This window comes from Aplidium turbinatum, chromosome 7, assembly GCF_918807975.1.
Source record: "Aplidium turbinatum chromosome 7, kaAplTurb1.1, whole genome shotgun sequence".
In the NCBI taxonomy this organism is placed as follows: Eukaryota; Metazoa; Chordata; class Ascidiacea; order Aplousobranchia; family Polyclinidae; genus Aplidium; species Aplidium turbinatum.
In genome coordinates, this window is record NC_137478.1 from 25,252,657 (window position 1) to 25,324,745 (window position 72,089).

The 72,089-nt window shown below is 37.8% G+C and overlaps 1 protein-coding gene and 1 long non-coding RNA gene across 5 annotated transcripts; one reads left to right on the top strand and one right to left on the bottom strand.

Moving 5' to 3' along the window:
- Positions 1-4,871: 4,871 nt before the first annotated feature.
- On the bottom strand, positions 4,872-47,146 carry LOC145774860 (uncharacterized). The gene is made up of 7 exons (XM_082586193.1): positions 47,074-47,146; positions 44,631-44,756; positions 42,537-42,681; positions 42,040-42,150; positions 41,322-41,493; positions 40,681-40,756; positions 4,872-5,056 (listed from the first exon to the last, which is right to left on the bottom strand). Exons 1-7 carry the CDS (start codon positions 47,090-47,092, stop codon positions 4,992-4,994), a joined length of 714 nt encoding a protein of 237 aa, XP_082442319.1. The 5' UTR covers positions 47,093-47,146; the 3' UTR covers positions 4,872-4,991.
- On the top strand, positions 23,143-40,161 carry LOC145774861 (uncharacterized). 4 transcript variants are annotated; one of them, XR_014290070.1, is made up of 6 exons: positions 23,143-23,267; positions 37,761-37,934; positions 38,067-38,133; positions 38,686-38,775; positions 39,056-39,160; positions 39,300-40,161. It is a non-coding gene; the product is annotated as an uncharacterized LOC145774861 (long non-coding RNA). The 4 variants fall into 4 exon arrangements; XR_014290069.1 differs by lacking the exon at positions 23,143-23,267 and adding an exon at positions 34,782-35,169; XR_014290068.1 differs by lacking the exon at positions 23,143-23,267 and having other exon boundaries at positions 37,285-37,934.
- Positions 47,147-72,089: the final 24,943 nt, after the last annotated feature.

A 72,089-nucleotide genomic window follows, 5' to 3' on the forward strand; every position in this document is an offset into this window, starting at 1 on the left:
CATTTAAATACTTCGCCGAATGCTTAATATTTTCGTACTATTTATTGATGCAACTATCAAAAATTTCCTAATGTTTGTCACTTCACTTTTATAATGTATAACCTAATTACCTTCATAATTTGCATAAAAATTGTCATTATTACTGCTCGCAGACTAATTTTGCAGACTAATTTGTTTCTTGGCAACCACATAACATTTTTAGTCATTTTCTAAAGTGAACTGCTGTAAATTTTACTGTAGGCCTACTATGCTGTTGATAAAGTTGTCCTGAAGAGGGTTCAATACCCGAAATCGCGATATACAACAGAAGAATTTCAAAGGTTTCAAATGAAGAATCTCATAGGTCCTGGCTTAACAGCCACTACCAACAGGGCCTGATTTAGCTGATGGGGGGCCCGGGGCACTTTTAGATCGGGGGCCCCCTGCAAAAATTTTTTTCAAGCCTACGGCGCGAAAAACCACCTCTGCGTCTACAGTAGGATCAATCCAGCACAGCACAGCATTTTGCAGAAATTTCAAAGGAAGGAGGGATACATTAACGTTGGTGTGGAAAGTTAGTTCACCAGCCCAGTGGCTGAGTGGTTTCGCCTTCTGCTCTGGTAGATCTGAGATCGATTCCAGGTCCGGTCAAACGAAGACTTCAAAAACGATACCGATTATGTTCTTTCTTGCATAACGCAGTAAAATGTGATAACATCTTAAATCTGATATAAAATTGAAAATGAACCTTGTCGCTAAAAGACCATAGCAGTTGTGGAGCGACAACAAATAAAACCATAACATTATTATTATAGAAAGTTGGGTTAGTGGTTACACACCCGTCTCAAGATCAAGCGGTGATAGTTCCGCTCTCGGGGTGTGGGCTTGAGCAACGCATTTCAGGACTGCTCTCCATTCAACGGCGCATAGTAGATGAAATAATTCCCTGGCAAAAAAGTTCGACAATCGGAAACTTTACTCTGTCAATCGCGGTAACCGGCCCTGCATCAAAATCCCTCGCAAGTCTATGCGAAACTGCCAGGAATAACCTATCAAGGCTTTGTCAGTCCGAGAATGAACATTCAAAACCAAGTAACCAGCCAAACTAATGTAGCTCTTCTGTTGAGCACACAGTTTGTACGAAAATACGCTTTTATGTTTCTTATCGAACAAAATTTTGCCAGAAGATAACGGTTCAGTACCTCGTGTAGCATTTTTTTTGTAGCATCAAACTTTCATCTAAGCGAAAATCCCAAATAAAAATATAGGCTACAATATAAAATTTGAACACCTCGGAAGTAAGTAGTTCGATAGGGAGTATATGGGGGCTGGATCCCATTACATTTTGACAAATTTAACTTGTTTTGGTTACTTTTGATGTACGCTATGACCCAAGACTGTTTTTTAATAAGATTTATTGAATTAAAACTCGATTTCTGTAAACTTTAAAATTAGAAGATTTTGTTTAAAATTAAGGTAAAAATATTTTAATTCATGGCCATAGAAGAATTGGTGTATCTTTTTGTATAATGTCGTATAGGTTAGGCTATACAATAGTTTTTTAGCGAAATTTTGAATTTTTATTCGAGATATTCCCACTATTCCGTAGTTTAGGCCTATAGTAAGATGCACAACGCCTATTTTATTTTATATGTCTATTAAAACTGGAATGAATTAATTTAATTGGTAACTAGTTGAGTCACTAATGTGTTTACCCTGAAATATTTCACTACTTTTTCATTTTTGAATGGGCGCATGAAAAAATGTTTATCAATCAAATGCCCTGATAAAAACAAATGTGGCCTACGCAACCGGTTAATACGTTAATGAAATGATATTGAGCGCGCCAAGCGAGCGAGAAAATTTTGCAAAAACGAAACAATCAAAATTATGTTTTTTATGGGGTTGGAGCACATGACCATGACCAAGTAGCCTACCACTCAAGATTCTCAACCTTAGACTATCGTTCCGATGGCCGCTGGGTCTCGTGTTATGTTCACTTTGTGTCACGACCATGCATAGATACTCAGCATGGAACTTATTTCATGGATAGAATTTATTTAACTTTGGATTAAAATTGAGCAACTGTGGCTTCAGCATGCGGTCGGTAGCTATAGGTTATATCCTTGCTTTTGATTACCTGAAGCGCAGAACGTGAGATTGTGTATCTTGAAGCTCCCGTTGCTTTGAGAGAATGTGTATCGTATAAATCCGACTCGAGAGAAACACATCACAGTCTTTAAGCCAATTTCTAAAAACAATGATTTACAGTACGCCAACAACACAAATATTACCATAAGATATTGTGCTTATTTTGCGCGAAATGAACTATAAGTTAGTAGGCTACTAGTAGTGTATCAGGCCCGTTAGGAGCCCCAAACACGGCTGGCGCTAGAGAGCAGGATATTACGTATTTCCGGTCGGTTTCCGGTTTGATCAAAATTTTATAGGGGATTTTTTAAGGGAAATTTTTTTATGAATAATTAATTATACAGTTTAAACTTGACATTTGAATTAACATATAAATTTAATTTCAAGATAATAATAACTCAAATTTATAATATTATGATCAGTGTTGGGCGCGATAACTCATTTTTCAGTTAAGCGATAACGATAATCGATAAACGAAAAATGCCTAAAGCGATAACGATAAACGATAAATCAAAAAAAAGTTAAGCGATAACGATAAACGATAAATTATCGCCGATAATGTCCGATAACGATAATTTTTTTTTTGTTGATTAGCGCTGCCCCATCCCATGCAGCACGAACTGTTTTTATCAACATGACGAAAAATCGAACATAATGTACTGTAAAGGGACAAAAATTTTTGTAAGTTATGCATGAATAGAATCGCAACAGCGGCAGTAGGTATCGAATCTTCAACCTCTTGATCCAGAATCAAACCACTGAGGTAACCGCCGTGCTTATAATTATACCTTCAGATACAGTGGCGTATTTAGAAAGTTTGTTAGGGGGGGGCCAAGACATTGTGTCAGTCAGCCGCATAGCGGCTGACTCAGCGGCTGGAGGCCAATAGGGGTAGTCTCAACGGTAGTACAGGGAAAACTCAAATTTGGTGAAAATGGTTGTTAATTGTTTCAAATTTTTTCTACTTGGGTAAAAATTAGACTTGTTTGATCCTTTAAATAGGGGGAGTATGCTATACCAAAATGTCATATGATGCGTCAGAACGGGGGGAGGGGGTTAGTTGAAACCGTCAGATAGGAGGGGAGGGGGTCCAAAATCAAGAGCGAATCCGTAGAAGTAAGTTACTGTTCCAATCAATGAACCAACAAAAGATATCAAACACTTCAGAACATAAACAATAAGTTAGTCCTTCCGACCTCGAATAGCCTACCTTTTGAACATTCTCGGCGATTCGCAATGACAATTTACAGTTTAATGCGATGGCTGCGCTTGGCAAATATATCAATGACTGCATCATACTCGAGTATAATATCCTTGTTTAAATACATCTGAGCTAGACCATGGACTTCTAAATAGTAGCACCTGGACTGGAAACTAACTGGACAACATGAGGCCAAACAGTTGGTACAACAGTTGGCCAACAGTGGGCCAACAGGGTTAGTTACTTGGCTGTTGGCCCACTGTTGGTCAACTGTTGTACCAACTGTTTGGCCTCATGTTGTCCAGTTAGTTTCCAGTCCAGATGCTACTATTTAGAAGTCCATGGCTAGACCATCCAAACGTGGCTCGGTCATGGTCGTGCGGTAATAATTTTGCAGGTAGGCGACTTTAGTGAACTGAAACATCGCTCATTGGAGGCAGTTGTAACTGGAAGCGTAGCAAAGATTCGAAGTAATTTATGGATAATTGCCGAGTTATTCAACAGCTTGACACGCATCCACAAAAGTCGCATGTCTTTTATCCACAGAAACTGCAAGCCAATTCGCTCTTAGTAATTTAATAGTACAGTAGCTGCAAAGCAATTGCTTGGTTCAACATCCAGCATTTCATGGTAGGCATGGTAGAAGTCGAAAATCTCGTCGATCGGGCAGTTCTCATCTTCATGAATCAATGAAGGCAGATATATCATGTGCTGACTTTAAAAGCTAGCGAGCAGTGCTCATTGGATCTCTCGTGAATTTGTGCCATGCAATTGTCAAGAAAAGGAAGAAAAACTGTTTGTTTGAAATAGATCTCCGCGGTTTCAGCTGGAATGTTAGGTCAATGTTGCTGTCTAGGTGCTCTCCGCGGCATTCGGATTTCTTCGCCAAAAACTGAGCAAGTCTTGCCAAAAAGTTGGTGAAAAAGCCTATTATCGCCCCTTAGTAGGTCTTGTGACACAGTTGCGCAGGATGAATCACCCAAGCAATTATGTCTTGTGCTACAACTTTTTTTTGCAAAATTTATGATTTTTTTTACCTGATCATTAGGGGGAGGCCATCGCCCCTTATCCTCCCCCCTAAATACGCTACTGTTCAGATACCAGTTGGATGCTTTTATCAATTGAGTTACACTGCCGCTGACGTGCAGTAGGCAAAATAATTAAATCAAATGAAAATACCATAAAAAATTCCAAACTTTGTATTTTGCTTTCTGCTTCAAAGGCTGTTTACAGCAAAGTCAGCAATAATTGAAAAAATTCCAAAAAACGCAAAATGCTTGAAAATTTATCAGTAATCTTAAGCGTTATTGGTAGTAAAATTGTGCATACTGTGAAATTCATCAAGCTTGTCAAATTAGTCGTGTTTGTTCAAGAACAATAACAGAAAAATTTATCTGAAATTATCAGTCAATTACGATAATTATGTTATTGTTCTTGAACAAACACGACTAATTTGACAAGCTTGATTTTCTTTGTGAACAAGCTTTTCTTTGTGAACACCATCATTAAAGCAATGGCAGAAAGCAGAGTTGTTGAGATAAGAATTACAATATAAGGCACTGTATTAGTGGGAATAAAAATATTTGATTGAGCGTTGGCTATGTCGCATAGGTAAATCGTCGTCGTATCCAGGCTTACGCCAGGTGGTTGAAGATTTAGATTAAGTGGATGGGAAGGCAAGGAAGCCAATCTTCATGTCCACCTTCAGGCATGCCTTTAAGTGTCCTGCGAAAGACAGTGCAAAGTAGTTGATGTTGCATGCATTTCATTGCATTGCAATTTGCAACTCTAAAAATTATTGTGTTGTCAGGGCCTTCGCTGCAGGGGGCGTGCCCCTCCCATGACAACGACCTGTGCACACACACTTCAGGCACTGAAGAAGAACTGGTTATAATTTTAGTTTCATGAACTATAGGTGGCTAGTAAAAATATTACTTTTCATGTTCTTTCCACTTGTGTGTTGATCCGAAATAAAATTTATCGGCGATTAATTATCGGCGATAATCAAATATTGCCTTTGGCGATAACGATAAACGATGACTGAAAAAATAATTAAGCGATAACGATAAGCGATAAAAATTTATCGCCGATAATCATCGCCGATAAATTATCGCCGATAATGCCCATCACTGATTATGATGAATAGTTTTGTTAAAAATTATGATATTGTTTAGTTTAAAGTACCTTATCAATACTTAATTAATTCTGCTTGTGATTTAATGTGACTTATTCTTAGCTTAGTTGTTGGTTTGTAGTTCAAACACACGTTTTAATTTTTTCACATTAAAACAATCTTTTTTTTTTTTTTCATGTAAACATAAGTCTTAAATGTTCCTAAAGTATATTGGAAAATCATAAAGGTTTAATATGCTATATCAACCTATACTGTACATATTAACATTTTCTTGCTGTGGATGTACGAACTCAGCCTGCTTCCTGTTTAATGATATGTTCAGAATAGCCTAGCAAGCAGCTGGTGCAATGCACTCTTAGCCAGTTAACATTATCCAGTTTTTCTTGTGTTGTTAGATTATCAGAGTATGTTAGTAAAGTTTAGATGTATTAATTTGTATTGAAATATGTTAGCAAAGTATATTGAGTTGGATATGGAATAATTAAAGCTGAAACATAGCCCCAAGTTGATTTCAATTAGATGTTAAATCTGCTTGTAACCTTTTACAGAGCTTAATTGCATTTTTTTTTAAAAGCAAGGAAACAACCTATGTTTGCGGTTATTTAACGTTACAGGATACCTTTGTGTCATCGCTTCTGTTTCATGATGGTGCACATTGAATTCGTTAATCGCGTAATCGTTTTAATCTTGTAGGTGTTCATAATTGTCTACAATACAAGTCCTAAATATACCAAAATGTACTTGAAGGTCATAAAGGTTTATTAACGTTATTTATGCTTCTTGCTCAACCAACATAAAAATATCAATCTCACAAAATATTAACTAATGTAGTGTTGTTGATTTAAACTGCAGGTCTTTTGGTTTTAGGCATATAGAGCATGACGATTTAAATAACATATGTCAACGTATGTTTGTTTTTCTTCTCGTACAATATGTCGTGCGGGCTGATCGCGTGTAAGTTAGCAAACTGTCTGTATGTATATGCTTTGTATATGTTCTGTATGTGTCTGTATGTTTTGTTAATATGTAGGATTTAATTAAGTTTATTTTATTAAAGTTTTGTTAATTTTTGTCGGTTTGGGTGTAGCCATGTTTTTCGTAAAGCTGTTTGCTTGCAGGAATAGAGTTTTCACTATTGATTCTGGTGGATAGGTCTATTGGCTCGATTCCAGATCTTTCCAAATGCTGGGTTTTGTTCTTGGTGAATCTGTTATTTCGGTAAATCAATGAGGTTGCACTGTTTTTTGGCTTGTATAGATTAGTTAATTTCGTTATACTTTGATTCTTTTAATCAGTGGCTTGCTTTTAGTTTTAAAAAAAAAAGTCACAATCAGGGTCTCATTTTATAAGTTATTTTGATAATTATGAATCCATTTATCGAATGTGGGCAACAATTTCTAACAACTTTTATGCCTTTAACTTTCTAAAGATTTAGATAGCTAGGCTGTACTTTAGAAAATAGACTGTAGGCTGGCTATAGCCTACATCGGTGTCGTTAGCCGAGTGGCTTTTAGAGCGAAGAATGACTTCCAGTCGTGGGCACTAGTTACTTTCAAAGTAATTGAGTTACAGTTACTTCGCTCAAAAAATTACTAGTTTCAGTTACAGTTATCGTTTTTTTAAAGTAACTTATTAAATTTACGGCAGCATATTAGCCTACGCTATATACGCCTACACGATAAGCAGCATCGGAACGCAATGGCAGTGGGACTAGGCTACTAATCAAACAAATTTTCAATCTTTAGCTTGGTACAAAAGGTTTTGCAGACATTTACATTTAGTCCGAAAGCTCATGTGCAAAACAAAAACAACTTTGGCACAATCTAGTAGAGTGTATTTGGTATACCGAGTGGCCACATCTTTGGCATTGACTACAGTTTGCCGGTAGCTGCTTTCTTTTCTTTGCACCAACTTCCCCAGTAGCCTCTTGGCTCTTGTAAGCATTGTTTACATCTTCGCCGGTTTTCAGATTTGAATGATAGTAAACCTGACGATGAACTTGGTGGTATCGTTTTTTTCCCTATTACCGTTTCTGTTTTTCGTTGTATTGTCATCCAGAGACCCCGCAAGGGCGGGACTCAATTTGCAGTCGAACTAACGACATCGCCAGGTCCCAACCAAAATTAAAAGAAGAAACTTTGTTTGGGTCGTTTTGCAGACCCAAAGCTAATATAGTTGAAGCATTAATTCTGCACGTGTCCAGCAAATAAGCAAATGCTGTGACTGTTCAGCGACGAGATTTGGGCTTACATGAGTGAAATCCAAAACAATGACAATAGGTTTGCTTTTTGGCAACACATTATACCCAACTGTAGTACAGAGTAATCACAGTGCTTTTCATATTTCCACCTGCTAAATATCACCAAAAAATAACTTCTGCGTGGACTTCGCAATACAGGCGCTATACCAAAGTCGCAATGTTCAATCCGCCGCTAGTCCCAAGCAGGATTTTATTTTGCCGCCATTGGGCAATTTGTTTCAATGCAAAGTAACACAGGCATACAATAGAAAATTTTAAATGCACAATATTATAAACTGTAAACTTGTGCTGCATTGCAATGGATTGCAATACAAAATTTAATAATTTTCTGATCTTATTTTTGATTGAATAAATAAGAGTGGCTGGACTATAAAATCGGTGTAGTTGCAGTGACGTAGGCTGCGTTGCCGTTTTTATCAACATTTACCTAGCTACTAAAATAATCTCTTTTTAGCACTGAGAAAAAGTCTACAGACATTGAATCAATGCAAAAAGCACAAATTTTTCTTACCAGGTAGTGCTAGGCAAGTCGACATGAACTACAAAACTTATTTGAGGTTTATTCGTGCATTTTTTTTAAACTTTTGTGATTCTGCAAAACATTCTTGAAGTTGTTTTTTGCTATTACAATCTACTTTGTGACAAACGGTCCTACTCAATACAGTTTCTTTTATTGAGTGAAACAAGACTTAACAATACCATAGAATAAGAATATGACTGAACGAAGAATTTTGAATATAGAACAAGAATTCTGGCAATCAATGACTGATAGCACGCCAGACCAACATTGCCGTGGTTAGAATGTTGAATAAAATCGAAAACAAATACTTTCATTCTGGTGAGTTGAACAAACTGCAAGAGATTTTTATAAAAAAGTGTCCAGAGTGTCGTGAAGACCCGTTTGACTCGCACAGAATAAGAAAAACACAAAATTGTGTAAGTAAACCATACATAGACGAAACAGCTTGAATTGTTTCTGACTATACTGAAAGACAACAGTGAAACCTTTCTCAAGAAAAGCAATTTTACTATTGCGTTACTCAAAATCAGACTAACGTCTTCGGACGTTAAAACCCTTTAAAATCAACAGCTACGTTGAGCGCTGACAAATACGTTCGCAAGAAAAACCGCAGACAGAAACATCTTCAAAACGTTTGTCAGCCTTCAATCTCTCGAGAATATGGAAACCGCAAACGCTGATGCGTGAAAGAGTGAGAAAAAACGAAAATCGCTGTGTTTCTTTATTTTAAATGTGGTAAAAAAAACACTGTTTGTGTATTGCTTTGAATCAAGAGTATTTTAAGCAATTGAATGAAAATTTGACAATTTTCATAACCCCAGATAAATTTTCTATCTGTTGTCAAAAGATGGTAATGATGAGACTCGTAATAAAAGAGTTATAAGCGCTTAAACTGGGTGCTGAATCAGCACCACCTGGGGAGTCGGTGAAACTCAGAACCTAGGGATAATAGGGTTAAATTATTGCATTGTTCAGTTACTGCTGTAGCTCCTCGAAGACTTTTCCAATACCAATACAAACCCCAGACTATCATCTATTACTTTACGATATTAATCAAGCTACCTAAACTTTGTTACATCACAAACGTAAACGTCTAAACAATACAAACCTCGTTTACAGTAGTATTTGTGTTTTTCTTCCGGCTTTGCGGATATCATATTTGCAGTGAAATTCAGAGTTTTGTTACCACTTTCACTAGCCACCACGGGACCAGCTTGTATTTTGAGTAGGGTTGCATTCATGTTGTCACGGCTTCCATTGAAGGCACAAGACATTCTCACCCAGATCGGTTCTTCCCATTTCGAACCATTGGTAGAGGCTTTTTTAGATTCTTTAACGTGAGCTACCAGCGCAATCACACTAGCATCAGAAGAGATTGCATCAATGCTACCATTTTGTGACTCACACTTTGCAGCAGCTTCGCTGAAAGTCAAGGGTGTGCTGCTAACCCAAAAATCGGCTGATTCTCCTCCAACTGAAATCGATGACCACGAGCCTCGACATTTCATCCATTGAAAATCGCTAGTTCTTAAGAGTGCTCTAAAATAATTTGAGCCGTATTTTTCAGTTGTTATCTTGTTTACAAGGGTAATAAGCCTATTTTTTGGATTAAAATAAATAGTATACCTGCCACAAGAAGTAACTCCGCAATAGAAGACGTTTAAAATAGCAGTCAAAAATGAAACAGTTTAAATTATTGCTCTTTTAAAATATGATTTTTTATTTGTTTATTTTAGGGGATAGAGGTATAAAAGTAAGTGGAAAACAATTCTAAGATGATTGCACCTTAGTTAAAAGTATCTAGAGTATTTGAAAAAATTACAAATAACTACAATTTTGAGTTTTTATGCAGCGTTGCAACTATGGCCCTCATGTCGACCCGACTTCGGATTTCCAGCGGATTTCCAGAATCTGATAAAAAAGATCGTTTACGCGAAGATTCGTCAATATCTTCAAAGTTAAAATTGCGAATGTATCCAAACTTGGCAATTATTTAGATACTCATATGACAATGACGTGCACGAAATTACATGGCTTCAACGTTAGTGAAAAAAAAGTTACAGGCACTTAAATGTTACTAATTTTTACCGATTTAGGGTTTTTTTCTTGCGCTTTTTACCTCCCTTGAAAAAAGACAAAATATGAAAAAAAAACTATTTTATTGTTGATCAAATCAGCCAAGATTTAAACAGTCGTTTAAATGGATGCATACGATTTGTGGTACATAAAAATTATGGAAAAAAATTGTTTATATTTGAAGATAATCACTTGTTAATGTTTGGGTTTTTTATTTGCGCTTTTGATATCCAACGACAAAAAAAAAAAAAAAACACAAAATAAAGTGTGTTAAAAGTCAAATGAACTAACGACACTCCCTAATATTATTTTCTTGGTGACACTTTATCAATTGAAGCAGGTTTGGTTCCAAAAATTTGTAAAACTTGGCAGATAGGGAAGTTTAAAAAAAAAAAAAGGTGGGAGAAATTTTGAGCGTTTTTGACTGTGTATGAGGTGGAAAACAATTGGAAAAGAATTCTTTTCAATTTGTTGTCGCAAACATTGAAAACTGCACTGTTTTCAGACGTAAATTAGATAAAAACAGCATTTGAAGTTCCAGATTTTGTTTGCTCACGAAAGCTTTATTTTTTCAAATGTAGAGTTGTGCTTTCCCAGAGGGTTAGAATTTAACATTTGAAAGATTATTTCATACAAAAAACTAGTGTTCCTATTGAAAAACAAGTCACAAACACCTTTGTTGTATTCGTAATTGTTTTTTTCTTGCGCTTTTAATATCCATTGAAAAAAGACAAAATATGAAAATAAAACTATTTTATTGTTGATCAAATCAGCTAAGATTTAAACAGTCGTTTAAATGGATGCATATGATTTGTGGTACATAAAGATTATGGAAAAAAATCGTTTACATTTGAAGATAATGACTTTTTAGTGTTAAGGTTTTTTAATTGCGCTTGTGATATCTGACAACCAAAAAACAAACACAAAATAAAGTGTGTTACAAGTCAAATGAACTAACGACACTCCATAATATTATTTTCTTGATGACACTTTATCAATTGAAGCAGGTTTGTTTCAAAAAAGTTGTAAAACTTGGCAGATAGGGAAGTTTAAAAAAAAAAAGGTGGGAGAAATTTTGAGCGTTTTTGACTGTGTATGGGGTGGAAAACAATTGGAAACGAATTCTTTTTAATTTGTTGATGCAAACGTTGAAAACTGCACTGTTTTGAGACGTTTATTGGATAAAAACAGCATTTGAAGTTCCAGATTTTGTTTGCTCACAAAAGCTTTGTTTCTTCAAGTGTAGAGTTGAGCTTTCCCAGAGGGTTAGAATTTAACATTTGAAAGATTATTTCACACAAAAAAGTAGTGTTCCTAATGAAAAACAAGTCACAAACTATTCGTATATGGTTTTTTTACGGAGCTTTTAATATCTGTCATATAACGACGAAGTACGTAAATAGTATGATTTATAGTTAATCAAATCGGCCAAAATTTAAACAGTCGTTTAAATGGATGCATGTGATCGTGGTGTGTAAAGAATGTGAAAAATAAGCGCTTACAGTTGAAGATAATGAGTTTTTAGTGCTTAGGTTTTGGTGCTAGGGTATACAGTAAATAAACACAAAATAAAGTGTGTTACAAGTCAAATGAACTAACGACACTCCATAATATCATTTGCTTGATTACATTTTATCAATTTAAGCAGGTTTGTTTTCAAAAATTTGTAAAACTTGGCAGGTAGGGAAGCGTAGAGCTGAGCTTACCGGGAGGGGTAGAATGTAACATGCTGTTTCTGTTGTCTGCAAAGTTCAAACTTGAACTTTTGAAGAAGTGTTGCCAACTTGCGGTCTTCCAGGAAATTTGGGCTTGCTTTTTTCAAGCTGCTTGTTTTTTGGGCTGCTGTTTATGCCAGGTAAACTTTTTTAAACTGTTTTTGACACCAATATTAAGTTGTTCTTTTTTTTTATTGTAGTCAATATTGCATCCTTTTATTTCAAGATAATTATTGCTTAAAATGGCATAAATAAATGGCATTCTTGAAATAAACGCAATGTATGGACTGCAAAAGTTGCATTTAAAATTTAGAACAATCAAACTGCGTGCTTGATTTTGATTGGTATTGGTTGCAAATTATTTGGCTAATTTTTGTGCTGATTTTCCTGTTTTAGGCTTGTTTTTTTAGATTGTTTTCTTGTGTTGCAACTTGCTTGCTTTTAAAAATAACCTGGCATCACTGTTGTGAAGTGAGTTTAGAGTTCAGTTCAAGAGGATACCGGTATCTATAACAGGCGTAGACAGTGGTGCCACGGCTTGTGTTTTAGCACAAGATCTTGTGTTTTTACTTTTGATCTTGTGTTCTTGTGCTTCCCGATCGATTTTTGGCTAAATCTTGTGTTTTTTGATCAAAGTCAAATTAATCGTTGCTACCATGGTTTGAGTTTGGTGGAGAGTTAAGGACTGAAACTAAAAGGTTTCTGGTACCATACTACTTATTATACGTGTATGGACCAATTTTCCTCATTGAGTGATCAAGCCTGACAAGATTAGCTAAAAACTTGATCTGAAGAGAGTACAATATGTGCTCAGACTCAGAGGTTGTGTTGCTCGATACTAGATAACAAGAACAGCAAAAAGAGTACCGGTACATCAGCATCAAACAGTGGTGTAGCCGGGAATTTTGAAAGGGGGATTTTTGAGTTAAAACTTCTGACGGCGTGTTCACCTAAGACACACCCAGCGGCGGGGGTCTGAAGCTACGCCACTGGTATCAAATACCGGTAATGACAATCATTCACCAAGTGCCAAAACGAAAAAATGGTATAAATAGCCTTTTAATGGTTGAATGATCCTGATTTTAAAAGTTCGATACAAGAAGACAAAACTGATTGCCTTTTGTGAGATTTGTGATATTAAATTAAAGACCACGAATCGAAAGAGAACAGTGATTAGTATGTACCGGTATCATGTACGGTATCTTGATTGCTTTGATTGCTTGAATCTTTATCCTCGGACTGGGAAAGCTTCTTGCAGAGCTTAATCCTGGCAGTTTCGCATACTTGTAGAGGCTTCGGATCACTGACGCAGGCCCGGTCACCGAGATTGACAGAGTGAAGTTTCCGATTGTTGAAGTCTTGTTGCCGGGGAACTATTCCATCCATTAGATGCCGCTGAATGGAGAGCAGTCCTTAACGTGTGTTGCTCAAGCGCACACCCCGAGAGTCGAACCAGCACCGCTTGATCTTGAAGTTTCTTTGTTCCAGAAGTGACGCGCTAACCAATTGAGCTATCTGGGCGGACTTCATGGGGGCTATCTTCATCTTCTAAGCATGTATCTTCTCTAAACTGTTGATTTCAGAGTCATGTTTTTCTTCAAAATGGGTAGCAAAGGTTCAATTTTGCAATCTTGTGCTGTTGTATCCAAATCTTGTGCTTTTTTTTTCATAAATCTTGTGCTTTTTCCATATTTGCTGTGGCAGCATTGGGCGTAGACACCAGGCGGTTCAAGGGAGGCTTTAGCTATCACACAAAGGGCTTTTGACTTTTGCGAGTGCATTGTTATTCAGGGAGCTAAATATGCTTAATAACAATAAATTTAAACTAGGCACTGCAGTTTTTTCAGAGAAGTTAAAGTTTTTATGTGTGAAACTAGATTAGCCTGGCAGTAAAGCTGCAGAGGCCACCAGGCTAGTGTGTTAGGGATGCAACCTAGTTCGTACCCTAAACAGTTCGTACCCTGAAAAGATCAAGAGAAAAAATTAAAAAAAGCGAAAGTCGCTGATCGCAGTTTCTGCAAACATTTTAAAATTTTCCCCCTGAAAAGATCGAAAGAAAGGTAGCACAAAGCCGAAGTCGCTGATCGCAGGACATGGCAGACATGACCTCCGGAATGACCTCAAATGTCTGCCAAAGCCAACCCATTGGTCGGTCATAAATGACCGCCGCAAAATTCTTGACAAATGTAGAGCTAATGCAGCAAAAATATATTTTAAATTGGAATTGTTACAATTGTTTGTTTAACGCGAACGAATACGGAGCTGATACAACAATAGTACAGGCAATTGCTTTAAAGATCACATTAGAGTGGTGTGGTTAACGAGCTGATGGCAAAAGTAGCCATTTTTACATAATTTCAACGCCTTGCAATGTTGCCTTGAAATAAAGTTGTCTGAACTTTTCTGTAGGATATGTATTCTAATTTTAACAATGAGGATTATTGCGTTACATTGATTGTTTGTTAAAAAGAAACGTCACAGAGAAGCAAGTCTCCGCTGGGTTCCGCGCGTGCTTAGGCGAATGTGCAAGCCTTAAAGCAGCCGGCGGCCATGGACGTTAAGTAGGAGAGCAAGTCTTTTAGGCGCAGACAGTTAGGCGCCGGTCAAATAGATGCGCACCACATTGGAAAGTTTGGCCTGCGCGGGGGATAAATCCCCCGCGCACTTCAATTTCCAGCCGCGGTGTCAGCCGCGCAATTCACGAAAAATCACAAGCACAGCCGCGCAATTCACTAAAAATCACAACCTCAGCCGCGCAAAATCGCTTCGGCCAGCCGCGAGAATGCAACTAAATAATCGCAACAATTCTATCGTTTTATGCAAAAATCACTGGTGAGTTTTTGTTGAATCGAGAAAATCAACAATTTATGTTCCATTGTTTCACCTTATGTGACGTAACAACGAAAATTGCCCACCCTCGCAGTGCTTCCACTTTGAAGGATTTTATCCCGAAATTGGGATTTTTCAACGCTTCGAAGGATAAAAAAAGGAAATGAAGATCGGAAGGATTTTTTAAGGATTTTTAACAATTTTACAAGGAAATTTTGTCTTAAAAAGGGAATTGTTGTTTTTAGCACTTTTAAAGAAAATATTATTAACATTCCCTTTCAAAGGTTCTAAAAATGATTGGAATAACGATGATCAGCTGGTTTTCGTCGTCACTCGCCACCAGGAACCCCTTCTCACTCCCTTTCCCATTCTCGCCTTTCTATCGCTTGATTTCTATTTTCGCCATTTTGGGAATTGGACGTGAGTGCAGTGAGTGAGTTAGTTCTCAATTCTTTTAGTTAAAATCAGGTAATCCGTTGATTTACAGTTGAACTTGAGTAGCAATGACAAAGTTCACTGAGCTTCGACGTAGGCTACAGTTAGGCATGATAAGCTTAAGCTAGTGGTATCCTTCCGGTTTAGAAAAGTTAGTTATAGCCTAGCCTATGCTAACCTATTATGCTGTCATAATAATAGAGCTGGCTAGGCTGTGTATGTGTAGGCATTTAGCCTAGGCCTACAGCATAGATACTGTACACAGACTGTGAGACTGAGTCAGTATCATGAATAGGGGCCTAGTATCTTGAAGTTTTTCACCAGTCTCAGATCATTGTGAAGACGTTGCTGACAAAGAGAAAATTTTGGGGAATATTTGCATCCCCCCGCCAAACTTTTAGGGGGAATAATTCTTCTCTCTCTGGGATTTACGCCTATGATGGCTACCCATTGACAAACTGGTGTCGTTATTTAATGATTTTCATATTTTTCAGACGTACGGTACTTAATACTTATTCTTAAACGGCGATCAAAACAGGATATTTGTGGAGGAGTAAGTAAAAAAAGAACGAAAAGCGGACATGAAAAAACGTTGATGTCCTTTTGCTTAGTTTGCTTTGAGCAAAACAAAAGTAAATTTTGGTTTGGAAGATTCAATACTTCAACATCAAAAGCACACATTGGTTCTGTTCACAAGAATTGCAATGTCTCAACGGACAAAATTGTCTCAGAACACAGCCCGCTAGCAAAAGAGGCGTTGAAGGCTTATCAACGTACCCTCACTTCCAAGTAGGCCTAGCCTAAGTCTGGTAAAATGCCGTACGTTTTTCTGCTGAAGTGTGGTCAAACTATGTTTCTGATTTCAACTTTGTTTTAGCTTAGCCTTGTTGCTAACAAATATTTTTTAGTCTGTGCCGAACCATCATTTTCTGCCCCGAAGCGCAAACTGTTTCTTTGAACAGGACAAACTCAGAGAAACAAGACAATTTATGTAACATTCACGAATTTTACAGTAATATAATAACTCGACGACCAACGTAAGACTGTAACTTATAGATTTATAGAATGTATCTTGTATAATAGTAGGCTATAATGATAACAACTTTTTAGGAGATTGATTACATGTCGCGGCTGATTCGGTTAATGATTTCGTGTCTACTTCCACTTTTTAGGAAAGTAACAAACCCGAAAACAGCAACATCCAAATCCAATCCGGCATTCATTGATTTATCGAAATCACCAACGAAACCACTAAAGAAGTTACCACCGCCTGATTCAACGTGGATGATGCCTACCAGGATTTATCGATGCAAAAACATGAATAGCCTACCCTGCCGCCTTCATATCTGGCTCTTGAGTGTTTAAAATAACATTAGACGTAAATTTTTTGCTATTATTGTGGTCTCCCTGTGTACAGACTGTAAGCTACTAATTTCATTACCGTACTATACTCTACCAGTTAGCCTACAATTACAGTGTAACCAGACGCAGTAAGTTATAATATGATGAAGATGATATTAAACAGTGCATTTATGTAAACATAAATTTGCAAGTTATAATGCCAAAGTTTGAAGTACAGATGCCAAGCAAAATTTGTCTCCCCCGAACATTTTGACTATTTTTGACCAAAAATAGCCCTTTTTGGTAGTCATTTTTGAACCAACAATGTCAAAATTTTTCCTCAAAATTGGCATGATCAGTGGCGTACGCAGGGGGGGGGGGGGCATTGGGCCATGTTCCCCCCGTTAAAAATGTTTTAGTAGTTAACGACGTAGATTAAGGCATTTAATATATTTTGCATTGCTCTGTCAAAGCAATTACTGTAACAATGTTGTTTTATAGACTAAGCCAATACTAAATACACAGCCCAATCCACCTACCCCACCCCAGGTATGCCAATGTAGCATAGTGTTCTGTAAGCCTATTATAACTTAGTGATTAGTGAGAGAGAAATGGATAAAGTCTAAACTAGGGATATCAATGGCCAGTGGCATAGCCAAGGGGGGGGGTTACAACCCCACTTTGGCACGCGTGTGACATCACGATATTGAGAATGATGCTTTCAGTCTCTTTATGCTTGGGAATGATGGTTTCAGTCTAAAAAAAATTGCCTAATTTTAAACAAAACTGCATTAAAAGAGCGAGTTTTGCCAATACCAAACATCTCAGCCAGGAATTAACAACAAGAAAGTATAGAGACTTAGCTTTATTTCCGAAAAATGCCGAAGAAAACATGATCTTATCCTTTTGCTATGCCACCTGACAGCACCATTTTACAGGAATATTCATACCCACATTTTTGTTGAAAATGCTCTCAGAATGCACCAAATTCAAAGTAATTTTTCAAAATTTTCTGGGGGAGGCCCCCCAGACCCCCCGCCGTTGGGTGTCGTTTCAAGAGAAAATGCCGTCGGGCTTCGCCCGCCGGTCGTCGAAACCCCCCCTTTCAAAATTCTTGGCTACGCTACTCTCAATGCCCCCCCTTGAGAAAATCCTGCGTACGCCACTGGGCATGATGTTAAGTAATATTGGTTTTACTTCGTAATCAGCTAAATTATTGTTAAAGTGAATGGTTTGGTTTGGTTTTTGAATGGTTTTTGTATCTTTATCCTCGGACTGACAAAGCCTTGATAGGTTATTCCTGGTACTTGTTCGCATACTTGTAGAGGCTCTTGACGCAGGGCCGGTTACCGAGATTGGCAGAGTGAAGTTTTCCGATTGTTGAAGTGTTGTTGCGGAGAAATTATTCCATTCACTAGGTGCCGCTGAATGGAGAGCAGTCCTGAAATGCGTTGCTCAAGCGCACACCCCGAGAGTCGAACCAGCGCCGCGTGATCTTGAGCCGCAATTTATTGAAAAAATTTGTCCAAAATGTACAAAAGTTGCAATATATCGCTCATAAAGTTGTTGGATTGGGGGACGGGCCCCCTAGCTATGCCCTTACACACTGCTCAATATTTCAAAAAACTGTAAGGTACTGTGCACGCCATTCTTAATATTTTTATGTAGCCCCATGTCTTGCGCACTGGTCGAATCATGCAAGAGCGCTGCAGCACATTTAAATTACCGAACCGCAATGAAATTACGTGCGAAATAATGTTTTCTACTGCAACGCCTAACGGTCGTCGGTAGCGTTGTTAAAAACAAACAGGAAAAATTTCATTGTTTTCAAGAAACAAAATTTAGTTTTGGATAGAAAGTTCAGTTCAGTTGTTTTTATTTCTGACCATCATATCAAAATTTTACGCATTTAAGTTAAAAATTGTTTTGTGCCATGATACGTAGCCTAGATTAAAAATAAATGATGGAATGATGATGAAAGACTTTCTTCCATCCCATCATCCAAATCTTCAATTCCATCCTTGGATCTTCCATCCCAAAATATGCCTCCCATGCCTTGCTCCTATGGCACGTTAAATCAAGTCACAGCTTATGTTATACTAGTGGTTCTCAAACTGGGGTCCGCGGTCCTTTTGGGGTCCGCGAGACAATTTTCTAGGACCACGAAGCACCTTCCAAAAAAATAACACAATCCCGAAGAAAAAATTTTTGTGGAAAGTAAAAATTTTCAGGCAACTTGTTTTCCAAACCAAACTTAAAAGATATATTTTAGTAGCCTAAGCTGGCTTGGCATCCCTCACACAGTTTTTTAAGCCTGGCCTTTTGTTTGCTTGTGATAGCCTTTGTTTCGTTTCTATCCATCGCCTTTGTGACATCAAGGAGTGCAAAGTAGTGACGTGCTCCTACAACACTAGTGTTTACCAGATCAAGAACAGATTTACGAAATATACTTGACTAAAAGGAAGTACGGTAGGCGAAGTTGATAAAGGCTGGTTATTTTTATTGATTTAAGGTTTGAATTGAATGCTTTTCCGAACTTTTAGCTTTTTTAGCTTTATTCAGATATCAAAAAATGTCGTAGTAACCTATGAGAAAACCAAAAAATACACCTACACAACAAGTTGTCACAGTAGCCTCCGCACAAATCAGTGATGTCACGCATGATAGCGCTACCAACATCAGTGATGTCATATGTCACGCATGATTGCGTCGACCTGTGGATTATGTTAAAGCAGGGTTAAAATGCCAACCGTGGGATCATAGATACTGTGGTCAAGATTAGCGCAGTTATTGAGCTGTTATGCTATTTCCAAAAGAAGCTCAGCGAGGCAGGACAGCATTGCAATTGCAAAGTTAAGGTTTCAGTAAGCGTTTTCCTTAAGTTTTTGTGAATAATTTTCAAACGCGCAATTTCCAGCGTTTGATATTGACAACCGCGCAATTTCCAGCCTTTGATGTTGACAGCCGCGCAAATGCAGCAGCTGAAACTCTTCTCCCCCGCGCAATGTTCAAACTTTCCAATCTGGGATGCGCACACTGTGGCGTCTGGATATTTAGGTGCGGAGCACTGTGGCGCCCGTTTATTTAGGTGCTATTCTTATTAAAGTCTGCAGATTGTATCAGCTTAGCAGGTAGGGCAATGCTTTTCACACAAATGTTGTATTGAACAGAAAAATATGTCATAGCTTCCGTGAGTGAAGCTGCTTAAACTGGCAATGCTTTTCACACAAAATGTTGTATTGAACAGAAAAATATATTGTATTTTAATGCGCGTGTTCGGCATTTATTTGTTATTAGTCCGGGTTTCAAGTTTCCGAACATGACTGAGTTCACTTTTAGTGAGTCAAATAAAAACTACCGGTACACTAAACAACGCTAAAAAATATCCCGTAGCCTATATTCAAGCGGGTGGTAGGCTTGAGTGAAGAGTAACTTAGTTTTCCGTCAAAACCCGACTAGGTTAAATAACGAGCAAAGTCGCACCATTATGCTTGCAACTTGCAGCCAGGGTTCATATAACCTATAGAAATGTATTCATGTACTAGAGCGTTGTCTCATACGTACTCGGCACACGACCAATCCATCCCGAGTAGAAGTAATTGCGAATGATAACAGATTAAGTAAGGTTCCATCTGGCTGCAACGTGTGTTCAGGATGCATAGCAAATGTACTGTGTAGATGTGGTAATATCAAGTCAAGAGTAGTAGAGCATTGTCTCGCACCTCATCTCTACACGTCCGCAGGGCTGCAATTTTTTCCTTTTTCGGTGACGAAGTCACTCGACACGCGCCATCACTATTCGACAAATGCCGTGCCTTACGGAAAAAAAAACGAAAGGAAAAAAAACTGAGAGAGGACTAAACATCGTCAGGTCGAGGAACAATCGGGGGGGGGGGGCATCACGGGATGCAATCATAAGAGTGCTGACTTACGTAAACTTTCCTTCGCCAGGTACTTCAAAGCAACGTTTCGTGCTATTCGACACAACGGGTTTCTTTTATAGATGAAATAACCTAGGCTACGTTGAGTGGTCAACGTCTATGCCAGTTTGTATTTTGCCGTTTTGAGCTAAATAACAATATTGCTCTGGTAAAATGACTGTTGCATACTTGCTATGAAAGTTATTCACATGTAGAAAACAGCTTAGTTTCCGACCAGACGTTTAGAAATACAGATGAAAAAAGCCGCTATTTTTATGGAAAGGAACATTTTGAACACTGCGGGAAAATGCTTTGATTGAAGTTCTAATGCCTGGCATCAAATATTTCGCCACACACGTTTCGTGCTATTCGACACAACGGGTTTCTAACTTTCTTCGAAGTAGGCTACTTTTACTTGTCAACGTCTATGCAAGTTTGTATTTATGTCTGACTTATGCACTTGTTGTTCCAAGAATGGAGATTTTTTTGCAATGTGAATAAGGAATAGTAGACAGATAAACACGGTTGCAACTCGACTTCCTTCCACTAAAAAGGTTTCTGTGATTATGTAATGGGCGATTTTGCACTTGCATTCACAAAAGCACACAACCCAGCTAGCAAAACCCGTCATTTTTACATTGATTCAACGTCTGCCGACGTTGAATCGAAAAAACAAGAAGCAAAAAATATACTAGAATAGTCTATCACGACCGCACTGTTTGATTTGTTGTGATGTAATAGTACCAAAAGTAGCGATACACACGCTGTTATGTTAATTCACCTTAAATAACTCAGGAGGGGAAAGTAAGTTAATTTTGGGTTACCTTTAAAGTAAGTTAACAGCAGAAATCGATTTAAATTTCTTGGAGAATTATATTACGTAGGCTACCCAGACAGCAAAAATCATCATTTTACATTGACTCAACGTCTACAGACATGAAGTCAATGCAAAAATAACAAATTTTGATGCCTGCTCATCAATGCCCGAAAAGAAATTTACGTTTGTTTTACGAAAATTGACTCAGCATTTTTAAGTGAACCTATCGAAAGCTGGAATGACAATGAGACTTACAAAATTGCAAAAACAATTGTGAATAACATCAGTGTGGTTAATGACACAGCAGAGCGAGGAGTCAAACTGGTCCTGGATTTTCATGGGACTGCTCTCAAGGAAGAACGATACCAAAACATTTTACAAGTAGTAGAGAATTCCCGAAAAAAATTACGGTACCAAACCAAAGAAATAGGAAAATAGATTCAACGTCATAGTATCTGACAATCTACTGTAATTGCGAGTTTACTGTTTCATTACCTGTGTGACCTTTATGATGTGAAATTCGTGTAAGGTTATTGCTGTACAATATCTATCACTACAATAGATGTTGCACTGTTCTTTGTTTGTTTGTTTTCAATGATATACATCTCAATGAGTTGCATTTGTTGAAACTTTGCATATTTGAAGTCAAGTCCAAGCGGTTACGTTAGCTTAAACTTATGAAAAGCAGGTTTTCTGCCACCTAGTGGCTAGAATCTTTAAAACTAGCAGCAAAAATGAACTCACCACCCTTGAAAATGGGGGGTTAGACACCAGTTTTGCTTCAGTCGGGTGAACATTTAAGGAGATAATTGTTGTTATGTTTTGGCCACTAGAGGCAGTATTGCGCTAAGGGAGAGTACAAAACTGCCCATATTTCTGCTTTCCATTGGCCAATTCAGATAATTTTTGTTTTAAATTATGCAGAATGAAGAGGGGTATGTTTCCAAAGTAAATATGCAGTTGTATCTTGTAAGAAGCTCCATCTAATGGCGATAATGTGAAGAAAATGCTGTTAGTCCGCTTAGAAAATGGCCGAGTGGGGGGGTTAAACTTTGTCCAATCAAAGTGAAACTTTGCAAAAGTTGTTTTCTAAGATAACCTCATAAGCAAAAAAATGTTCAGGCTTTTTGCTAAAGGTTGGGGGCAAATGGTGCAGTTGGTGCACCCTTAGTCGGATATAGCGATATTGACAGGTATCATGTCGGAAAATGCTTAATATAACAAAAACGGTCAGGCTAGTGCAAGTAAGAGGTTTATTTTTGAAATCTACACAAAATTTCAGTCTAGAAACACTTGTCAAACCTTACTGACCCAGACAGTCAAATAAATCGACCTGGCTCTCGCTCTATAAGCTAAGTTTAAAGGTTTTGTGTTATTAGGTCGCCCCATCATTGCCGAGTGTTCAATTCCGCGTTTGCGGTAGACATGCCCGATAAATGTCATTTGCCTTTTGTTGATAGTTGTGATGAGAACTCCAGGGGTGCACCCAGAGCGTCTCCACACTTCTTCGTTAGTGATCTTATCCATCCTGTTAATTCCCATCCTACAAATGAACCAAATTTCAGCACTGTTGATCTTCTTCTCTATCTTCGGGCATACAGTCCAGGATTCACAGCCATATAGCAGAACTGACCAAATGTACACATGTAAAATTCTTTTTCTAGTGTTTAGAGAGATTGAATTAGATTTCAGTATTTTGGCCATTTTGATGAAAGCTTGTTTGGATTGTGCAATTGATTAGGTTGTGTTTTATGTAGCATTTGTTGAACAGCTTATTTGATGTTTATTAGATAGCCTACTAAGATACCTTTAGTAATCCAAGGTTTTTTATACAGTTTGGACTTATTTCTACTTAATGGGAAATGTTCTTCAATGGTTGCTTTCAAGATGTAAGTAAAGTTACTGTTAGTAAAGTTTTCATTTGTATGTATTAGTTGTTATTTCCAGTTTTTGCATGGATGTTGACAATTGGTCCAAGACTTAGAGATGTACCGATATATCGGTATCGGTGATATCGGCTATTTTTTGAGTATCGGTATCGGCATCAGTATCGGCAAAATTTGGCCGATACTGTGGCCGATACTAAACACGTAAAAAAAGGCCTTTGCTGCGGATTTTCTGCAGAACCAGATATATAGATTTTTTAAAGTAGTAACTAACATCACATTGAAGTAGAAAAATAACCTGTTCAAATTTTTGATACCTCACACTCCCATGACTTCATGCGTGCACCTTTTGACATTGTTTGCTTACAGTGATTCTTTCACTCAAACAAAACGTTTTCTTTCAGCAGATTTGCGTTGTTCGATTCTTAAGTTGTGAAGGAGACTCAATTTCTCCAATATTTATCATTTGTGTTTCTTTTTTACTCTCAGCAGAGGATAAAACCAGGCCAAGACTACCCAGGTAGCAAAAATGTATAATTTTGCATCGTTTTTACCTTTCAATTCTTGTCGATGTAAATTCTTGCTACAAAACGGCTGCCTTCTTCTTCTTTCGTTTGAGACTAGATCAAATTTCAGGGCAGGTGGTGGAGAGCCAGGTGAGTGTAGCTTCCAGCGTTGCTATACCATGCGTTCCATTTGGTGCCTTGTAGATGGGACATTTGAGAAAGACATGGTCGGCAGTCTGTTCCTCCGCGCCGCATTCGCAGGCCGATGAGGGAGCCAGACCTCACTTGTGCATGTTGGCATGGAAGCGACCGACTCCGGTTCGGATTCTGTTGAGCTTGACCCAAGTCGGCCGAGGCAGGTCCATACCAGGGGGGCACGCCACCGGGTGGGGTATAAAACCATGTAGTTTCGTGTCGGTGGCGCACCATGCTGCATTCCAAGTATCTTCCATGAAGTGTGCTGTGCTGATGGCATGATCGGTGAATGGATGTAGTAATTCAACAGCAGCTAACGGCTGCCGAGAAACATATAGTTGATTGGATGGTCTAAATGGCTAGCGTGAAAGCTACACCGTTATGGTTAGCGAATCGCAACAGCTCGCTGTACTAATGAGTGCTCAGCCTTGTGCTGATAGCCGGGAAGGACACTCCTTTCTTCACAATGAGGTTGTCATCTTAGGCGCAACAAGATCATTTATGGATTAGTTTAGTGAGGATTCGTAGTCCCATTGCTTTCATTTTGAGCCTACCTGGGTAGTCTTGGCCTGGCAAAAGCTTTTCAACCACACGACAAGCGCCCTTAGGTTGCACATTACTTGTCAAATAGTTTTTGTACAACTACACAAATCACTTGGTTTACATTTTACATCTTATTATCAATTATGATAGCCTATTTGGAGAGTTTGCGCAAACACTTTATTATGATGTAATGTTTCTTCCCTTATACCCCACTCCTCAATTACGGTGGCCTTTCATTACTAAAACCTACTATTATGACACAACAATGTGGTTGAGATTGGATTCTTGAATCTTTAATAAATTATGCCAATTGAAAGCTTTTTTTAATAGTTTTATGCAAACAAGGTAAAACTTAGCATTTGATATAATTCCTTGCAAATACCAAAATTGCTTCTTTTTGTAACACCAAAGTATCGGCCAAAATATCGGTATCAGTATCGGTATCGGCCTAAAAAAGTGATATCGGTATCGGGATCGGTATCGGCCAAAATATTGGTATCGGTACATCTCTAGTCCAAGTACTTGGCCACATTTTCTTCATTTATATCTCTTGTCATAATTCTGTTGAGCTTTTTCTCACATAGGCCTATCTCGTTGTTAATTGTTAAATATGTTGGGAGGTGATCGGATATATATGTCATAAGTTAAGATGTATGGAATGGTTGATTCAGAGTTGTTAGTGTAGACATGATCCAAGAGTGTTGATGGAGTTGCAGTAATTCTAGTCACTTTGTCGATGATATTTTCACATCTAAGGCTATTTAAAGTTACAATATATTGCTTATATAACATTTTTGTCAGTATCAGAAGTTTGTTGGTTGATGTTAAAGTCTCCAAATATATATGTAGTAACGTGCATTTTCAATAGCCTGTAGCTTGTATAGTATTAGTTTGCAGACTTGTCTAAAAAGTCATCGTACAAAGTCATAGTACACCTACTTCAACAACACCTACTAAGGATGTACAGTAGGGTGGAGTGAAAATAACTTTTTCGCGAAATTCAAAAACATAGCCCCCTAAAAAGTTGCTTTTGTTCATGAAAAACGCATTTGTGAAAAAAAAAAAAAAATAAATAATGTCTTGGTAAATCTCAATCCACAAATCAAAGATGGCCGCCAACTTTGCTTGAAAATACAGTAAATTCACCATAACTTTGCCAATACTTGCCCAATTTTCATCATATTTCAACAAGGTTTCCTCGTTCATGTCATAAAACACTAGAAATACATATGAGGACAGTGTGAGCAAATTATGACGTCACCAAATCCAATATGGCCGCAAAATTCAGTTTTTCACATTTCCTATCCAAGTTACACACTTCTTTTTCGATTTGCTCCAATTCCAGAATATATTATTATTGCAACATAATGTGATATTATGACGTCACGAAGTTTTTTTTTCCAGAATATGCTTTACTAATTCAAGTGCATGTTATTCTGTTTAAGATTGAGTTGCTTACGGTTTAGGTTTAGTCAGTTAATATGGCAGTATTAAGGAAAAATGCATTCTGTGTTATCCTTGGTGCATCAGCTGAGGTGCCAGAGAATATGCTTTCGACGTATCGAGATATAATAAAATTCTACAGTTTCACTCAGCAGAGAATGAAGAATGAATTGAGGACGAATCGCCCACATAAAGAAATATCAGGAGTAGTACTAAACTAGGTAGCAGACTTGTGGCACAAGGCATCAATCCCTATTGTGGCGTATCTTAGGATGGAACAAATGATGAACTCAATCTACAAGCAATACAGGCTTATTCTGAAGAACTATAAGCGAGATAAAGACAAAGATAGTTACAAAAAAAGACTTTGCAAGTTCAAGGAGAAAGCTGACCATCTATTTGACGTTTCGGCTTGCAAGTGTGCTAACTTGTATAACTGCAAGTGTGAGAAAGAGTGTAAATTGCCTAATGTCGAAAAGGAATTTCTGATAGATCAACAAAATGCCAGGCAAATGATTATTGGTAGTGTTGATAAAGCAGAAACACAAAAGCTAGAACGAAGAAACAAAAGGAGAACAATAATGTTAAAGCATTGTGAAATGACCCCAAGAAGTTGTGCAACTCAGTTGTCTGCATCATCTCAGGTTTATCATAGTCACAGTAGCAGTGACACAGAATGTCCTAACAATAGTGGTACATATATAGATGCTTCCTGTCCAAAGAAGAGAAAGGTCTTCCTCAAATCTTTGCAAACAATGGCAACCATTTGTGACAGATATGGAGTCTCAGATAGGGCAGCGGCAGCCATAGCGAGTTCTGTTCTTGCTGATGTTCAAGGCGGCAACTCCTTGGTGATCGACAGAAGCAAAGTTCGAAGGGAAAGGATGAAGAAACGCACAGCTTTGTCAGGTGAAGCCAGCACAAAGATTACAGGTTTATATTTTGATGGCCGAAAAGATAAGACAATGTTTAATGCAAAAGAGATTGATGGCAAATTTCACCGTAAAATAATATCAGATGAACACATAACAATTATAGCAGAACCAGGATCATCTTACTTCGGGCATGTTTGTGCAAGTAACGGGACAGGGGCTGAGATAGCTTCAAAGTTGTTAGATTATTTAGAAAAAAGGGGGGTAGATACAAATGAACTCAATGTAATTGGTACTGATGGAACAGTCGTCAATACTGGTGTAAAGAAGGGAGTCATTCGATTAATTGAAGAGTCACTAGGTAGACCATTAATGGTGTATCTGCCTGTTGCATACAAATGAGATTCCTCTCAGGTATCTTTTTCAGAAGATAGATGGTCCAACTACGGGCCCCCATGGATCTGCAGGACCAATCGGCAAAGCCGTTCATACCTGTGACCGTCAACCACTGGTAAATTTGGCAAAATACCTTGTGATTTAGAGCACATACTGCAGCCCAAAGACTTAAGCACCGATCAGAAGTATCTGTTTGAAATCTGTCTGGCTATTAGCAAAGGTTGTTGCTCCTTGGACCTTTCACTCAAATGCCCTGTTACATTTACAATTAATCAAGCAAGATGGCTGACTTTAGCAAATCGCATATTGCAGTTGTATATTTCAACAGAAGCACCGTCCTTAGAATTGAAGACTGTTGTCACCTTTATTTTGAAAGTGTATGCACCGATGTGGTTCTCTATTAAAAAGGAATCTTTGTGTACAGATGGAGCAAAACATGTCTACAACATGGTAGACAAGGCCAGGTATCTTGAGGATGAGCTTAAGGAAGTTGTTATGAATGCTATCCAGAGAAATGCCTTTTTTGCGCATCCTGAAAACGTTCTGCTGGCAATGTTGGCAGACGACAACATCAGTATCAGAGAACTGGCTCTCAGGCGAATACTGAAGTCCAGAGAACGCAAGAGCAGCAGTACAGTGCGAGTTTTTAGAGTGCCAACCTTGAACCTTCACGCTAGGAATTATATAGAAATAATTGACTGGCAGACCGAAGATATCACTGAACCTCCCCACACCAAGAACCTTAGCAATGAAGATTTGATTAATATGATCAAAACAAATCCATTCACGATGAGTCCTCTCACAGTTGAAAGTTTTCCTTGTCATAACCAGGCTGTGGAACGTCATGTTAAGCTTGTGACAGAGGCTTCAGGCTCCGTTTGTGGAAAAGATAACAGAGATGGTTTCATCAGGGCTCGATTAGAGAGCAGGTGCAAAATGCCAAAGTTTGACAGCAAGGCTGATTTCAAAGTTTAGAATTTCAGTGAAGGTTACATTGAACAGGTCATTTTGGGGTGAAATTCATATCCCTTGGACTTCCCAGAATGCCCTTGGGCGACAAACGTATTCCATCCCCGGTTTGTCCCCTAAACGGTTCACATGTAGGACTGCCTCCACGTGGCGTGAACTGGAAACGTTAATTCTACGGGCTTAACGGCTAAACGTCCTATCCTACTCTGTTGCAATTGTTGAAGGTATTTTTAATTTCTAGATGAATACTATACTAAATAAAGCTTCCATCTGTATTTACTATTATCAAGAGGAACAATCGTACCCAAGACAGAACACAGGATAACACCATATAACTATCAAACGTTGGAGCAAATCGAAAAAGAAGTGTGTAACTTGGATAGGAAATGTGAAAAACTGAATTTGGCGGCCATATTGTATTTGGTGACGTCATAATTTGCTCACCCTGTCCTCATATGTATTTCTAGTGTTTTATGACATAAACGAGGAAACCTTGTTGAAATATGATAAAAATTGGGCAAGTATTGGCAAAGTTATGGTAAATTTACTGTATTTTCAAGCAAAGTTTGCTTCAACATAGATTGCTTCAACTATTGTTGAAGCAATCTATCTCTTTTGCTCTTGACTTGATGTTGAAAGGCTTTTTGCTTTGAAATGCTTGAGAAATCTGAACAGTTGTGTTGAAATCTATTTCAACTGAACAGTTATGTTGAAATCTAAACAGAATATGTTGAATCTATGTAAAAAAGGCTGATTTACTGTTTGAAGCACAACATCTGCTATTTGAGGTAGTTGCACATGAGTTTACAAGCTCATAGCGACCCCTACCGTGGTGGAAGGACGTAAGTTTGTCTGAAAATAGTCGCTTGATGGCAACAAAGCGCTGAAATTGTTTGAAGCAACGCTTTGAACGTGACGATCAATTGAAGCAAAAATATGCGTCAAAAATGCAGGAGTATCTAGAAAACAACCATGCAGACAATCATTGATTTAAATCAACCAACCCTGCATGCAGAGGTTGTAAACGAATGAAATAGTGATGATGAAGGAGGCCAGAAGCGTGTTTGGTACTTGCCACATCATCCGGTGATTCATCCCCGCAAACCAGACAAAGTCAGAATAGTGTTTGACTGCGCTGATCAGCACAGATGATAGATGATGGCTCTGCGGTAGTAAGACCCTCTCAGTTTGAGACCTGCCCGTCGTGTGGAATAATACCTTATTATCAATTATACCAATCTTAATGCAAAGAGATAAGAGCTTCCTCGCAGTAGCGCCGAATGCTGTCCATGTGTTTGTCAATGGTATTAGAATTGAAATTGAATTGAAAAGTCAATATTCAAGCCATAATTTTACCTGCAGTAAAATAATTTGTCAATTTTCTACCAATTATTTATTTCAATATGATTTCAGTGATTATAATACAATGTAATACAGTAGCGTATCCAATTAATTAGCTACGACCTTATAAAGTACACGTTAATTCGAACAGAAATAAGAATTTATCAAAAGTCTCAGTCATTTTAGAAGATCTCACCACCCGTTACAAGACCATCAATTACTTTTGACCTAGTGTTGACTCCACTGCTATGCATTCACGCCTTTGTTTTGTTCTTAATAGGTCACAGTGTGTCTATTTCGTTTTCTTTGCACGAACCGTAACTTGTTTCATACGAGACTGACGATGTGAGGGCTACGCCTCTCATGAAATTGATTTCTATAAAATATTGAGACTGTTGACCGATGCTTTGGTACTTAGACAGTGCAGATGTTTGTGTGTTGGGAAAATGTATCTCATCCCTCATTAGCATTTTAGGGGGGGGGGGAGGCGTTTACGCTATGTGTGCGTTTTACGTTTAGTTTATGTTGAAGTCTGATTACATGTTGAGATTCAAATAAAGCTGTCTGCTTTTGTGTGACAGTTCGTCCAAGATAGTTTGAGGGATTCCGCGAAACATTACAGATGTAACATCACTTTTGTTAAATATATACCGTACATATAAAAGTTGTGTAAGCAGCCCTCGAAATTAGCTTCCATCTACGACGGCAAAAACATTGCCGTCGCCAAATCAGCAAACCTTGGATTGCGGCGGCAATTGCCGTATGCTTTAAAGTTTAAACAAACGAAATTGTATGCGCTTATTCTTCGTGTTTCATACGGCGGTAGCGGAGAGCATCACACAAGCTATTTTATGCGCTGACAATGCTCTTGTGAACTGTAAAAAGTTTGCAACCTTGTAAATACTGGCTTAATTGTTACGAAAAAGTTATTCTTTCATCGAATGCTTATTGTTTACCGGTGTCGTTGCGAATATAAATCATCGTGAAAGAAAATACAGTTAAAAAGTGGAATTTACCGGCTATAGGTTATTAAACAGAGGGAACAGAAGGAAAAGTTAGTGTGGTATTTTGCAAAATTTATAAACAATTTTATGACGGAAACAAATCGGAATTAGAAAAGCTACGGGGTCAAGTTAAAAAAGTAGAACAAAATTGGATAAATGGTTCTTCGGCAGTAAAATAATGCTTCCGATTATATGGCATCGCGCGTTCACGAACGGGCAGTTTTGCGTCTTCAAGTATTCCAGTGACGACGCGACAACCTCATCCTCCGATATAGCATCTGATGATTCCGATTCTAACTAGTTCTTTATCCAACAGACTTTGTGTTGCTCGCACGCAGTATCCCAATTGTGCCGAAATTATGTGAGTGTATACGTAAATCGAGCCAATCTTCTCGCAGGGAGCTAATAATTTGTTACCGGTACCTGTTTGAGCAATTAACGTTATTTTATGATGGTTCAACGTCGCTAGATGTCGAAAAACAAACGTAAATTTCTTCTTGGGCATTGTTGTTACCTAGGCAGCAAAATTCGTTATTTTTGCATTGATTTTGCGTCTGTAGACGTTGAATCGATGTAGAAATGATGGTTTTGCTGTCTGGGTGCGCAATATAACCAGCCTGGAAAATTATATCGATTTGTGCTGACTCGAACATTGAATCAACCCAAAATTAACTTACTTTCCCCCTGAGTTATTTGACGTGAATTAACGCAACAGCGTGCGTATTGCGTTGCTCGCTGTATCGCTACTTTTAGTATTATTACATCACAACAAATCAAACGATGCGGTCGTGATCGACTACTCTAGTATATTTTTCCTTTCTCGTTTTACATGTTGTGGTACAGTTTTGTCGTAATAAACGTTCACAACAATTGCCGACGCAATTTCAACTTTTGCCGTTTGGCCTTGGCAAAGTTTTTGCCTAGTAAAAATATGCTATAAAATATAATATTTTTGAAGACTGCGTGAGTGTTCACAGCAAGTAAAGTGGTCCGAGGTGAGGTCTTGGTACGATGTTTTTGCTGATTAAACTCCCGCTGCGAGTAAATAACACAGGAAGAAATTTTGAACAATTTTTGTCCTAATTAAGTGCTCGTTTTGCGGCGGCATTTTTATTGCCGTAGCAGAATGGCCATTATGACGTTTACGGCGGCATTTACCACGGCAATTGCAGAGTGCCGCCGCTAATTTCGAGGACTGTGTAAGCGAAATCAAAACTTTCCTATCTGGAAATTAGGTTGTCTGTTGGATTACAAAAAAACGTTTACATTCTCCCTTTGTCTGCAGCATCTGGAAAAAAACAAGTCTATTAACTTAATATACCAAACGCATGATGTGTAGTTGTGTTGTAACTGTTTATTATTATACGTTGTCGTATTCGTTGTGTTGGTTTGGTGTTTTTATTATAAAAGTTGAACAAAGCTTTGTCGAGCGGTTACGTTTGAACAAAAATGCTTTGATCGTACTTACTCAGCCAAGTCAGCAAAGCTGGTCTTTTTTACATTGTTTCAACGTCTGCAGATGATAAATCAATGTAAAAAGGACCAGTTTTGCTGGCTGGAACATAGAGCATAGTGTTATGTCACACAGAACTAGTAAACTCTTCAAAGTTTCACCAGAATTGTGAACAGTTGTAGGAAGCATCAGTTGTAATGTGCGTTGCAGCCTAGTCAGTAGTCAGCACAGACATCTTCCCAACAATTACGCCCATTCACAATAAACATATATATTTCACAAGGTAGATTTAAACGATCTGTCTTAGCCTGATGCTGCAAGTTTGCTGTGGCAATAGTAAGTTGCGCTAGCTTTCGGAACACAGTTCCCTAGTCATGTGCTATGATGAATGGTGTTGAAGTCAGTGAGTGGTTCTTAAGTGTGGTTGTTTACTTTACTATAATTTACTATAATTGCCCGAGAAAATGACGCGGTAAAATTACGTTTCAAAGAGGCCATATTCATCAGCAGACAAAATCCTAAAATCAACAACCGTGCCGAAAGGGAAGAACTACGTCATCTAATCTACTAATCAACTGAAAACAAATTTTGCAACAAAAAACGCCTAACAACACAGAAACTCAACAACCAGCAGCCTCAAGCTAAACGAAAGAACCACTCACTGACTTCAACACCATTCATCATAGCACTTGACTAGGGAACTGTGTTCCGAAAGCTAGCGCAACTTACTATTGCCACAGCAAACTCGCAGCATCAGGCTAAGACAGATCGTTTAAATCTACCTTGTGAAGTAAGCAACGATCATGCTGCTAAAAGCGAAACTCAATCAATTGCAAACATATATATATTTCTATTATTTTATATCTTTATAGTATATTCGAAAAAAAAAAATAATAAGGAAAAAGGTCTTTGCTTGTTACATTGACTCCGGCAAGGACAAAAATAAGGAAAAGGTTCTGAGCTTGTTACGTTTACTTTGGCGCCGTTTTGTCTGCGCCGTTTTGCCTCTGCGCCATTTTGTCTCTGCGCCGTTTTGCCTCTGCGCCGTTTTGTTCGCGCCTTAATGTCCTGCTTCGGTAAAATACGGTATTATTGTTGAAGTAATCTATCTCTTTTGCTCTTGACTTGATGTTGAAAGGCTTTTTGCTTTGAAATGCTTGAGAAATCTGAACAGTTGTGTTGAAATCTATTTCAACTGAACAGTTATGTTGAAATCTAAACAGAATATACATTTTGAATCTATGTAAAAAAGGCTGATTTACTGTTTTGAGTTCCCAAGCTCATAGCGCCCCTACCGTGGTGGAAGGACGTAAGTTTGTCTGAAAATAGTCGCTTGATGGCAACAAAGCGCTGGAATTGTTTGAAGAAACACTTTGAACGCGACGATCAATTGAAGCAAAATATGCGTCAAAAATGTAGTAGTATCTAGAAAACAACCATGCAGAGGTTGTAAACGAATCAAATAGTGATGATGAATTAGGTCAGAGGCGTGTTTGGTACTTGCCACATCATCCGGTGATTCATCCCCGCAAACCAGACAAAGTCAGAATAATGTTTGACTGCGCTGATCAGCACAGATGATGGCTCTGTGGTTGTAAGACCCTCTCAGTTTGAGACCTGTCCGTCGTGTGGAATAATACCTTATTATCATTTATACCAATCTTATTGTTCTTAATACGTCATAGTGTGTCTATTTCATTTTCTTTACACGAACCGTAACTTGTTTCATACGAGGCTGACGATGTGAGGGCTACGCCTCTCATGAAATCGATTTCTATAAAATATTGAGACTGTTGACTCATGCTTTGGTACTTAGACAGTGCAAATGTTTGTGTGTTTGTAAAATGTATCTCATCCCTCATTAGCATTTTAGGGGGGGGGGGGGGGGCGTTTACGTTGTTAGTTTATGTTGAAGTCTGATTACATGTTGAGATGCAAATAAAGCTGTGTCTGCTTTTGTGTGACAGTTCGTCCAAGATAGTTTGAAGGATTCCGCGAAACATTACAGATGTAACCTCGCTTTTGTTAATACCATACATATAAAACTTGTGTGAGCAAAATCAAAACTTTCCTATCTGGAAATTAGGTTGTCTGTTGAATTACAAAAAAACGTTTACATTCTCCCTTTGTCTGCAGCATCTGGAAAAAAACAACTATCTTAGATTCTGACAGTTTTCACACTCAAAAGGAGTCTATGCCTGTTTTAGCAACCTTTCAGTCATACAGTGGCGCCAATCTGTCTGAAATTGTGTTGTTTTTAACTTTCAACGCATCGGAAATTGCCTGTGTTATCGGATTCTTTCCAGTTGATTAATTATTGTGAGATTACATCTGTGTAGCCTATACATTGGCATAGCACAGTTTGACGTTGATTCGATGCTAAATGGGTTCGCTTGTTTGTAAAAGTATTTCTTTTGTGTCAATTTCTTAAAGATTTGTTGTATTTTGAAATACTGAGAATTAACGTTAACGAACGGCCTTTTTATGCTGTGACGTTTGGCTTCGATCACTGCAAGCTCGCGCGAGAAACTAAACTAGTCTCGCGCTTGCCTTGAGATGATCTCACATTTTTTGTAAGGCACACGATTCATTTTTGACCACATGGAGAAAAATTCGGACAGTTTTAGTTTGGTTTAGTTACAGAACGGTCGTTTCTTTTGCTCATCACCAGAATTGAGAAAAATGGAGAAATAAAACGAAAACGTGCACAATTGTTTCTTATTATTTGCACGGAGTTATAAACCTAGACCAAAGAAAGGAAAGAGAACTAGACCGTTTGCGCACAATGCACCTATAACGTTTTTGCATTCAGCATCAGCAATAGCCTTTTCCCTAATTCATGGTTTCAAATAGAAGAATGACACAAAACTGTAAAGTTTTTGTTCGAAGTAGAACTTCGCATTATTTCTTCAATTCAGCAATAAAGCTCAGCTACACGAGCATTCCTTGTTCGTTAGTTTCACACGTATTAATGGATAGAATTGCTTAGCAGTTTAGAAATTATTACTGCATTTGTTAACTGAGCTATTGAAATGAACTCTTGATCGTAATTTAAGAAAGGTTATGTTAGATTTTCTGGAGTATTTGATAATTATAATTCTAGTCTATTTAGTCGTACGACATAATGCTTAGGCGTATCACCCTGTAAATGAATTCTGGAAAAAAAAGGGTTGTCAACAACCGGTAAATAGGATTTTCATTTTATTCATAGTTTGTCTCATTTGTTAACCAGTTGTGCACCTCATATGAAATTTAATATACCAAACGCATGATGTGTAGTTGTGTTGTAACTGTTTATTATTATACGTTGTCGTATTCGTTGTGTTGGTTTGGTGTTTTTATTATAAAAGTTAAAAAAAGCTTTGTCGAGCGGTTACGTTTGAACAACGATTGCTCGTTTTGTGGATTAAATATAAATTTGAAAGTTAACAGATGGATAAAGCAAGACGTACCGTACTCTTTTAATTTGTGTTGGTTTGGTATTTTTATTGTAAAAATTGAATTGCTGAGAGTTGGCACAAAATAGTAAAGTTTAAGTTAGCGCCATAGGCGCCGGGTTTTGAAAATTGCCGGGGGGGCAAACTTTCTAGCCGACTGATTGCTTACATTCAAAATGCTGATGTTTGTTTGTCAGCATTGATGTTTGTTTGCGTCTATCTGCCATTGTATATCGCCAAGCTTTATAATGTAGGCTCAGGCCTCGAAATTCACGGCGGACATGTCCGCCGTCACAGCATGTGATGTCCGCGGGAAGTAACATCTAGATCGGTCATATTTGTCCGCCGAGAAATAGCACAAGAACTAGCGATACAAATCGTCATTGCATAGCATTCGAACAGTTGTTGCGATAATATATTTTCCAGCGCATTCTAGCGCGCATCTAGAAAATGTGAATCCTGTATCCCTTAGCTTCCATTCAAGGAGGAAAACTTTCGATTCTTACGTTGCTTCAACGATTGATGACATTGAATCAGCGTAACAAAGGTGAATTCTTCGCTAAGAATCGATAGGAGTTCAGGTACTTCTACACTAATCACGCGCAATTTAGTTCACGTTTTACGTCACAATGTCTGGCTTTGATCTCCGAGTAATAATGATACGGCAAGGTTGGTTACCGTACTAAATTAGATTATACGAGTAGGCTATAACCGCAAGATGCAACAAAACTTGTTAAGTTTTGGTATTACAGTAAGAAAGAAAAGACCCAAAGAAAATTCACTTTCGCTCATATGACACGCAAAAATAAACTTAAAGAAAAAAGCCTGTAAAACTTTGCACAGCAGAAAATAGCGTTGGTGTAGAAATTTTCCGACTCCTGCCCAGAGCATTGTGACGCAATAAGCAACACGACCTCGTTCGGTGGAACGATCGACGGCTAAAACTGGTGTGTCCGCCGTGAGACTTAATTTGTCCGCTGAGATAGCTGCTCAGACCGGACACGTTTGTCCGCCGTCAACAAAAACGAATTTCGAGGCCTGTAGGCTACTTCAAATTATATGCTGATCACTTTGAACTTTGGCTCTTAATACGAGTAGATACTAAACTGAGCAAACAGCACCTCGTTATTGACACTCCCAAGAAAAAAAAAGCGGAAGAAATCAAGAAAAACGTTTTTCAATCATTGTTTGCTTCAACGTCACCATGCTGGCGTTTATCAGCTACCGTACTTCTGTTTCTTTTGTTATCTTAGGAGCAGCGCTCTTGTTAACAAGTAGATCTTTTAAATGAGATCGATCCGCAATGAAGGTCAAACTAACGCAAATCTGAACTTAGAAACATTTGATTGGGTATAGTCGGCGCCTATGGAGTCGGCGCCTATGGTTAGCGCTGCATAAATATAATACATAATTTGAACTGGCTAATAATTCATTCGGCAAACGGGGCGTGGCTTATAATGAACACTCGAAATTGATCACTTTGTGTTTGTATTGTTTTGGTAAAAAGGCTTGTTGAGCGGTTACGTTTGAAGTTTACGTTTGTGTTTCGTTCTGAAAACAAGCTGTGAAATGTAAACTCTATTGGGAATGAAATGAAAATGTAACGAATCAAATGTAAACTCTTTTAGAAAATCATAAATCAAGCATCGTTGAGCAATTTGCATTGGCCTTGCAAGTGTAATATTAGAAACGTGCCTTCAAACTTTTAATTTTTTTGAGAACTTGCCTTTTTAAGTTTGTACCTTGTGTTTTGCATTTTGGCTTATGCGTTTTCTATGACCTCTTGATTGGCCGCTGTTAAATACGCTTTTCTGACAGCGTTGCGTCTTTTTCGAACTCGAGTTGTGGGCGTTCACGTTGCTAGTTTGTGTTGAAGTCTGAGTACATGTTGATGATGATATGATGCATTGCAACAGTTGGCTTGCAAGCTAGAAGTTCAACAACCCCAGCCGAGCACGACAGTGCCCGAACTAAATTAGAAGTGGAAGTATGACTTGGCTTTTTGGCAAAGCCCACACAAAAGGAAACCAGGTTGTGTTTAGTCTTTTGCGGTAAAAAAATGGTAAAAAGATAAATAAAATAAATGCAACTATTGTTAAAATTAAGTGCAACTCTCTCACGATTTTAGTGCAACAAAAACTTGCCCTACTAATGAGTAATACACATTGACTGGAAGTTGGCTGAGTTATGCTGTTTTTTTTTCTCTTTAAGTGGTTCAAAGTGCACATGTTTTCACTGTTGTGTTTTGAATTGATCATGGCTTACAGTGTAAGCCTTACACAAAAGGTGGGTAGAGAATGATATTAAGTTTATTGTATCTCTGCAATTTTTTTACAGCACTTCCAAAAAGCGCACAATATTAATGACCCCCAAAAGAGGCTAAGCCTGTCTGCCACGTCTCGCTTGGTGACAAGGAAGTTTGAAGTGAACATCTCGGAGTGTTTGTTTCATCTTGCCCATTTCGGTACTGCAGCCCACCATGATCCATGAATGCCCAATATACTGGCAGAAGTAAGTGTACTGTAGCGTAAGAACACGATACCATAAGGAGAAGAGGTGTTTCGTTGTGAAAAAAAGCTGTGAAATGTAAACTCTATTGGGTATAAAATGAAAATGTAACGAATCAAATGTAAACTCTTTTAGAACATCGAAAATCAAGCATCGTTTGAGCAATCTGCATTGGCCTTTCAAAGTTTCAAGTGTAATATTGGTAAGTCAATCGTTTTAGTGCCGCAGCTATGTGGGCGTTTACGTTGCTAGTTTATGTTGAAGTGAGCACATGTTGAGATTCAAATAAAGTTGTTTGTTTTGCATGAAACACGAGACGAAAAAGTTTACTAAAAGCCTAAAAGGCATACTGTAAATGGAATGACAATGTTTTGAAAATGGAATGCAAATACTAACTTGATCATACACTTGAAAATATACCTGTTGAAAGTAAAATCATTCATGTTTTTAAAAAATTTAAAAGTTGCTGACATCCGTAAACAGCCCTTGAAAAATAGTTACGGAGAGACGTTTGATTTAAGTTTTCGACTTGGACAATGCTCCCTTTTCACTACAATATCGCAACTTATCACCTGCTTTCAATTCGCTGTAAAACGCCCGTTTTCGTGTTGCAGATAAAACAAAAGATGCGCATATTCCCCGCCTTTGATCGGGTTTTTATGGCAACGGTCGTGTGTGTGCCATGCAGTTTGCGCGAGTATGCTCTAGTCATGCATCCAATAGGTTGTACTCAGACTACAATTTGTTGTTGCAGACGCAAGATGCAAGGCCGAAGAATGGAGCGAAACACTTTTCAATTGCCTGACGTCATGCAGAACTTAAATGCAGTGACTGCAGTGCGTTCGTATGTAATCTTCATTTCAATGTTAATAGATTATACAGACTACGTTTACCCTATGCAGAAATGATTTCAGGATTGTCAACCTGCATTTCGTTGAGATCTCCGCCACGACTAAGCCCTTAATGTTGTCACATGCCTTCAAGGAGGATGATTTCAAATTAATTAGTCGTAACATTGGTACGGTAGCAGTACAATAGGTAGGACTACTTTCAATACAACCTGTACAATCACCGACTAAATTACACAAAATTAAAGCTTATTCAAACCACTCATCTTTCAACAGGTGCAACGAAAGAAACGAGCATAAAGTTGCAGGAATATCACAAACCGGTGACCAAGATGTCCACATGACATGACACGACCAAATGAAGATAGACAAAATGGAGAAGTAAGCAATTTGAAGCACATATGAGCTTTTTACAATTTAGGCAACAGTAGCCTAATAGCTACGAAATGTGGAACCGTGTTGGTGCCGATTAACCCTATCCCAAAATTAAAGCTTATTCAAACCATTCATCTTTCAACAGGTGCAACGAAAGAAACAAGAAACTCCACTTCGTCGAAGAGAAGTCACCTTTAGCCCATGCGAGCTGCATGAGCTTTGTGATGCTTGAAGTGGAGAGGGCCCTCCCCGACATAGCAAAAATGAACTCTCATGACAAGCGCATGCAGCTCTTCAGGGAATGCCAAAGAAGCAGAGCCCAACGCCTCTGCAGTCTTGTGGTCGTGACTCTTGCAAAAACTATTGTTGTTGTAATAAGTGCTACATTTTGTACCCTTTATAGAATTGAATAGTACACGTAAGGATTTTCTGAACTTTGAGATGTTAAACAAAACGATGTATGTTATCGTTATACTATGTGCATATAGTCATTTGCCTTTCAATCCTTTCAATCAATATCGCAAAAGTGTTCCGCTTACTTTCACGACGTGGCATTTTCCTTGGTGGGAGGCACTGTCGAAGTCCTCCGACCGCGACCCTGCCTCCATTCAGCACCACTTTTGAAAGGTCTTTGGTATTACATGAACCGGTATTGCACACAAGTTGCTAAACTGCATTTCAATAGTCTTGTTTAAATTGTTTGTGGAATTTTCATGTCGGTTTGTATTTCAAGTTCATGATTTTATTTTTTCATGAAATTTTTTGCATAACGCCACATTTCAAATGCCTAGGTTGTTTTTACCATTTTTGATGACAATGTCCATGTTTCTTCATAGGTACGTAACGTAGTCCAGATAATTCGTTTTCGAGTGTTAATGTTAATTTCGCTAAACCCTTAACACCCCTAACCCACCTAACACCCCTTAACACCCCTAAATATTATTAGCAGGCAATTATTAATTGTATGCTGTTTTTTCCAAACCGGATATCGAAAGCGACTAATCGAAAGCGACTAATACATAGAAAATTAGCTTGGTAGAAAAAAAGGTGTTCGGAAAAACATTCTGAAAGAGGATAGTAAATCGCAACAGGTGATCATATAAAATAATATAAAAACAAAACAAAGTTGTTATTTTTAAAATACCTTTAAAAAACCATTGCTTGTGTATTACACAAAAGCAAGAATTTTTTAAATAATTAAACAAGGATTTCACAATTTTTATAATCTTAGAGAAATTTTCTCCCTCTTGTAAACAGATGGCGATGATATTTGAAATAACAGAAATGTAAGCGTTTAAATTTAGTGCAAAATAAGGACAACCCGAGTCTTCAGTTAATACGGGAATCTGGGCATGATTGGGTTAACTTAATTTCACTACAGACGTTGTTTTCCTGCAATGTATGATGTATTGTACTCTATAGGTTAGCTGGTGATGAGCTACATAAATTTTATAAACTAATTGTTTAGTTTTTACCAATAATCCAAACGAAAACTTGAAGCACGTATGAACTGATAAGAAACGTACCAGATGAAATTGGGCTCTTGGAGCAATTCTGGCATTCATCTTCACCATCTTTGCAGTCTTGGATACCATTGCATACCTAAACAAAACGGAAACAGAAATTAATAAATATTTTTTCCATAATTTACAGTTGTATATCAAAGGCAAAAACATAACACGAAGACCCACTCATTCAATAGCCAGTTTCAGTTAAAATTTACTTGATTAAGCTTGGATGAAGTTTATAAATTTTACGCTTAAACCCAAAAGTTCACTAATTGATTTTATTAAACACTGTTTTTGCTTCGATCTCATTAAATGGTACTTTACAAGGCTATAGTCTTCTTCTTAAATATTGTAAACTGATTGGATATTTGTTGTGGCTCAGAAAAAGAGCATTCTACTGTCGTTGAAGAGTAAAGTAGCTGCTCATGCACTTATTTTACGCCATTTTTCTTTTCAATTAAGCCACTTCTTTTTCCCTTGCGCTCGGCCTCAAACAATTCAGAGCCCACTGCGAGTTCATGGATGGGCAGTTAAAAACGTTAAAGAAAAAAGCGTAATGCAAAGAAACAAGAATAGGTTAAGTTTGAGACCACAGACCTTACGCTTAAACTTTTGTTTAGTGTAATAGTGCTAGTACTGTAAAGTATAAGTTACCTCACCTTGTATTGGGGCAAGTAGCGCGGAGTAGTACCGGGATCGCAATAAAAATGAGTTTTCTTGGTACAATTCATCTCATCGCTCTCGTCGTAACAGTCTGAGACGTTATTGCATTTAGCTGACTCAGGAATGTGAATTGGAAGCCTAGTTGTTCCTTTGTCTCCGCAGTAAAATCTTGCGTAATAAACAAAAAAAATTGACAAATACAATAGAGAAATAAACAATATTTGTGAAAAAAATGAACAAAAAATATTCAATTGACTCTTTAGCCTATAGCCAAAATTGTACCGCTAACTATTCTGTGTTGTTTACTTCGTACACGATAGATACAAACATTATTCTGTGTGGACTGTACTACAAGTTGGGAGAAAAATATATGAAAATTTAATTTATTTCTTGGGCGCTATAATAATAATTAATAATAGCTAACTAATTACAGTATTTCATTTTGAATCCGCTACATGACAGCGTTTGCACTAGTGGTGTCCTACCCTAACGGATAATACAATAAAGCGGCGAAAAGACCACATCGTTATTGATAGACGTCGAAGCTGAGTTAAAAATAAAAAATTCAACAGTTCAACAACCTTCGGAAGGTAAAAGCTTAGCCAAACATGTGTGCTTTTGTTATGCATAGAACAAAACAGATGTTGCTGTAAAGTATACTTTGTAGCTTTATTCCTTTGAAGGGCTTAAAGTTTACGTAGTTTTTATGCTTACCTGTGTTGGCAATTCAATTCGTCATCAGATTTTGTGGGATCAAAAGGATCGCAGTCTGGCATTTGGTCGCAAACTTCTTTCCCATACAAAACCTTCTTTGAGACATTACAACTGAAAAAAAGGCTTTTTAGAAAAATCGTTTTTAATTTATTTTTATGCCACAATATCATTAAAGATGTACCTAAAGGAAGACAATAAAGATTGCAAAAATTTTCTTCGCCACCAAAGTAGATGAGGTGCGCATTTTGCAATGTCAAACGCTTATGAACACGCAATGCAATACTGCTGTATTGTTTTTCATCCTTTTTCTTGAGGTAAAATAAATAAAATCAAGAGTGAAAAAGATTGAAACTTATGGCATCTTGATTTTGCAATAATATGGCCCTATCCTTTTCCCTTGTGTACGCAACTAAAATAGTCACAGTTTTCAACTAGTTAGCATTTACAAGCCTCTATCACGTTTCATACTAATTTGTTTGCATTACGAAGCAACTTACGTGAAATGACAAGAACCCCGAACATTGTAGCAATAATCAGGTAAAGGCGATGGACAAAGTGTCGCGTTGCATTCGTCTTCCAAACTTTCACAGTTTGCTATTCGGTCACATGCGGTTGTATACCGGGGGCGGTTGACGTCGTATACTGGAGATATGATATTGAACCGTTCATAAATTACGTTTACAATATTTTTCGGTTTTGCAGAGTTGTTTTGAAAAGATCGGTGGAGGCCACAGTCGTTTTCGAACAGACTTGGAATGGGAGACAAAGAAAATTACTGGACGTTGAAATGAAGACTTAAAGTAAATGTCAAGAACGATCATGGTAATAAACATTAGCAAAATATTATAAATTTAAGTTAGGAGTGTACGCACTGCTAAGGGATGCGATACCTCTTCCGCGGGAGAGCGTGGATGCTGAATCATTAGGATTATAGTTATAAAATGGCGTAAGAACCTGTATTTATTAACCGGCCTTCAACCAACATTCTGAATCGTTGAGGACTGTTACGTTTTAGGCATTTTAGGAGGGGTGCCAGAATTAGTGATTTCAACAAGGAAAAAGGTTATAACCTATCGATTTAAGTGATCATGATATTATATAGGCCTACATTATTTTGTAGTAGGCCTAATAGCAACATTGAAGAGCTGATTGCGAACACTTCCTCAGACATGTTTTGAAAAAAAATGAGTTTATTGCTTGTTTTGAAGTTCTTTTGCAGTCCCTAAGTCACCAAAAGTTGTCAGATGACAGTTGTAGATAGCCTACTTAAGTTCTCTATAGCAAACTGGCATCTTTCAAAAGTCAAACTTATGCAAGAATAGTACTGAAGTCCATTTCTTTTTTTCTCAAAACCAGCCAGTAATCCAGACACCATTTTAGGTAGGCTATGCTTAATTGCTATGAGACAACACACAGAAATATGCAACAAAAGCAGAACATCTTTCTCCTGTTGATTTTAAGAAACACATCAAAAATTTCAACTGCAGGTATATCAAAACCAACATTTTGTAACTTGGGTAATTTTCTATTACCTTAGTTTTTAATACAGAGTCGGAGTAGTTGACAAAGTAGGCTACTTTTATATTATGTGTTTGACTACTAGTAGCAGTGGGAAGTTGGAGGTAGAGTATGCGTCGCAAAAATTGTTTGAGCATGAATATCCGGATTTGACAAAAGACATTTTCAAAGAATCAAAAACAAGTCTTCCCCATAAACATATGATGCCAAAGGTTGATAACATGACAATTAAGTGTGGTAAACGTATGACCTTTGAGAGTCAAATATATTGAAAGCATGCAGTTGAACAGGGAGACTCACACGATTTAAAGCTAAATTAAACAACGTTGTCATTGTCTTAAATCAAAAAGCGTCGTTGGCTGCATGGCAGAGTGATGAGAGCCCTGGGACGGCATTCGAAAGGACGCTGGTTCGAGACCACTCAAGAGCATGCAGCTGTGTCTTTGGAAAGATACAACAACAAAAAGCGTTCGCTAGTGGCTTATCTTCAGTGCGTTTTTGAGGTGTTCCATCACTGCTCTAGACATGGTTGAAAAAGATACGAGAGCATAGGCCATACGTAGACAATTTTCTGGCAGTCAATACAAGGCTGAGTCCCAACTAAACCAGCGAGCAACTGCAATTTGATGATCATTACGGCGTAGTCTCCACCCTGGCTATTAGTACTCTGTAATTAATTATGTGTTTTTCGGCAGCCGATTGTAGCAAGAAGTGACAACAATAGACACCGTGTTTCGCCCATGAGGCTGGGCTCATCAATATTGTAGGCCTACCACTAATTCGGTGCCTTGAATGAAAATGTCTAAAGCCTTGACAGATAGACAAAGTGCAAATAAAAGAAAAAAACTTATCGTGTCATTAACAAATATTTTAAATGGTAAGGACTTTGCACACACATTTCCCAAAACTTTATAACTTTTTTGAGACATCTTATAAATGCATCCTATTCCTATGTCATACGCCATCTCATACAAAATGCATAAACAGTGACTAACTGGCTAGGTAGAAAAATGATTTTGCAATAAAATCAAGATTGAGATAATTTTACGTTAATCTATTCTATAAAAACTGACTTGCTTGTGAAGAATTAAATATCCGTGGATCAGTAGAATCGGGGTCTTGAACATATAATTTATGACACTGAAACAACTCGCTGTCGCATGATTCCTCGTCCGATCCATCACCACAATCTGGGTAATCTATTAAAACAGAAAAGTAAAGACTTTCACAATTAAAATATGCTTTCTGCAAGGAGGCTACAGTCTAAACAAAGTTGATAATTCACAAATGTAGATACAAACGACCTGTTTTAGCCTGATGCTGCGTGTTCGCTGTGATAACAGGCTATAGCAGTTTGCACTAGCTTTCAGAACACAGTTCCCTATAGTCATGTACTATGACAAATGAAATCGAAACTCAATCTATTGTACAACCTTGAACTGAGCCACGAAACCCTGGTTTCAACAAAAACAAAACTCAATCTATTGCGAAGTTGATAATACCGTACTATGCTATGTTTGTACTGGTACTAGGAAAATTGCCCGCCGGAAAATTGCCCGTCGGAAAATTGCCCGCCGGAAAATTGCCCGTCGGAAAATTGCCCGCCGGAAAATTGCCCGTGTGGGAATATTGCCCGCCGGAAACTTGCCCGTGTGGGAATATTGCCCGCCGGAAACTTGCCCGTGTGGGAAGATTGCCGTCGAGAAAATTGCCACCCGGAAAAACGCCCGTCTTTGAGTAAGAAATAGCTGCGAAAAAAATCTAGCTGTGAGTCTGTATTGAACCATTGTTTCTTTGATAGTTTGATAGATAGTTAGCTGTCTGGCCCATGCGAGAAGAATTCAATTGGAAAGAGGAAATACACTTCCCATGCGAAAAAAACACCGAGATTTAGATGTCCGGCTTAGAAATCTTGTTTCAAAATATGATAGTAATGATAAAATGTCATATTTAAGAAGTGTGGCCTATAGTATGCATATATTTTGAATTTTAGAAGTAACCCCCATTGGGCTTCACCGACAGTCCGACATGCCAATGTAAATCCCTGTGATTGATGTTGTTATTGTTAACTATGAAGTGAAAACTTGCTGATCTGCCATGCACAACGCACATGACACGAACTGTTATGTTGCCAAGTCTTAATTGTTTTACACTTGGTATATTATCATGGAATCGTCCGGGTGTTTTGATGTATGTATTCTCATTATTTGTCTTCTGTATGATCGCTTTGGTTAACACATGAGCAACAATAGTAATCATGTAAATTTCTGATATCAATTGAAACTTTCCCATACTTGTCATTCCCGCATGAAAGTTGTTGCTACTTTCAATGTCTAAATGATTAATTTATGATGTGATGTGCCTTTATTACTGCGAATTCCCTAATGTAGCCTACTCTACATTTTCAAGTTTGCTACAGATTAATGTAGGCTACTTCATGAATTTCGCTTAATAGCCTACATGACAAAGATCAGTGTCAAAACGTGATAATTAAATCTCATCTCGTCGCACCAATCTGGTTGCACGGGTGCTAAGTTTAGACTATTTGAGTAACAATGGTTCAATACAGACTCACAGCTGGGTGTTAAGTTTAAACTATCAAAGGAACAATGGTTCAATACAGATTCACAGCTAGATTTTTTTCGCAGCTATTTCTTACTCAAAGATGGGCAATTTTCCGGGTGGCAATTTTCTCGACGGCAATATTCCCACACGGGCAATTTTCCGACGGGCAATCTTCCTGTCACGGTTTGTACTATAACAATTGTAGCGTTTCTGAAGTTGATGCGTTTGAAATTTGTATCGCATAAGGTCATGAAATGTTTGTAGGTTAGGCTACGTATAAGTGATCTCATGTGCAACATCTTAAACCAGAGCACCAAATAGTAACTTAAATAGTAAATAAAATGTATGAGTGCGAGTTGTAACAAATTGGTGAGACTTTTTACAGTGTATGATTGTCATGAAAAAATGACATTAAAGTATTGTGTGTGGACGATTTTCAAGTGAGTTTCCTAATTACACCAAATTTCTTTCACAAACTGTGCTACATAATTTGAATATTTTAATTAGCAACAGATGTTTAAGAATCACAATTGTTTGTGTCATGCAATCATAGTGGTGATGCATACATATGGTGCAGTGTTCACCGGTATCATACGTATATTACAAACGCGAGAAATCATGAAAAGAATAGTCTACCTTTTTTTAAAGAAAGCTAACAAAATAAACTGCATACTACAAACCTAATCATTGCTCATTGTAAATGCATGTAGCCTAATAACCAGAAGCCTTGGTCGCAAAATTAGCAGTTTCAGTTTAATCTTTGACTTGCGCTGATTGAAATTAAGCTAATCCGATCACAATTTCTGCACATCCAAATCAGCTACAGTAAATGGAATCTGTTTTTCACCACAACGATCATCATGCTACTGTACAGTATATGACTTTCTCTGGTGAAATAGGTTTAAGCTAAAAAAAAATGCCACTTTTTATGTGTTTCAAAACCACACTTACTGTCACACCGTTGATCCATCGGTATATAGGTTAACCCGTTGGAGCAGTTAAAGTTTCCCGCGGCATTCGTAACGCAATTCAACTCATCTTCATAGAAAGAGCAATCGTACGTTTCATCACACACGCTCATCTTATTGATGCATTTAGCAGGGGCGCTTGAATCAGTTTTCTTGCAAAGTATCTCACCACTTTTACAAACTCCTTCACCTTGAACAAGAGCAATTTTCAACAAATTATGAAATGAGTTTTTATTTCCTAAACTCATAACCGATAGTGTGTTCCATTTATGTATTATTGCCGAAGACTTATGAAAACAATAACTCTGTCTCCGTCTTCCACATAGGTCAGGAGACTCAAGACCCAGACAGCTACTTTATCTGGTCCAGATATTTACCAGATCGGGTACGGATCTGACCAAATCTTTACCAGATTAGGACCAGATAAAGTGGCTTTCCGGAGATGACAGTATAGGACTTAAAGCAGCAGATTTGAGAGTATAGGGCTAAAAGACCGGTTTTCAAATAAAGACTTGATTGAAAAGACAGTTTTGAAGTTAAAAACTTTACCTCTAGAGAATATTAAATTAAACATTAGCAAATGCATGTACTACCTTTGCTTATCTGTTTGCAAATATTAGGTATCTTTGGATCTTCTGGGCTATTTGGACACAAGCACTCGTCAGATAGATCTTTGCAATGGAACATGTTGTCACAGCGTTTTTTGTTTGGAATTACCAGTGATCCATCAAGGCAACGAAAACAGTGGTCGTTGGTAAAAGCTGAAAATGTAAATATAAAAGTAATCAACTTCGACGTCTTTTCAAGAAATACCACAAATCATTTAAAAAAAACAGGTTGTTATAACTAAATAAATAAACTCGAAATAATAACGTAATACAACGTAGTGGTAACGTCCTTGCTGCTGTATCAACCTAACTTTGGTAGGTAACATTTTGCGATATTTTAGCAAGGTTTTTTTTTTTTCTTTTGCGAAGCAGCTTCCCAACCTAAGTTTTTTTCAAACACTTTTTGTCCACCACATTAGGTCAGTTGGTTAAATTCTCCACTTTATGAGCAAAGACACAAAAAGATCACGCGGTATAGGTTTGATTCTCGGGGTGTGCGTTTCAGCAACGGACTTCAAGAACTGCTCTCTATTTAGCGGCACTTAGTGGATAGAACAATTTGCTGACAACAGCACTTCGACCATAAGCGGAAAACGTTACTCTTTCAGTCTCGGTAATTGGGGCTCGAACTTTCTGTAGCCTACATAGCTGGCCAAACAAAATAAATCAGCCATTGAACAAAGATATTAAATTCACTGGTTTGAAATGCTTATTTTAAATCATCACGTATTTTGAAACACAAATCTTTTAAGCGGTGTCAAACCAATACGCTTATAAACTTCGTGTAGACTTCGTAATTGTTGCGTCACTCAAGTCGACGACCAATAAGCCACAGTATTCTTTCTTCTTCGTTTGAACCTTTTTCATCACCAGACCAATAGGCCCTGTATTTTTTCAACCTTGAGCAATGGCGGTGACAAGCTACATATTATGGAAAATGAGACGAGAAGTTGTTAACTAAAGCATTAAACTTATATTGACCACACGTAAGCTCCAGTGGTATGGCTGCAATAAAACTGGAATATTACTAATGCTTTTATGGAAGAAAGGCATGCAGCAAATATCTATGGTTTTTGGAACTTTCCCACGTAAACAATTCAGGTTATTTGCATTTGACCTAATTCTTATTAAGAGCTTCCGGTAAGCTATGATAAGAAGATAAGCTACCAAGAAATGCAACTAGGCTGCGTGTATTCACAGATTATTAGAATCCTTGTATGCTATGGATTCCTGGCATCATATTTTGAGAATCAAAATGAAAAAAAAATGAAACAAATGTGTAATTCTCAAATTATAAAATACTGTAGTTTTAGAGAATCGTGTTCTATTCAGTGCTCAGTTAAACTTTTGAAGCACAGTTTAACAGTTTTTAATGGCAATAGCCTGATAGGTATAATTAGGTTACTTCGAGGTAACCAGCAGTGGCTTTAGTTATCATAATATGTAGAAAATTCACCGGAAAAAAAACGCAACGGGGCCTGCGTCAGTGCTTCACATAAGTCTCTGCGCTATGGTCTCTACAAGTAGGCCTATAAGAAACTGTTGAAATATGCTCCCAAAGAAACTTACGTGGTCCAAAGGGAAAGATTTTCACAATGAATAAATTCAATCAATGGGTGGTCGCATTTTCTACTTAAAATCATTATAAGTTTTCAGAAAAGTTTGTTACATTTTGAAGTTATACTTTTGGAATAAATTTTTTTCTGAACATACATTAGAATGTTGCTCTAAAAATATATGAAGCGCTTTCGAATGACAAACATACAAAAAGGCACAGACGAGATTCACACCGAACATACAAAACTGTCTTCAGCATACAAAAAGGTCGCACGAAAAATGGCGCATGTTTGTTTCCTTCACCATTCACACCCTGAATACAATACGTTTTAGTCTTCTTCCATACAATAACTTAAATACATAAAGTTTCTCAACTTCAAGCAAATGATAATGCGCAATACGGTTGATATTGCGCAATACGGTGATTACGGGCATGACCTAATTATGCTTTAGTAGTGTAGGATTTTGAAAGCATAACATTGCACTAAGTCGCAACAATGAGTTGACAAACAAAATATTAATAGTCTGTTACAATGCGCAAAAACAAACAAAAGAAAGCTAAAAAAGACTCAAGTAGTAGCCAGCTGCCAGTGGCATAGCATCGTCAATATTTTCTGTAGGGGGCGTTCGTTGTTTTGTAGATTACGCTCGTTTGCTAACAATATCCAGCATTAGACAATGCCATGCCTTGGCAATGCGTCAGATCAAGCTTTTTTGCAGTCAGTTTCAAATTTTAAGCTGATAGATTTTTGCGCTGTGCATGAATGCACTTGGACGTTTTTGGAGCTATCAAGGAAGCCATTTTGTCTCATCAGTTGAAAATTTAGAAAAAGTGATCTTGACTGATGGTTTCAGCACTGTATTTTGCAAGATGTTTCACAGTACAGTAGATGGATCTAAATAGGGGCGTAGCCAGCACAAGATTTCAGGGGAGGGAGGCAAATCAGTATTAGGCCTATTGCACATGTCAGTGACCCGGCAACGAGTCGGCGAAGACGGTGCACCCGGAGGGGAGTCTGAGGAGTCTTCCCCAGATAATTTTGAAAACATTACCTAAAAATTACGCATGTTGAGAGTACTTTTGGCCTAAATCAATAGTAAAACTTTGTCAAACGATGCTGTAACACAAGTTGGAATGTTCATTTAAAATATTTCGGGGGTAGCAATTTCCCTTTTTGCACACCTGACTACGCTCCTGCATCTAAAATTGATAGCTGTATTATGTCGCAAAACTTTTTAATTGTTTTATAAACTTATATTACTTCTTTATCATCGCATGTTATCTATATGATTTATCTAAATTATTTCTAAAATGTCTTTTAAAAAGCTGACGCGTAATCCAGTATCTGGAAATGACGTAATTTGTGCTCTGATGCGTCACTAAACGAAATAAGACCGAATTTCACTGAAATGCGTTCTCAAGTAAAACCAGCAAAAAACTTTTCAGCCTTGTTAGTTCAGTGGTTGCACGAATGACTCAAGATCAAGCGGCGCTGGTTCGACAATCGGCTTGTGCGCTTGAGCAACGCATTTCAGAAATGCTTTCCATTCCACACCATCGAGTGGATAGAATAATTCCCTGGAACAACACTTCAACAATAAGCGGAAACTCCACTGTGTCAATCTCGGTAACCGGGCCTGCGTCAGTGGTTCAAAGCCTCTACAAGTATGCGAAACTGCCAGGATTAAGCTCTCAAAGAAGCTTTCCCACTCCGAGGATAAAGATCAAATCAATCAAAAAGTATGTCAAAAATTACAATAATATTACCATTAGAACTAAACCAAAGATATTTCTACATTTTTTTAACTTTCAACATAAAATTTAAACAGTTAATTTTATAATGAAATTTAACAAATGGCAATACTGTGCCAAAATTGCAAAGTGGCCAAGTTTGAAAAATCCAAATGTTATAATAAACTGATATGGGAAAAATCAAAATTAATGATAAAACTTTAGTGTTGTACTAACTGGTTGTTGATTCCGTGGCATCGCAGAAGCATTCATCTATTCCATCGTCGCAGTCTGATATCTCATCACATAAGAATGTCGTCGGGAGCACACAAGAAGATGTACGGCGTAATCTGGTTACTGGACATACGAAACCTGATACACCAGGGCTAGGAAAGCAATATAAGATAATTTCCATTGCTGTTGTTTTTTGCACAAACAATGGCTTGTTGCAATATTTTGATTGGCATCAAGAAGCAGGCAACGGGATGTTAGGTTCTGTCGAGCTTGACAAGAAACCAAATTGAGATCTTATCGCACACAGTTCGATAGAAATGGTCTGTCATAGCTAACAAATCAGTCCTCTACATTTATTTAAACTCTTCAGACGTTATAGCATAAATACTCTTGGTATTGCAATAGTGACGTATGCATGTGAGAGCCGTTATTATTATTGTTTTCACCTGGGTGTTATCTCATCCTCTCCCAAGGGGCAATCCCGCGTGCCATCGCAAAAGTAACGTCGTGGAATACAAACTTCAGTATCAGTATCGTACTTTTTCCTACAACGCATTGTTGTGTTGCAATCGCATTCATCCCAACCTATAAATTCATACATCATAGTGATGTGCAAAAAAACAGAGCAGCAGTAAAAACATTACTACTTATTATTTCTGTGGGAAAAATAAACTTTGTCAAAGTAAATTTTGTAAAAGGAAAAACTATTTAGGTTAGCAATCCGACGTTTTAGCTTAAGAAACATGCAAATGGGGTCATTCAGAGGATAATACGGAGTTACTGAAAAACTAAAACTTTTCTTCTAAAGTTATTCTGTTTCGAGTGAAAGTTTTAATGGCTTTGCGGCAGCACTAAAGGTTGTTCAAACTTCACCAAATTTGCACAATGAACTTGATATCTTTTAGGCAATAGTCATAACAAAATTTCACAACAATTTTTTTCGGGAAATTAAAGCAACCAGTTTTAAAGTGGGTTGAAAGCCAAGAGCAGGTCTGGTACCCCACAGTGGTGTAGGTTTCTCTTGTTAAATGAGCCAGCATTGATTTAAAACAAAGACTAACCGACGTTAAGCTGTAATGAAAGAATTTAAAAATGATTTAAGAAGTTGAAAATTTAATTAAAGGGACTAGACTTTACTCATTGAATTGATAGACATGACATAGACATTTCAAAACTGAGAATTGATAAACGTACGCAAATACAGAAATAAATTGCTACTAAATTGTTCCGAAAAAGAGCCAAAGAAATCATAAAACCGACCGTGCTCACAACCACCCAAACGTTGCGAAACCGATCCGAAAATAAACTTTCTTCTCAACACTCTGACCACAAAAATGACCAAAATTAAACCAGCACGCAGGGCATTTGTTAAAAACAAATAGGAAGAAACAACTAAAGACCAAGATTTCGCCTCCTGAGCTAAATCCTAATCTTTAGCCTACGTTTAAAGATTAAAATTTTTACAATATTTCTTTGTAAAAGACGCAAAACGTGTTTTTTCGAAATGGTCATACTGTATAGTCACTCTTTTACTTTGTGTTAGAAAACTTTCAACGTTGGGGTAAGTGGAGAATTGAAGTTTCAATAAAATGCCTCGCACAAGTGGTACACTCTTAGCCAAAGCTATGATTTAGGCTGGGAAAAAATTAAGACTTCTGTAATAGTAGTATGTCTGTAAAGTTAAGACTTCTTCGTTTTGCTTTCAGTAAGTATTATTGTAATAAATTTAAATATGTTAAATTTGATTATGTTGCTGGGCTTCGTATGCTTATGGTTCAACAAGACAAACTCTCTACCGAAGCTCTAAAGACGTTAAGACCTTAACAAACAAACGTAGCCTACAATAACGGCAAATGAATTAAAACATTGAAAATTTACAAAATTGCTTTAATTGTTGAGCGTTTCTAGTTATCTTACCGAATAGGCAATCCAAAACACCGTCGCATTTATATTCATTCGGTAACAAGCAAAATTTGTGATGAGTTTCATTAATATGAGGAGAAGGGCATCTGAAACCGTCGTCGTCAGTGTGAATGGTTGCGTCATAGATTATTTCATCTTTACCGTCGCTACAGAAAAAAAATACTGTTATTGACTACAAAATGATTACGGCAGGCACAAGAAATGTTTCATGCAAAGCGACTGTGAGCAGTACCGTGTTAAGTTGGGAGCAAGATGGGCCCACCGTCTCAGGGGGCCCACAAGTAATAGACTTTTGCGCTTCACTAACATTGTGTTGTTAAAATTTACTGTTGTTAAAATTTACTGTTAAAATTTACTGCGTGTACTTCCATTGAGAAGATAAGTTAGGTCTGGTACCAGTGAGATGCTGGGCCCTTATACAAAAACATCTCTAAAAACACCACATTCTCTTGAAGAAAAGTTAAAATATGACAACATTAGTAAAATCACCTGTATTTGAAATACAACAGGTTGGTTGTAATTGAATACTTGAAACCAAGAACGGTCTAATTCCCACAAAGGTGTGTTTAAGATAAATATGTTTTAATTATTTTATATTATTTTATGCAATAATTATTTCATTATTAATTACATTTGAAAGAAATTGTAAATAGCGCATGTGGTGTGGAAAAAACAACCCGACAGTTTGTGTTAACGTTTTCCATATACTATACTTGTTCAAACAAAAACTATAACTTGTTTTCCGTTTTCCATTCCGCATACTTCGTAGCCTAAGGGTCGGGCCTTTATAGCTGCGCTGGTACTATCGCATATATCAGAACAGTAAAAACAACTGGAGAAAACTTGTCCAAATATTTGTTGAAAGTTTAAGGGTATGTATTGATAAGACAGCAATCTACGACAGGCTGTTCAAAATCTAATAAGCTTAACCGAATGTTCATAATTGTGTAGTTTTTTAAATAAGTTAAATAGTTCAGAAAAAGCAAACACATTTTATTCAGTTAGGCTAAATCAGTGGCTGTTAATCTATTTTGTACGTTTTACCTTTTAACAAAGACGAATATCAGATTTACCCCCAATAGATAAAATGGTAAGCCTACACATTTATTAAAAACGAAAGTAACAAATTCCATCAGTTCTGAACTTCTGGCCTATTCAAAATTCAATGCGACGGCTGCCCTTGCTTTTTGGCAACGAGTTGTTCAATGTCTGGTAAAGTAGGAGATTTATTATTTAGTTGTCGTATCCAGGCTTACACCCCGTGGTAGGCGTCTCAGTCTGCTGCGCCGTGAGCTACCGGTGGTGAGGGTAAAGGTTCGATTCCTGACAAGTTCCATAATCATATGAACCATATGTCGGTCAGGAAGCAGGCGAAGCAGCTTCCGGACCGCGATGCCATACGATGTCATACAGAATTGTTTTGTCCAATGCCTGTAGTCTACACCTCACGTGATCTGTTTCCCACCGCATAATTTACTCGCAATCATTCTCGTATCATTTGTTCAGTTTGTGCTTTCAGTCCAGAGTGTCGTTACAGTTACAGTGCAGTCAAATTTATCTTACAATTTTTCATTTTATGTATTGCAGATTTAATTCCTGATGAGGACACACGTACGTGTCGAAAACGTTTGAGTTTATTTTATTTAATTATGTTATATTTTGTGTGAAATAAAGTATGCTAAACCCGCTAAAGTTACTATGTTTTATTTCTCCATGGTTCAACAAAGCAAACTCTCTACCAAAGCTTTATCTTTCACTTTACATACAAAAGGATTATTATTAGTCGCTACTTTCATCAAAATGCTGCCAGTATTTATCTCGGAAAAATATCGTTCAAACTCCTCCTGCAAGTTTTGAAGATAGCTGATGATGTCATCCTTCAAGTTTTGATTGAGATCATCTCCAGTTATCTCCGTCAAGCGGTGAAATGATATCTACAATACCAATACCTACAGCTGGCACAACTTTTCTGTCCCGTCAACTGATGTGGATATTTTGATTGATAGCTCATTTAACCCCCAAAACGAGGAAATTTACTCCCAGGGGTAAATTTACCCCAGTTTAAGAAATGCTGGGCTAAATCATCGGGATGCGACATGGGTTTAAAAACTAGCAAATTATATTGTTAATTGGAACTTAGCTTCTCTTTGTAAACACATATATCAGACGTGGTTATTTACCTGCAGTGATTTTTAAAGTCGCAGAAATTATTCCGGTGAATCGGCTTTCTGGACGAGCAAATGAAGGGCTGAGATGTAAAGCATTCTTCTGCAAATACAAAATTGTTATTTTACAAATGAGTTTTATCTATCCACGACCTCTTCTAATTAGCAGTTCTGCTTGACGGACAGTTGTTGTGGTGCAAATGAACAAATGTGGTGTGCAGGATTACAGGGTTATAGCCTACCTGAGCAAAGAGCATTGAAGCAAATTGTGTCCCTCAAGGCAAGCATAATGTGGAAAATTAGTATCTATTACGTAACTTTTGCGTTCAAAAATTGGTAGTTACATCAGAACTATACTGTATAGCCAATAAACATCTTTTAGTTCTGTTTGCCTCAAAGGCACGACCTGAAGTTACACCTCTAGTGACAAGAAATGTTTAGTTTATTGAACCGCAAGTTTATACTTGTGAGCACCTGCTCAGTGGCTGAGTGGTATCGCTTTCGGCTATGGTGCTGGTAGACCTGAGATCGATTCATGGTCGGGTCATACCAAAGATTTTAAAAACGGTAACGATTGTGTTCCTTCTTGCATAACGCAGTGAGGGCAAATCCGGTCATGACAAACTAAATCTGATACAAAATTAAAACTGGCCCCTTGTCGTTGAAAGATCTTAGCAATTGTAGAGCTGTAATAAATGAATTATAACATGATTATTTTTATGCTTGTGAGAACAAAAGCCAAGCCTAGACAGTTTAACGTGGCCCGTTGGACAATCTTATTTGTGCTACCGAGTTTACCAGGTGAATGTTACATTTCCTGCCAAACGAGGCAAAAAAAAAGGACAGAGAATCGAGTACTTATCCTTATAATTATGATCCCAATATCAATTGATTTGATATAGCTGCGTGTGCAAAGTCACAGACTCTATGCACAAAGTAATAATTGACGACGATTCTGATCCCTCCCAAACCGTACTCTACCGTCGGGGTCACCGCCCTCTAAAGCCTAACTCATTTCAGACGGATAAACGTGTTTTGGAGTTTGCTAATGCCATGAAAATTAACATGAATAATAAAAAAAATAATAAGAAAATAGTGCTATAGAAGTCATATATTCAACAGATCACATCAACCAGGGCCGTATTAATCGGCTCTTTGTACCACCGGGTTAGAGATCATTGTCGTCTATGGACCTAGCTATTTTTAGTCCGCCCAGCATTTTATAGATACTTGAAATCAAAAAAGTAAACTGTTACAAAAGTTCAATATTTAATAGCTCACGTCATATCATGAAATTTTGTGTTGTCGGTCTTCATCTGGTATGACGTTGTAACACCATATATTCAATTATTTGGTATGACCAATGCAAACCAATAAAACCAGTAAATTCATGCTATTTTGTTAGAGCTAAAAAAAAATAAGACTGCACTTTTGCATTCTTGGAAAATGTCTTTCAATTCTGGGTAGAATAGGACTTTACATTATAAACACCTCGTGCATTTCCGAATATGCTGCATATTGACAGCTAGCACTGTCGACAAGGGTAATGAAAGGTATATTTTTGATTATAGAAGCTTGAAATCTTTTTAGGAACCTGCAACTAAAGAAAACTCCACAACGCCGCATTTCAAAGCAAACCTGTTATTTCGAAGTAGCTTACTGTAGTGCTTTTGCATCTATCCAACAGTTTTTTGTTTTTTTTAAAGCAAATATGGCGTTAATCAATAATCCATTCTTGATTAATAATTTTAAAAATAATTTTTCTTTTTCCTTGACTTCAGTTTTTGTTCAAAAGGGTTGCAATTGCAAAGATTGAAACCAGACCTTTTCATTAGTGCCAGGCCACGATTATTCTTTGAAAACGGCCATGTCAACAGCATCCTGCTAAAACCAGTCACAAAAAGAAAAATGACTGTTTTATAAAAAAGATCAAAGCATTGCAGATTGCAGTATCATGTTTCTGAAAAGATGAAATTCAAATCCACGTTTTTTCTGCAGTAATTAAATTGCTCGACTGAATCTTTACAATATCGCATTCACAAAGCACATAAGTAGCCTAGCTGATATTTTTCAATTGGATGACGAACATTGTCATGCAAGAAATGAGATTCAAGATTTTGTTTACAGATGACAGAATACAGCAAGCCATCACCAGTATGCTATTATTCGATTGATTATTCTCCGTTATACTTGCTTTAAATTTACTGACCAATACAATGGTCAATGAGGCAACAAAATGATCACCTCGACATTTCAGGAAAACTTATTACAAGTAAAGCAAGTTTTTGTTGATGATCCAAATACAATTTCATCTGAACCTGATTTCTATGAAAGTCAAAACATTTTCTTTATTACTTTTGCTTTTTGGCACAATGCTTGGAAAGAGCTGCATTTAAAAAAGAAAAATGCTGCATTATACAGTTGCTGGAAATAACTCAAAAATATCTTGCTGCACAGTATCGGTCTTGTTCATTTTGGAAACCGTTTGAAGCTGTAAAGAAAAGTTGCTAAAGCTTGCCTTATATAAGCAACAGATGGTTGTTCAATGTTTAATCATTTTCATGTCGTTAAAAGACCTTAGTTGTTGTAGACTGTAGAGCGACAATTAATTAAAACCATAAAGTTATCATTTTCAAACACTTGCAAAGACAAGGATGTTCAGCCAGTGAGCTACGTCATCAAGAGTAGACCATGACAGGCATTATTAATGAATCTGTAAGAATATTTGCGCTTTCCTTCGTGCTGTCAAGGCAACCTTGCTCTAATCAAATCCTTTTGTTTCCTGTCATGGTTCTGATCAAAATAAATTACAAATAATTAATTGACATTCGAAAGCGTGTTTGCTTGCCAATACATCATCAGTCAAATAACTTGCTTTCAGATTTAAATCACAGTTTTTGTTTCTTGCATTCTCAGGTAACGTTTGTTAAACAACTTTTAGAATTTGAAGCCAAAATATCTTGAATATCACTAAAAGTGAAACTTTGGTTAAATTTATAACTATTTTCAACTTTATTGTTTTCCAATAGCCTATGTTGACGAAATTAAAATTCACTCATTTGCATCGAACTGCAAATAATGACAACTTGGCTTGAACTTTAAGGGCACAATGAAAAAACGACATTTTCAATCATGTTTTTATCAAATGCAACCCTGTGCCCACTCTACATAATTATTGTATTTTTTTGTCCAGAGAAAGAAAATTACAAGCTAACTTATGGACAAAAAATTATGTAGTATTTAAAAAGGTCAATTTTTTGTATAATTTCAACTCAAGTTACTAAAATGAATCAAAATACTGAAACAAAATTAAATAATTGTCTTCAAGTTGACACCTTGAAAGATTCATAAAAATGTTTCACGCATTGTTATCAGCCTGTGCACAATATCACTCGTTTTATAAGCTTTTAGTTTTAAAGGAGTAAATTCAGATAAGAACTTCAAATCCATGGATCCACTTACCTAAGTTGGTTGTGTTACTTTGTGTTGATAAGGTCGCAGACAACATGAACAAAAACAAACTATATTTTATTAAAATCATTGGCTTTGTTAAACGTCCAAGCCTATACTCTGCACACATTTACACCACGAAGTGTTAATAAGCAGCTAGTTCAACACAGTGGCGAATCGAAACTACTTTGTTCATCGTGAATTTACAAGAATGGATTAATACGGACCAACTCATCGAGTTTTATTAAAATCCCGTCTAAGGTTAGTTACTGGATGCGTCCCTGGTGCAATATGCAACGACATTATACTGCGCAAGATTGTCAGTAACAAACCAACATTTCCCTGTCACTTTTGTCTGTCTCCTACCGGACACTTCCCCGACAGTAAAATCTGTCATATTTACATTGATTCAACGTCTGCACACGTCGAATCACTGTAAAAACGACAACGGATTTTTCTGTCTGGGTCATAACCTTATCGTTTTGTATTTATTCCCAGACAGCAAGATCAGTTATTTTTGCATTGATTCAACGTGTGCAGACGTTGAATCAATGCAAAAATAACAGATTTGTTGTTTGGGTTTAGTTTTGGTTTTGTTTAAATTTTGTATACTATGTTGGTGTGACCAACCAAAACCAACAAAACTAGTCCATCTATGCTATCAAATAAATAATAAAGTACCGCAATACATAAATCAGCATATCTTAGTTACTTTAATCAACCTCTTACGTGTCTTCTTATACAAGAAGCACTTTGATTAGAAAGCCGCAAAGTTCATTGGTGCTTCTTGTAAACGTTTATTAAATTAGCAGTGATATATATAATTCTCTTGGTTCGTTCCAATTAAGCAATTTGCTAGTAGACATCTTACTGTTGTTGCATTGCGCATGGGTTTTGGAGGTTAAAACGTCCCCATTGAGCTTGATATTTGCAACTTTTGTATTGTTCATGGCTTATCATGGCTTTATTTAAATGCGTCATCTTCCATATTTCTTCCTTTTTATGTAAATCAAGTTTTGTGAACACGTATTTGTGTAACAGCAATTATAGTCAAGAAACTATCTGCGACGAAACAAAAAAGTGAAAAATTGAGCAACTGGCATCGAAATTTCTAAATTTTTCTCTTGCTTTCGTTGTTTACAAGTTCAGCACAGCTGCTTGAAGCTAAACAGCTTGAATAACCGGTCGGTTTTTTGCTGATAACTAGCCTATTTTTTAGTAGGCGACAGTTCCACCGTTTGATTGGACATCTCCTAGAGTCCTTGCGTGAGCAGCTTTAATGTTACGTTGAAACATTTTTAAAACAATGTTTTGTTTCATTTTGACGGAAAATTCTTTTATCCTTTTGGATTTCGAGATCTCAGCAATTTGGTTGCGCCATGCTATGCTATGCGCTAAAAAAAAAAAAAATGAAATGCCAATGCATGAAAATCGTAGGTTACATGGTAGAAAGCGTCAAGACAAAAATGCGTGGGATTGTGTAAAGAGTGTTTATTTTCAGATAAACTGACTGCTTTCACTCAGGGGTGTTTCAAACAAGGCACAACGTATTTCAAAACTCTGTTTTGTTTGTTAAATAAATAATTCGCAGGGTTTGTAGGGATTTCTATCATCTTTAACCCACCTTTTTCAGTTGCAAAGTAAAAGCGAATCACTGCAACGAACGACTATTTCATATTCGTTTTTGCTACAAAATGCAATCTTAACGTAACTCAAATGAAAAACGTCTTCGTACTTCACAGGAAACACCGGCCAAATTTTGAATCGACAGTGAATTGCATTAACCAACAAATTTTTAATAAAAAAAAACGCACGATAATGTTCGTCAAGCTTTCTCGACCATTTTGTAGCCCTAATCATCAGCAAAATGACAAGTGTACGTTTAGTGACCTGTCATAAGCCCACTTTCGTTTCAGCCGTGAACTACATGTAGGCTACGATTTGAATGGTCTCATGAATTTTTTTCAACCCCTCCTCCTCCCAGGGAAAAATTCCTGCGTACGCCACTAGTGGTTGACAGTACGAATTGTGATTTATTACATACTACAAGTGGAAAATCATCACGCTAAGTTAACTTATATTGTTAGAAGACATTACTTTAAACGTACACATTCACTGCACTCGCCGAATCAAAGCTTGCTCTTCTCCAGTGAGTATTTATTACACTCCCACCTATATTTTTTGTTTCTATTGATTAATCGAGCCTCTGCTCCACATTTTTATTCGAATTTTGTCTGCCACGAGAGCCAAATTATCCTTAAATAGTTCGACTCTCTTCCTCGTGGTAGACCACAATTTTATCCACTCTCCCTACTGGCAGACCGGATATAAGAGTCAAAGTACCTGCGCCGAGGACGCGTGAAGGAGACGTGGGCGCCGCCCGGCGGTCAATTACTGCCGGCTCCAGCGTCCACACGCGACGGGTCGCCCGGCCCGTCGCAGGTCATCTTTCTGGACTATGCAGAAAGAGCCTGTCTCCTTGGCCCGATCCGCCATTGTAAATTTGTGGACGGGTCATGTAACGTTTTCGATCCACACTCTCCCTCCACAGGTACCTCGACTCCCCAGCCTGGCCCCCGCGACCTAAGCTGGTGGACTTACCCCTCCGGGTGCATCGTCACCCCTAAATCACGCTGCTCTCCGCCGCCGCGGGGTGTGGCAGGCCGGTTTCTTAAAGTCTTCGACCTGGCTATGTTTGTTTGTGCTCTCTCGCCGTGTCAATCCTTTGTACCCGTGCGCTGTTGATGCGAATAAAACAGTTGAACATGAGGGTGGGATGGCGCAGTTGTTCAGGCCTTCGGTTTTCAATCATGCAATCCTGGTTCGATTCCAGGCTTAAGCTGGTTGTTGGCTCACCTCTACCCAGGGTGTATTAAATTGGGTGGGCGTAGTTACTGCAGAAAAGGCGGCCGAGACAAAATGTACTCATTAGCGCCGAAGGCTTAGTATAATGAGAATCTTATCTTCTCCCCCGGATGCTTGGATTCAAGTATGGAAATCACCACTTCACTGAAGAGACCTAAAGGTCGAAACAGTGATAACCTGTCTGCAGTTAAAGATATATAAGTTATATTTACGCATTTGTATTTGTGACAATGATACTGACCTCCTTACCTGCAGTTATTTGTTCATTATATGTATTTAAATTGTAATATCTAAAATTAAACAACCTCACTATCTAACTTTATCTCTACTCGCAGCAGCAACATCGGTTTGACACTTATGGCTCGGCTGCGCGCGGAGATAGACACAAACAAGGCCATTTTAACCTCCTCCGGCCGGGGCCAAAAGGGCAAGATGGTAGTCCACGGCCCTGGACATAAAGTTTGACCCCTTTACTTTCCCGTCCCTTCACTTTAAAGCTTCAGCTGCCAAACATAAGTTCGAGATCAAAGGAAAGCTCACTGATGCTATGCAATGATGATTAAATATTTATTCTTTTCCTTGATATAGGGCTACTGTACTTCACGGCAACTACCCTTTTCCTGCAACTCATCACCAACGGGCAACCAACCATGAAAAACACAAGCTAGTCTGCTAAAACGCCAAGCACAAATCAAAAAGAACATATTATCTGAAATACTGTAGGCCTAATCAAATATTTCGCAGCCATTGCAAGGCTGCATTTACATCTGCGCTGCGGAAAAGCATTTGCAACTTGCATCAGCTGTTTCTCTGCAGCCGATTGTAGCCTTATTTAAGCTATAGGCTATAGCAATATTGTTAATGTAATTAAAACAATTAACATACTGTCTACGTACAGTTTTTTATGATATGAAAGTTGGTTAAGTTTTTGCTCTCAACAGGTTTTGTTAGGATTTATTAAAATTTTACTTGAGATCTGACTCTTCTTGATAAGATAAGGTCAAGTTTACCCTTATTTAGAAGATGAAAAAATGGATTGCAAAACTGCCTTTTCTCATAATTATCGCCACATATTTGTTGACGAACTTAATTTTATTCTGCATGGAAACGCACAAACCCAGTTAGACCTTAAGGACACTTAGAAAAATTTTGTAGCAAAACTGAATGTCTTCTCAAAGGGACATCCAAACTACCACTTTCTATTTTTTTAAAACACTTGCAGAAATACTCGTATCATTGCAAAGTTAACCTTGTTTAAATTAACATGTATTATATATGCAGAAACTAACGTCAATTTTACGTTTCTCTTTCAAGATTTTCAGTCGTTTGTTTCAGTATTTTCTTTTCTATTCAAACCAAGAAAGAGAGAAAACTTGGATTGATTTACTTTTGAAGGTATGCAAATCAATGATTTCAAAATGTATTTGATCGATTTCAAGGCATTTTCATTGCCTTGATTTGCATTCATCGGTTTGCGGGAGTCACAGGAATCAATTGAAAAAGTTTTAAATGGTAAGACTTTCTCGAATCGATTGAAAAAATGGGATAAGCCTCTACATTAGCATATCGGGAATCTTTTCCGGAGTGATTTAGCTGTTTATAAAGCGTAAAAAAGTCGTTGTTTCAATATTGGAAATCATTTCATTATGCGAAAGCTCTCAATCGCTCAGATCCAAAGCTTTTCAAAATCTTATAAATTTGTTGGTTAAAATGCGTTGTTTGGTCAATTTTGATGCACGGATGTAAAACTTGAACACTAATGACGAAAACCTGTGAACCTAAAGGCTGCAGAGGTGTGGTTTTACAGAAGAAGTCTTAAAATTCATGGACAGCTTTTCGAACCAAAAGTAGTTCTCCAACTAATGAGCCAGGAGCGGAAGATACTGAAATGTATGGAGATGCCGCAGCTGCAGGTTTTAACCCTATTCGGACTAAGCTATTTTTGTGAGGTAATAGCCTAACGTGTGGACTTATTCCATCCACACTTTCATTTGCTAATAACTTTTGATATAAAAACGTTGCGAGGTTGCTTTTTTTGCAAAGTTAAAGCAAAATTATTGACAAACTGGTTAAAATTTTAAGTGGATACACATACTCTACCAGTTTTTTGCTATTGCTTTTTTGCTAAAAGTAGTCATTTATTTTTAAATTTTTCTGATGTCTCCGTCATAATCTCCTGAAATCGCTAATATCTTCGTTGAAGGCACACGGTCCAGTCATGCATGTAATCCGAAATTGTCAGTGGTCATGTAGGTCACGCAGTAAATCTTGGAAGGCACAAAACAATACAAATGTTTGCTAACTTGCTTGTACAAGATGATAAAGTTTTTCAGATGACCAGGCAATTTTAGGAGTAGGGTGTCAAAAACTGTCAAAACTGCTGATAATTAAAAAAATATACCACATAAAAATGTCATTTTATTACTAAAACAAAGATGAATAATTTTTATGAAAAGTCATAAAACTTCAGCTAATTTGAGCCAGTAGCTTTTATGTAATCGATGAAAGTTTTAGGTATGGACGGAACCCATCCACCCGTTAGTCCGAATAGGGTTAAGACACATCAGAAGGAAAGACAAACTCAAAGATTTTTTTTTATGGAAAATTATCCAAGAAACGAACAAGAGAGCAAGAATCACATTTCTGTACAATTTTTAGCCATACTATGTATTAAACATTCTTCTAGCTCTAGCCTACACTTCAGCAAGGGGCACGAAATCGATCTAACCAAAACAACGTTATACTGTAGGCCAGGGCTTCCCAAAGTGGGGGTCGCGTAACGAGCTTCGGGGGTCGCAAAAAGTATACAAATTTTACACAAAGCACTGCATATTAACACTTCTGTGCAAGATGCTGTGAAAGTTATTAACTTTTTTAAGAGTCGTGCACTCAATAGGCTACCCGTAGCCTATTTTGTAAGTTTATGCAGTGAAATATGGAGTAGGAGTTTAAAACCCTCTTTGCTGCATTGTAAAAGTGGATTTCAATACTAAAGCCAATGCTATAAAAAGTTATTAGTGTTAAAAAGTAGGTCGTGATGTTTCCAACGGAAAAAAGTTTAGACTTTGTCCGCTGTTTTTGTAAAGACGATTTTGGAAAGGCTTTTCAAATTATGCTATTCGTCAGGTTTGCTTGAAAAAAGGGTACGAATGTAATGTGTCCTTCCAAGGAGAAAACATCTATGTTTTTACATTGAAATCTAAAGTTGGAGCGTTCATCAAAAAATTAAACATCTAGAAACAAAAGATTGAAAATAATTCATTTGAAATATTCTCATTCACTGAAAAGTTTTTGGCTAACAATGGCGTGGAATCACGCGTTAATAAGCTTCTGGTTATCGACACTTGTCAAGACTGTTTGTTTGTTTGTTTGTTTATCTTTATCCTGCATTGCGGGAAAGCGGACTTGAGCGCTATGCATCGGTGTACGCCTTTCGACGTACACCTGACCCACGCTGCAGCCGACTGCAATGTCTGTTTCCGGTTGTCTACTCTATTTATGACTGAAATTTGGTACTACCCATTACTCGAAATCGATCACTGGGTAGAGGCAATTATCGTAAAGTTTCTTGCCCAGAGAAACAACAGAAAGTGCGGGTGGCTGGAGTCGAACATACAGGCTCTCGACTGCGAGCCCAACGCGCTAACCACTCGGCCACTGCTGCCATAATTAATAAAAATATTTCAAAAAATGTTGAAAGAGTATTTTCTTCTAGAATTGGATTTAGTATTTACCAATTTAAATTGGATCTAAAACCCATTTGCAATGCAAAAACAAAGTACCGAGCACCTCTCTTTCAAATCTCAGGAAAAAGTTTCACACTTTTTGGCTCAACCGAACGTTAGAGCGGAATATTCACTATTATATGGCTTAGCAGTAACCGCACTCTTGCCGTTAATCTCCACGTATATGTGGCATGTGCGACTGTGCGTGGTGTTTTCAACGTTGATAAAACCCCGTTCCAGCGTAAGTAACATTGAAACCGGATATTGAGAAACATCGAGCGACGGCTAGACCTGCTTTGTGGCAGAGAGCAGTCGCACCCATCACACTGAATAAATATGTTTACTTTTTGGTTTTATTTCCAGCAGGCTACAAGTAGTAAAGTAGTAGGCTTCGAGTACGGACAGCTTGTTTTCAATTTTCGTTTAAATTAAACCTTTCAATACATATCACAAACGTATATTTCACATTGTTTATCCTTTTAAACGTAAAGGGTCGCGGAAAATTTTAGATTAAAAGGGGTCGCGAGCAAAAAAGTTTGGGAAGCCCTGCTGTAGACGACAGTAGTCTCCTACAAGCCAGCAATTGTGAACTGAGCAAATGGCAGTTGGGCAAGTAACAACTGAACTGGCTATTACTGACCTTGGCATCTCACAAGTCAGCAAAATTCAGTTTAGCAAGCGATGACCAAGCAAGTCCGAACTGAGCAAGTAAATCTCACTTGCTGACTTGGTAACTGAACTGTACTTGCTGAATTGAAGCACTTGCTGAGTTGTCCCGTCTGGCTACCATTGTACAGTGTAACCTACACATCGATGGTTACCTCAGCTATGATACCTGAAAAATAATTTATGATTTTAGCGCAAGAAGCTTATTCTTAAAGTTTATCTCATCTTCATTCGTAGCGTTCAACCGACTTTAGGTTCAACCATAGCGATATTACACAGTAGGTCGCCTTGGGCTGAACTAGTAGAAGTAAGTTATACCCTGCTAGTGCTTTTACTTACAATTTCAATCAGATGGCACAAACTTCTAATATACACAAAAATGTGGTCGTTAGACCACTCGGCATGCGACAACTCAGTAAGTAGCCTACATTTCAGCTACCAAGCCAGCAAATTTTCACCTAGTATCGGACTTGCTTGGCCATTGCTTGCTAAACTGAATTTGCTGACTTGTGACATGCCATGTTTTGGCTTGCTCAGTTATTACTTGCTCAGTTTTGGCATTTTCCAACTTCAACCACTTGCTGAAATGTCATTAGCTCAGTTGTCACTTGCTCAACTGTCATTTGCTCGGTTCATAACTGCTGATTTGTAGGAGACTCCAAAAATGATGCACACAAAGTTATTAACAAACATTTTTATAAATAGCATTTATTATTCAGGTTACTATTTCGTTCGTTCCAGGTGTTCAGATATTGCCAAGTTAGGCCCGGATTTAGGGGGGGGGCAGAGGGTGCAGGTGCCCCGGGCCCCCCACGTGGAAAAATGTGAGTTTGTGTTATTATTTTTTTTTTCTTTCAGCTTTTGAAGTTTCTGCAAAATGCAGTGCAGGATTAATGCTACTGTAGACGTAGAGGTGTTTTTTTGCACGGGACCCCCCGACCTGAAAGTGCCCCTGGTCCCCCATCAGCTAAATCCGCCCTGTGCCAAGTTATTCGATTAAATTACGCGCATTCATAAATATGAACTGATTAGCCTACTTTTATACTAAAATCTCTTCATTATCTCTGCATTGCATCACATACGTTTCAAAATGTGCATTTTTCTGTGCAGCGACAGCGTTTTGCGTGGGTTCTCAATTGAGAAAACGTACTCCTTGCAGGTAAAGTAACGAGCTCCTGGGGGTGCGTCTGACGTTTCTACAAATTTTCAAAAAGGTTTGTTGAAGCATTGAGCAAAAACAAATAAAGTGTAGCATTGTGCTATTATCAGCGTAACTCAAAAACATAAGATAACGATTGACACAAATGGCTTCAGGTTGATTTCAAAACACTTCAGGCAACACATTCACACATGCTACACAGTTTTGACACAAACACAATGGACGATAGAAATTGATTTCACGTTTAAAAACTCCATATGCCTTCAAAGATAAAGTCGTTCTGTTTGTCAATACACGAACTTCGTTCCTGTCAAAAACAGCTTTAAAGGAGTCGCTTTCTCAGTTCACGTTTCTCTCGGGACGCCATTGCAGGAAACTCGCAAAGTCAAGTCATTTACATATAGGCCTACCTCGGCAGGTTTTGGCAAAAACTTGTTACCACCGCATTACGTCATGCGGCTGTCGAAACATTATGTGGCTCGAGAACTAATATGTCACGATAGAACAGCGACGGGTGAGCTTAAATAGTTCGCCTCACTCAATACCAAGCTCTGCAGAGTAACAAAAAGATCAACCAGTGACGGTTGACGTTAATACATACACTAATGTACAGTACAGTAGTCCATTGTTGCTTAAGCAACCCACTTCAAGGACGGATCTCAACGTTCATCAGCAACAAGCAGATGAAATAGTTGATATAGAATCAACATCAATAACGTCTGCTGCATAGTCTGGTGGTGAGAGCTTTGGCACGGCCAAGGCCTATGAGAGGGGGGTACAGAGGGTACGGCGTACCCTTGAGGGCCCAGGCCTGTGATTGTTGGGGGGCCCGAAATTGTGATTTTATAGTTTACGAGCAAAAAATATTTTGGTTAAAACCACCCTAAACGACTAAAATCAAGCATAAAAGTTGTTATTCTTGAGTCCTGGGGGGCCCGTAATGTAGAAAAATTGCCCGGAAAGGTAATTGAGTGCATTGCGCGCAAAGTAGGGGCCCAAAGTGGTGATTTAATGCTTTAAAAAATTTCTGTTAAAATCGCTTGAATTGTTGTACCAGACACATATAACACTCAGTAACGTTAACGGATTTACTATTTTTTAGTAAACACAAAAAAAACAAGAAGAATTAAGAAAAATCTACTAAATCCAACGTTTTCGACACCACATAGTATCAGAAATAATTATAGGCTACATCTAAGAGAAATAAATAAATGAATTTGAAAATTTTACATTAAAGCTTTAGGCCTACAAGCGACACCTCACAACAGCACCTTCAACAACTGACACACGAATTTAATGTATGATACACAAATTGGCGAGGGACAGATAACATGATACGCACAAAAAATTGATACTATTATTGCGCACAAATGTTCAATTCTGCAGTAAAATGTTGTATGGTGTGCAATACGCCTAACCAAACATCAAGCGCTTTTCCCAAGACAAAGTGGGCCCGGAGTGAGAGGGGGGCCCGGAATGACTCTTCGTACTCCTAGTGAAAATTTCTCTCAGAAGCCCTGGGCACGGCACTCGAAAGAGAGTATGGGGGTGTGTCTTTAACAAGACACAAAGGTATGCCTAAAGGAGATCGCCTTGCCTTTCCGTGCACTTTATCTAAATCTTCAACCACCTGAAATAAGTCTGAATGCGACGAAAAGCATCAAACATTGAACAGTGTCATCCTAGGTGAGCTGAACTACATTGGTGGTTCAACGTGGTTCAAAGCCGCTCAAAACAAACTTTGTTTGCTTTCTTTGGTCGAAACGAAATTCTTCACGAAGAAACTTAATTTAAAATGAAACAAGACAAATAAATTTTGGATCATGAAACGAATTAGTATATTAAAATCTGAAGCATTTACAAAATATTTTAAAATTTGAAATATTTTTGAAAAAGTGATAGCCTACACGAACATAAAACAGTAAAATTAAGATAACATTGTTGATAAGACGTCGTGCAAGAAAGGTTGGCTTACTGTTCCAGACAATTGTTCACCTAATCAAACGTCATATAAAAACCGTTCGTCTACTGAATCTTACGTCATGGAAATTCCTAAAACAAGAGCCAAAATTGCACCATCGTTCGTAAGACTTGTGTCAAACCTGTTTAAACCTGTTTAACTGTTTGAAGGTTGGGGGGGGGCTGTCAATTCAACTTTTTTGCATCAACAGTTGTATCTCTAAAACCACTGAGGCTGCGACTATGAGATTTCTTGACTTTTCCTAACTTTCATTCACCTCTATTGAGCTGAAATTTTGAGCGAATAAAGGTTATAAATTGAGAGATATAAGGCATTTCTCAGCACATCCTCTGAAATATTTCATATTCTATTGTTCAAAATTTTCCCACCAGCTGGATGAAAGTAATTAATTTGGCCCATGTCTCGTTAATCCTAACTGCTTCACAGCGTGAAGGAAATTGACAGTATGCGTGGACCTTTTGTTCTCACCACGGCTTATAAGCGACGTCGATACAAGAAAAGCTTCAACTTTGATACGATGAGTTACCGTCGCTTGCGGTTGAAATTGCGTAAAATTAAACATAAGACTTGGTGCCAATGCATCTAGAGCGAGAATAGTTTTTCGCAGACAATTATGTAATTTCAATCAAACAAAGCATAGGCTACAACGTTATTGCCTACTATAGAAGCTGCTCTGTAACATATTATGATTTTGGTTTCAAATCTTTCCTTTTGTCCGACACACTATCAAAAGCAGAAAAGGCGTCGATGTTCCCAAAGCTTCTCACATATACTTGTAAACATTTATTTCCAAGTCGACATGTAAAGATTTGAAATGCAATACGCTTCTCATTTGTGTAGGATAAACCAGAACATCACGCTTTTGTGAAAAGGACGATCGTTCCACCACGTTTATACGTGATGCAGCTTAGTTGAATCAATATAATTATTCGAGGCTTCTTGTACCAGGTTCACTGTCACTGATAAACTAAACCGCGATGCAGTACCTCGCAAAGCAATTGTAGCGTAACATTTCCATGTGCTATAACTCGTCATAAATTGTGAAAACTTGTGTATTTACTTGTCAAGTTGTCTCATGTGAAGTGATAATTACAACTTGCGTGAGTAGGCCTACAGCAAGGGACAATCAAAATAGATGAAACCGCATTCATGGTAATATAGACGTTTTGCAAACTGCTCTTTTCGTTTTCAATATAATAACAAGAATGACAGCTTATTTTCACTAAACATATAAACAAATATCAAAAATTATGAATGATCAGCGCATCTATATTTTTCGGTTTAGGTTCAACAATGCATTCTAGCCGTCAAAATGATGGAATATTTGGTAATTTTGTTGAGACATACCATTGCCCAATCGTTGAATTTACATCAGAGATAATTTTATTAGATAGATTATCAGTTTCATGCACATGGTTTCATTCAGCGTTATAATGTTGTTTTTCAAGCCACGTGGCGTTTATGGTCATAACGCAACATTGCAGAAACAGCCAATATTGATACCAGGTAGGCCTACTAATTATTACGCCGCTTTCGTCGAATCTACGTCGCTAAACGACGATATTGTGCAAACGCCTGTTGGATTTCCCTTCTACGTGTAGTTTATCATAAACGTGAAGCATTGCTCAAAAAGCTAATCTGAATCACTATAGATAACCATAGCATTCATATAGTTTCATCATCAGTAAATATGTAAAGTGCACTTCACAATTTTTAACAACGGTCTGACAATTTATTATATTGCAAAGTTTTGATTTATTCTCGATTTTTATAATTCTGTGTAACAGTTTTTTTCTAACTAGTTTCTATGGGACTAACAATTTGTTTCATTATACATTTTCTTTAGTATTTCAACGCCATTATTAAAAAAATTACGTCCTTTTCACTTTTAAATAAAACATGGCAAGGCAAGGATTCAGTGCTGAAGAAATATTGCAACATGTTTTACTGGATTCTGACGACGAAAGCCAGGTGGATGATTTGGAGGATTTATGGCACTCCGATTCAGATGAAGAAGCGGATTCTTCTCCGTCAACTTCCGCAACAGCGATTCCGATCGAGATTGACGACCAGTTACCTTCCATGGGCGATGTTCAACCGGAGTTTGCGCCATCAGGACGGATTATAACATCGAAAAGACTGGTGAACAGCATAGATTCCTATCTCGACATGAACAACTACGATGCTGTTGAGTTTTCCTGACACACTGAAGTCTTATACAACTTTTGTAGAAAAGCCAAAGAACAGACAAGAGGGCGGCGTCAGCATTACTTGGTCTAATGCGAGACCGGTGCACAATGGGAGAAGGGGCCGGGCTAACATTATATCTGGCCCGATTGGTGTTAGAGGAGAAGCCAAAGAAGCCAAGACCCCTCGGCAAGCATGGGAACTATTTTTTTCTTTAAACATTTTGAACATTATTGTTCAAGAAACCAATAGAAAAATTGCCACACTCATTTCTCAATTGCCAGAGAGAATTTTAGATGACAGCAGGTACTGCTATTTCGGCCCAACCAACAACGAGGAGATGCTGGCCTTTGTTGAATTGGAGTATTTTCGGGGGCTTTTAGGACAGGCTGGTCATTCCACGGATGTATTGTTCAATCAACTGCAAGGACATCCCGTGTTTAGTGCAACAATGAGCAAGAACCGCTTTAAATTTTTATTTTCGAACATTTCGTTCGACGACCAAAATACTAGGCCGCATCGTTGGAAGAATGACCGGTTGGCCGCATTTCGAGTCGTTTTCGAAATGTTTAACGAAAACTGCGGCAAACATGTCATTCCAGGTGACTACTTGTCGTTGGACAAAACGCTATACCCCATGAGGACACAAATTGCCTTCAAGCAATATAATCCAAACAAGCCTGCGAAATATGGCCTTCTGTTCAAGTCGGTAAACGCCAGCAGATTCCCATACACATTTGCGGCATC

What these genes read in the sequence shown, in the direction of transcription:
- LOC145774860 (XM_082586193.1), bottom strand. An exon ending in CGGGGTTCTTGTCATTTCAC is followed by an intron (nt 42,151 to 42,536) that starts GTAAGTTGCTTC and finishes CCTTTTTTTCAG; the next exon opens with TTGTAATGTCTCAAAGAAGG. An exon ending in GAATTGAATTGCCAACACAG is followed by an intron (nt 41,494 to 42,039) that starts GTAAGCATAAAA and finishes TTATTACGCAAG; the next exon opens with ATTTTACTGCGGAGACAAAG.